At 41.4% G+C, this 72,089-nt stretch overlaps 1 protein-coding gene across 1 annotated transcript; it reads right to left on the minus strand.

The window, feature by feature from the left end:
- Positions 1-1,486: 1,486 nt before the first annotated feature.
- Positions 1,487-39,650, minus strand: tfpia (tissue factor pathway inhibitor a). Its single transcript, XM_061088237.1, has 7 exons — positions 39,509-39,650; positions 19,308-19,511; positions 5,973-6,149; positions 5,069-5,146; positions 3,974-4,033; positions 2,749-2,931; positions 1,487-2,346 (listed from the first exon to the last, which is right to left on the minus strand). The coding sequence occupies exons 1-7, from the start codon at positions 39,591-39,593 to the stop codon at positions 2,282-2,284; spliced, it is 852 nt and encodes a 283-aa protein (XP_060944220.1). The 5' UTR covers positions 39,594-39,650; the 3' UTR covers positions 1,487-2,281.
- Positions 39,651-72,089: the final 32,439 nt, after the last annotated feature.

Raw genomic sequence — 72,089 nt, forward strand, 5'->3', positions numbered from 1 at the left:
AATCCGGTCTTCCTTTGGCAAACACCTCTCCCACCAAGTTACAATAAAACATGCTCAGTCGTTTTGTGTGTAATCCTGCACCAGTAACACCAGTGCCAAGGGACAACAATCCCATTACATTCCATCAGGACCCACTAGATTATACTTATAGAAACCAGTCTAACAGTCAACCAATATGCCTGATTTTTTATTCCCTGGTTTGATGATGAAAATGTGAAATAAAAGCCTTGAATTTTTATGAGAAATGTCTGGATAGGGCCCTTCATCTGATCTGCTCCCAAAGGTGATGGCTAATTTCTCCATGCTCCACCCTTCCTCCAAGTTCAGTCTAATGGGTCTAACTCTAAAATCATTCAGCTTTTCTCTGGGTTCTATAGCAAATGGGCTGAATTCCTCTGCCAAGGCTGATTGGCCACTTTATCACCATATAGCATATTGTTATTATATAAATTGAGATCAGATACGTCAAGATAATTATCCACATCCGCGACACATTTCCCCTGTTCAGAGATATTAGAACAGATTTCTTCTTTCCATGAAGATTGGCATTATTTCTTGAGAAATATATTACAATGTTGAAACACATTCAAAACTTGTAGCCTCCATAGAGACGACCTGCTCCTGATGTAAATATTAAGTATTTATATATTAATGACCCATTCTGAGATAAAGAAAACTACAATTCGTACAATTGAGATAATTACACACTAGTGAAAACATCACTATATAATTATTTTGAGTTCAATTTCTCTCCCTTTTGATTAAATCTTACACACTGAACCTTTTAAAGCTGATTTCTTTCCTTTTCCTGTTGGGTCACTGACTCAGTGTAAAACAATAATAACGTAGCCCTGTATAAAGTTGTTATGTTGGTGTTAGCTTCTAAATTCTATTTCTGCAGACAAACTTTGTCTTCCTCCTGTTTGGTGTCGTGCAGGTGGAGCACGACAAGTTTATGATGAGAGACTCTGTCACTGTGGGCAACTCCTGTCAGATTAAAGTCATATGATCAATCTTTAATCTACAAAAAACATAGTGATAACTGCTGCTTTATGTTAAACTTTTCCAAACAGAAAGATTTAATTACTACTGCACTTTTTCTCTACCGTGTAAATTCTGGTGGGAATGTCCTGCACTTTTTTATTCACTGGTCAACACTTTAAATCCAAATCTATCTGTGAGGACTTAGTGTGTTATTGCAGAATCCAAACCCACCCTGACTTTACTAAATCTCTTAAATCCCCCTCAGACATAACAAGGTATGACTCATACGCTCAGCACAGCAATTAAAGATCAACACTGGTGAATAATTTTTTATTAGTTGGTTCCTCAGAGAATAATTCATGGATCATGAAAATTTGCATTTTTAGGAGAGTGTTTACGATTTGGTTCAGATCCAAAGAAAGTTTCATGATTATTAAAAAAAGTCCAGGTGAATAAATATAGTATTTAAAAAAAAAGTAAAGAAGAAATACAAGAAAGAAAGTTGGAATATAGTGGAATTTTATTTGATGAAATCTGACTCTCCAGTTCTTTACAGCCATAAACTTACCTTACCCAACACTGCCCCCCTCTGTTTCAACTCAACAACAACAACAAAGAGCAGCAACACCAGCAATATAATATAGTGATTTATAAAGCTGCATTATATTGATTTAAAAGGAGAAAAAAAATAAAAATTGCACGTATAATTAAGCCTCATCTGACAAGATTAAAGCAGTCGCTACCTCGTTAACATTGATTTACAGCCGTGAGGACATGATCCTCATGATGAGTGCGTTTGGTTCTGTTGTCATTGATCCTGGAACAAGGATTGTCCGCTGCTTTAATCTGCTAATGCTGCTCCTCACATTGATAAAAAATATTTAAGCTTCACCGAAAAAACACCATAGAAAAGCATCAGTTTATGTTAATGCACTGAACAAAAATCATGGAGTAACTTTGGCGTTTTTTCTCAAAAGTCGCAGTGAGACGGTTTATATCAGTACGTTGGCAACACAGATCTGAAACTGTTTGATTAAAGACATAACATTAACACGCAAAAGAGCTGATATGAATAACATTAATGTAAAGAGCTGAATTATTAAATCAGCCAAACGTACGTTTTTTGTCACTGAGAAATCAAAATGATTAATGATTCAGTCCCAACAAAGTTAAGTCAAAGGCACAAGAGGTTGATCTGACAGTCGAACTGTGAAACACCTGCAGGAGTAAAGCTAGAAACACAAATATGGACATAAATACAGGTGACTTCTCAGTAGTGCAGGATCTGAGGCAGTGTTCAGACAGACTGATGAACGATGCTGCCGAGGTTCTTCTTCTTTATCCTGATCATCTTCCCGTGACCTGCAACAGAGCAGAGCAACGGAAAGACATTGTTTTTAAATATCACTACTGCTGTGTTGAAAACTTTGTGTTCACTCTACCTGGTTTATCTGCAGGGAAGCATTTAAAGTCCCACAATTTTAACTGTTAAGCTAGTTACACAATCTACAGACCCAAAATCCACCACTTTTCAAAATAAAAGCTTTGTAAATCAGCGTGATAAAGGGCAGGACAGTAACAAAACAAAAGTTGTGCTTTTTGTTTTAAAACAAATCGAAGTATGCAATCCACATATACTCGTACAATTTGTGGAATTAGTAGGTAGATGATTCACTTATTGAAAGTTAGAGACCGTACAAAATTAAATTTCTTCTCTAAAATGGAAAGGTGCATTTCCAAATCAATCTCCTGAAGTAGTCTTACCCGATCTAATGCACTTTCTCATACAGTGCTTCCGGGACGTGAAGTTGTTCCCGTTGCCTCCGCATCCACTGTACTGGAACATCTGGCATCTCTTGGTCTTGGAGTTGAAGAAGAATCTCTTCTCGGCACCGTCGCATGTTCCCCTGTCCTCTGCACTGACGCACACACCCTTGTGCTTCCCCTCTGGAAACAGGGAGAACCACAACATGTTTAGAACTAGGAGCTGCTGTAGTGAACTGTTTAAACTCAGGGATCTGCAGTGCAGCTTCTCCCGCTGTCATTAAAAGTGTCGTTCATCATTTAACCACAAGATGTCAGTCTATGTTAACAGTCCATGGTGACACCTGCTCAGTGGACAGACGTTTCAATCACTAAACCCAGCAAAGTCCGAACAAACATAACCTTATATTTATTTGTGATTTATATAAAACAAAAGTTATTCTAAATTTGTATAATAAATGGTCCGAATAACTCATTGTTGGTCTGTGGACCTCAACTTTTCATCCTGGTGTCATTTCTGAAAGAAACTTTAGAATAAAATGAAGACCTCATCAAAGATATGCACCAAACAACAGGATGGTGAGGAAACAGATCTACTGAGGCTTACTCATTCTGAATCTTTACTGATAAAAGTAAAATAAGTCTTTAAAAGACCTGTTCTCTCCCACTGCGGCAAAGAAGATCCAGAGAACACAACCACCATGACATGACAGTACGCTCACTAACGGCTCAGACACACTAATGGGAGAGTGGGGATCTGCAGTGAATGGCCTGTGGGAAGGAGACACTGATGCTCTTTGGTTCTGCCCGTTGCTTTTCACCACCGAAGCTGTTTTGCCAGCTGTCTACCTTCTTGCATCACTAACACCAACGTTACTAGCAGCACACACGGGGATTAATAGATGAGGTGGATTTGCTTATTGTGACTTTTGAGCATTTTAACAAGTCAGCACGGACTGTCTGATGATCTGAGGACAAGATGATTGAGTTGATGAATCCTACGCATCAGGAAAACTGCCCCAAACACACATGTTCTGCTTCTGGTTTTGTGCTTTGTAACTACACAATACGTGTGTTTGGTGCCTATGTGTCTCTGACTGATGTGCATGATGTTCACCTGAGGCTGAACCAACCCAAGTGTCTATTATTATTACTCCTGTCTTTCCATTGACTGTATAACCATCTTCATTCTGAGCATCAAATCATAACAGTCACACTTTCCTACCTGTTGTGTCCTGATAGGAGCCATTCAGTTGCACTTGAGGTTGAATCAGAGCCAGTTCTTCTGAGAAAAGCAGATATAACACATACATCAACAAATCAGCCCTCTCATTAGAATCAGGAGAAGAAAGAGAGTACACATTATTGTTACTCTACTAAATCAAATGTTTGAAGTTTCTGTACTTCACGTGAGTGTTTACTTTTACACCTTTTAGCTTTTACTTTCTACACCACAGATATCTGAACTTTTTTGTTTTTGAGGGGAATTTTATTTATTTTATAGATTTCAACCGGGACAATAACACAGAAAAGATATGTCTTCCATTTTCCTCAACAACCACTCGCCCAATTGATCTCAAACTTCATGTGTGTGTTTCTGAGATTAGAAACCACGGTTGTTGATGGCTAAAGCGACGCATTCGTGTCAATGCATGCAACCGATGGATGCGCCTGATCAAAAACTTTAAGAGCAAGCTGCAGCAAGATGCAGAATCGTCTGAGCTGTGGGAGTATTTTGGACGCAAACTCTGTTGAGTCTGTAAATAGAGTTTAATATGACATAAGTGTATTCTATAAACACTGCCCTGTGGTTATACGCCTCTGCCGAGCAGTGCATGTAAAAATAATAATATCCTATCAGGTCACTGTGACCTTTGACCTTTGGACCACTGAAATCTAAGCAGCTAATATTTGAGTCCAAGTGACAACTGACCAAAATCTGAAGAAAATCCCTCAAAGCAGACCGTTGACCCCTCAGCCCCAAGTTCTCAAACTGGCAAATAAAAAAGGTTTCGTTAAGTCACAGTGACCTTGAGCTGTGACCCTTGAAATATCGATAAGGTCATCTTCAAGTCCAAGTGAATGTTCGTTTATTATGTAATGAAACTTTTAAACCAAATTTGACAGAATTTCCAGTGAGGTCTTCCTGGGATTTTGCGTTCACAAGACAAACATTAGGTTTAGTGAGGTCACAGCAACCTTGACCTTTAAAACATTTTCCCAGTATTGATAAACTGGGGAATCAACTGTATTTTCCAAAAAGATACAGAGCGTTAATATATTATATTCTACGTACAGTGAGGTGTAGATTCAGTCTTACCAGGAACTTCAGTCGGCTGGACAACATCTAGTCTTCTAGCAGAGTGAGAGTGGACCTCTGGTGCCTCGGTGGGTTTTACTACGTGGACACAAAAGGAAATTAGATCAATAAAAACCCACATTAAAGAAAGTGTCTCCACATGAACGAGTTTGTGACCCGATGGTTTTTTTACGTCTTCTATATTTAGAGCAAATCTCATTAGGTGCTGGTGATCAGTCATAATTAAAGTGAGTTTCATTTCATTAGCATCAGGATGGAGAGGGTGTTGCTCTGAAAACTGATATGATCCTCTAATGAAAACGGACATAGTCATCTATCTGGAGGCCGGCAACACAATAACAAGAGAACAAAAAAAGTACACAACCCTTTTTCCGTTGATTTTCACCACAACACGAGCAGTTTGCAGACCCGGTCACAGCCGAGCCACTTGCTCCTTATTCCCTCTGACGATTCTACGATCTAAACGTGCCCTTTTCTGCTATTATCCAGTGTGTTCCGGTCACTTTAACGTGATTTAAATGCTAAATCAAGGAGCAGTGGGATTTCATCGTGAACTCAAATTAGTCAGAAAGCTAATTATCTGAGGTGGAGCAGTTTGAGGTGATGTCACCAGCTCTGAAACGAGTTTTCACTTGTTGTGCAGCAGCTGCGGTTTGGCTGCACGGTCCCACGAGGAGAAAGTCATTATTTCTGTTTGGTCACAACGACCAGGTAAAAAATGGCACTTTAATAATGACTCATAAGGCTGAGGTGTTGATGTGGTTTTCTCTCGTCAAGCGTCGGAATATCACACATCTTCGGAGTGTTGCTGAGCACAAAGAGCCCTGGAGATTTCATATGTGGGTTATAAAGAGAATCTAACAATGACAGCCTCTCTCCTGCAGAAAGGTCACCACGCTCTCACCTGGGTTGGGACATCTTCCCTGGCACTCCGCCAGGCTCCTGAAGTTGTTGGCGTTGCCGAAGCAGCCGCCGTAATAGAAATGCTTGCACTCCTGACTCGCGCTTTCAAAGTAGAAGCGCTTCACCATCCCCCGACACGGCCCGAAGGCCACGTCCAGGTGACAGGGGTTCTTGTCGTCTGGGAAAAGAGATGGGGGGAGAAAAAAGAGGTAAAGAGATATATATAACAACACTTTAATCCTGAGTCTGTTGCTGGGAAAGTTAATAATACAATGTGAGTCGCTTTACAATGCATGATATGCAGGTTTTTTTTTAATTCATATTTGATATTCAGTCTGAATTGTGAGATCAATGATTTCCTACAACTCAGTTATTATTAAACATGAAGATTCTGGATTTTTTTCATGGTGACTTTGTCAAACTGAATTCCACAGTAGTTCTATATTATCACTTTCTGTCTCTCTGTCCTTCCTTCCTTCCTTTCTTCCTTCCTTCCTTCCTTCCTTCCTTCCTTCCTTCCTTCCTTCCTTCCTTCCTTCCTTCCTTCCTTCCTTCCTTCCTTCCTTCCTTCCTTCCTTCCTTCCTTCCTTCCTTCCTTCCTTCCTTCCTTCCTTCCTTCCTTCCTTCCTTCCTTCCTTCCTTCCTTCCTTCCTTCCTTCCTTCCTTCCTTCCTTCCTTCCTTCCTTCCCTCCTCCTGATGTACTTCACTACCTCAACCTAATTTTCAGTTTTCTACACTATCAATTATCTTCCAACCAAAATCAATGGTATTTTTTCCACTCTTATGCACCAGAGTTTGCTTGAGTCCATTCAACCATGATTTAAAAAGAAAAACCCACAGTAACACAGACATGAGGAGGGAAGACAAACCCCTGTGAGGCCTGTGTACAGTATCATGTGCAGTGGAAGACCATCAGGCCACAGAGCCAGACCACCACCTGTCCCCCCCGGCAACACAGTGACACTTCTCCTGTCAGGTTCGTCACTTTGAGCAGGAACTTCCTCTTGTTGTCTCGTCCCCAGTGAACCACGTCTCCTCCTCCTCCTCCACGTCTCTGCTTTTCTTTTCTGTCACATCTTCTCTTTGTCCTCCCTCAGCTCCCACTCCTCCTGCTCCCCCTCTCCGCAGTTATATCACACGTTTCATCACACATCACTCTGCACCTTCCACAGTGTATATAACATATATAACAGGTTGGTTTCCTGGTTCTCTGCCCCTTCCTTGGATAAAGTTCTGATTATTTGTTTGTCCAACTTTTGTGTGTTTTTGAAAGTATTTAAATTTCAAAGTAGAGATTATATTTACTTAAACTTTACTCATTTTACTCTTGCATTCCCTCTGATCAGCGTTGTGTTACTTTGAACGTCACCACCTTCTGTTCTGGTGCATGTGTGTGTGTGTGTGTGTGTGTGTACAACGATGGCATGTCTACTGGGCTTAATGGTTTACAACGGAGATAGATGATTTACGGATAAACGGTTTCAGTTTCGCATGAGTACATTAAAGAGAAATCTTTAAATAACAGTGATACTCTCTAACTCTCCTGATCCTGCTGCTGAGGAAGTGAAATAAAACCTCAGTGAGCCGTCAAAGTGTTCATCAGAACAAGCTCATGCTGTTAATCAAATCAAATCAAAACTCTGATCAAACCCCAAATCCTTAATTTTACATTCTTGTTCAGATCCAACACTTCCAAAATACCAAATATGAAGTTTTGGCGGCTGATTTGTACAACATTGTTAGAGTACACTACTGATTATGATTAATCTTTAAATCTGCTATGATTTTAAATGGGTTGTTCATGTTAACTGGTGCCAACATAGATCATTACATTCATAAATATCAGTCTTACTATTTTCATATAATTCATATAGTATAATAATAATTATGAACGATTATTTATCTTTAACTGTAGTTGGGTTTCTCCAATCTAGTGCAGTAAGTTTCCACATATGATAGATTGTGTGTCTGCCACAGAAACAAAACAAAGACACAATGTTCACTATCATCTTGCTTCAGGAGGTTAAATCGCTGCGTTTGCAAGTTTTCTCGATACGTCACAAATCAATTCAATTCAGCTTCATCATCTAATGGAGAGAGACAGGGGCTGTTTTCAAGTAGAGGTTGATTGTAAATATTGATTTGCTAATTCATCACATCAGAAAGATAAATGTCTAACAGTGCTGGCAAAACGTTTTTGTTCATATCAGCTCATTAAACCTCAGTAAACTATTCCTCAAGAAACAGCTCCAGAGGGTTGAAGAAGAAAACTTCAATATTTTGACGAAACACTTTGATTTTTGACTTGATTATTAACTCTTAACGCATATCTCACCAAGCAAGTCAAGACAATTCACTTTGAAGAAATGTTGCAGCATATATATTTACTACTATTTACTATATTTATTTTCCTGCTGAAAGGTCTGATGAGAGCCGGATTACCGCCCTAATGTCTGTAAACCACGAATGTAGTGTTTGTGCCAGCAGTAAAAAGACAAACTGCAAGTTTTGTGGGGAACACGACACACAAGAGGAAACTAGAATGATTTCCCAATGGCCCAATGGCCCAATGCCCCAATGCACCTATGCCCCTATGGACCTATGCCTCCGCTACCCAGTGCAGTTTCAATCTACCTCCTATTGGTTTTTCAGACTCATATGAGGTCACCGTGACCTTTGACAAAAGAAATCTAACCAATCAATCTTTCTGTCCAAGTGATAACTGGTCAAAACTTGAAAAGATCCTTTAAAGGCTGACTTGGGATATCACGTTCCAGAGGCAGAACATGTATCAGGCTGTGACAACAACTTCTAATCAGTTCATCCGTCAGTCAAAGTGAAAGTTTCTGCCAATTTTGAAACATTTCTCTCAAGACGTCCTTAAAAATAACATGTTCGCAAGGAGAAAAAAGTTTTTTCAACTCCTTGAGATTTCAAAATAATGTTTGTGACAGATGTAATGAAACGCCCTGTGGATGTTGATGATTAATCATTGGAACAGGAACAGAAGGTCACAGCAACGTTGATCTTTGACCCTTGAGTCCAAGTTAATGTTTGTACCAAATCTGAAGACGTTCATAAGAAAAACAACTTACTGCCTCTGTCTGTCTGTCTGTCTGTCTGGCACTGAGGTATAAAAGTGAATATTCAGATTCAACATGGACTTTTCCCATTTTACAGTTTAGCTAACTGGTTGCTCAAACAAACCAGTGAATAAACAGATTTCCCAAACGTTCAAACAATGTCTTTACAAGGATATGATGGAAGTTAAGTGACCGCACAGTGCGATTTGCTGATTCATGAAACACAAACGTAATTACAAATCTATAAATATCAGTCTCATTATTTTCATCATAACAACCAGTCACACAGACCAGTTCCCTTGTGATATCTCTGTGTCCCAGCAGCTGAGGACTCCTGATGTCGGCGGACGTCCAACAGCAGATGATCCCTCTCTGTTTGGTGAAGCTGTTAAGTCTTTGTATAACCACACTCCACTGAAGGTAAGCCATCTAAATGCATCACTCTATCGGGGTGACTTTGACTTAAAAGCACGGGGGATGAGACGTGTCAAAGGGTAGACTCTCTCTCTCTCTGTTGCTCTCCCTCTCCGGTGAGGCACTGATGAATAATTCAGAAACACAGTTCTCTATTAAAGCTGTGAAGGTGGATAAGGTGATTTATCTGGGTTATTTATTTGTTTTGGGGGGGTCCCAGCGCTCCAGAGGGTTTTCGGTCTCTGAAACTCGATATTCCAGCTAAACAGACCTCGGTGTTATAGAGGGATGAGGAGGATTCTGAGAGTTTACCTGGTCTGTGACTGAACAAATCAGACTTTCAGGTTCACTTTCACACCCAGAAAGATAAGAAGGTTTTAGCTCGATTGAAAACAAACCAGGTTTAGACTATAATGTCCTCTTAAATGTGCTGACGCAGACTTGGCAAGTGTCTGTGGGGAAAAACCAGACCATTGAATTGTAATGGAGTAGATAGAAATGAATGAAGACATAGAAACACCAGTGGCCACTGGATGGAGACACACAGTCAGTCCTGCACACAGTCCCAACCATGGAAGCTCCTTCTCATGCTCCAAAACAATAACATCATATATTTCTGATTACATTATTAACACTTTATTGTTTGATAATATTGTAACGTGCGATAAACATCTATTATGTGGAAATAAAATGTTTTTATGTCTGAAGAATGAGAATCATAAGGAATACATGGAATAGCTGTTATTCCTTTGTAGATTATTCTCATCTGTAGTTGAAGGGAACAATCGTTTTGCAGTTCAAAATGATTTTTCTCTGTTAATAAAATAAACGATTAAAATCATTTCCTTGTTTTTGTCAAACAAATCGCCTCAAACCACAAAACGATGTGAAATTACAATCACATTACGCAGGGAAATAAACCAGAGGAGAAAATAGAAAGGCTGGAACTATCAGGAGCGTTTCATGTTGTCGCCTGAACATTTACTTTAATGATGAAATAATTTCAGCTCTACACAACGGGTCTGTTCTTTATTTCCCAGTTTACTGAAGAATAAACTTTATTCTCTCACCTCCAGCAGCATGGTATTGTTCCTGCTCCCGTCTGTGTTTTCACACTGAGCAACAAACAAGTTCATCTGTCATGAAGAACCCCCCCCCGCCTCTGTGTCTCTGACCTCTTCAAGCTGAGCCGTGAAAGTGAAACCAGTCCGAAGAAAGAGATTGTGACACATTGACTGTGAGTCACTGGTGTTTCAGTTAAAACAGCAAAGTGAAGAAATGAAAGTATTTTTCTAGACTGCAGAGAAGAAAACAAACATCGGTCTGTGACCTTAATAAGAAGCGTGTTGTGTTGTTATCACTCCTCAGAAACCTGAGACGATCCTCGGTGGCTAAGTGGAAATAAGTCAAATGTGAGTGAACCAACGAGCAGCTTGAGAAATTAAAATGTTGCTGATTGGATGATAAAGACCTGCTGCACAGGACGGGTCATATTTAAACGCAGCGCACAAAAACTATTAGCCCCTGAGAAAGGTTTCCTGTAAGCTAGAAGAGTGGTGACATTTTCAAATGTCTGCAGCTGCTAAATCAAATCCTGCTTGTTGACGTTACTCCTCTCGAGTTGAAACCGTTTCCTCTGCAGAGAAGTGTTCTCCTTTACTACCGCAGCTAATCGCACCTGGGTTTTAAAGGGAACACGGATGAGTTTATTGCATGTTTCACCCAAAACACACCCATGATGGATGAAGAGACCAAGTTCAATCTTTTTAAACCCAGCACCTGGTGCAGCAACCTTTCTGTCAGGAGAACTAATGAAAGGGGATTTTGGACGTGTCCTAAATTCACATGTACACAAGAGCACGTAGATCATTAAAATAGATCCCAGTTAAGATTAAGATTCCATGTTTATAAAGTGTTTGTTTTTACAAAGTTAAACTGCAAAGGTAAGAAACAATGAAACTGGAACATGCTGTGGTTTGTAAACATAAACGTGCTGATTGGTGAAAGTTGGACTGATGTTAATTTAGTTTCATTCTAAATGAATCCACAAAGGACAGAATAGAGTTAATAAGCCAGGATCATGAATATTGATTTTGCTCGAGGCTGCGTAATGTTCTCATTAATAGCTTCATTTATTTGCAGCTATATCACACTTGTGTTTCTTGTTTGTAAATATCACTTCCTGAGCTGAGCAATATTCTGAGTTGAAGTTCTACGATGTTAACGTTGACATAATTATGTGTTTATGACCATTATGTCAAATGTATAATATTCTAGATTAGTTTCCAGTGGTGTATAAAGTACTTGAAAGCCATACTTGAGTAAAAGTACAGATATCTTACCTGAAAGTGACTTCGGTAAAAGTAGAAGTCACCCGTCAGAAAATGACTTGAGTAAAAGTCTTAAAGTAGCTCATATTAAAAGTACTTAAGTATCAAAAGTATCTGGTGTTGAAACGTACTTAAGTATCAAAAGTAAAAGTACAAGTACCAAAATTAAAAGTACAAAGTGCTTTTTATAGTAGGCCTATACAGACACAAAACAACCCAAAATGTTTCTCCTCAAGATTTATCTCAACTGACTGAAAAATTATAACAACAATATGAATATAATGTATATAATGTAAAAATGTTGAACCGTAGATGAGAGAGAGAGAGAGAGAGAGAGAGAGAGAGAGAGAGAGAGAGAGAGAGAGAGAGAGAGAACCAACCTCCGCTGCTCAAGTAACGAGCCAGTTTGAGAATGTAAGAAGTAGAAAGTACACATATTTTTGTTCAAATGTAACGAGTAAAAGTAAAAAGTCGTCAGGAAAAGAAATACTCAAGTAAAGTACAGATATGTGAAAAATCTACTTAAGTACAGAAACAAAGTATTTCTACCTCGTTACTTCCCACCACTGTTAGTTTCACACTAAATGTATTTACCTGGTTTGTCTGTCCAATGTGTTTCACCTACTCCCAGTTATCCTGCCTCCCTTGTGTACATTTCCCCTGTGCTCCCCAGTCTCCTCTGTCTCACTATGTTTCTCTTCTATTGACCCAGTCTCTAGTTTATCACTTCTGTTTAACTCCCTGGTCGTTAATCTTTGTCTCTACTTTGTTCATTTGGAGATTTGGACTTTCTGGATCTGCCAACCTTCTAAAAACTGTGAGCATGCCTTCTTTATTAAACTCACCTAAAAGGTTCTCTCCCAATGTTTATGAGTCTGAACCAGTTTATCATGACTATGTTCATAAGCCCCACTGTTTATAGGCCTGGAGTATATAATGCTCTGGAGTAGCAGAGTTATTTATAGAGCCCAATGTGTTTCTTACCACAAGGAACAACATAATAACTGACTTATTTCTGTAAAGACACAACCATTCGATAACCAACCAGCAAAACAATAACAGGAGCAATGAGGAAACGACTAAGACAGGTAAACAAAGATGAAGTTAAAGTAAAGATGAATTACAATGCTGATTAGGATATGTTTGAAAGAAATGGATATCAAAACTAAATTTGAATAAAATGATACACAAGTAAAAGCAAATGTAAGATGTATAAACACAGATATGAATAATTCAAATTAGATTAAAAACCAGACTGGAAAAGAGATAGAACCAAATTTGCTCTTGAATGTCTGCTGCTCTCAGGGTCTTCAGAGCAGCTGCTCCAGAACACTATTCTGACTTTAGGTGGAATTAAAACTCTACTGGATGACCTGAGGCTTCCAATAGGTTCAAAGGGTAAAAGAACATGTGATAACTAGGTGGGACAGAAACCATTACGAGCTTTAAAAACCAATACAATGATTTTAAAATCAGTTCTGCAGCCGACAGGAAGCCAGAGTCCTGTGTTCTCTCTCTGTCAACACTCCAGCAGCTGAGTTTTGAAGCAGTTCTATTTGAGAGAATTAATCCTGAAGGAAATAAGTATATGTGCAGCAGCGTCTCCGTATTGACCCGACAGAGAAACGCTCTCTCTCTGGTGAGTGTGTTCCTCTGGTGACGCAATTAGTTCTTATCCCTGTTTCTGATGAGGGGCTCAAAGCTGATATCTCAGTCAAGGTTTAGTGGCGTTTACGAACATTTTTACATTCAAGTCACCAGGACAGGTAACGTTACGCATTTAGAAAAGAGCTGATCGGCTCATGTTCGATTTATACTGAGAGCTGCTAACATAGTTGGTAGCAGACTATATATAACGAGGTGTTATATACATGACAGCTCAGAAAATGTGAGGCCAAAGCATCTTGATGGCCCCCTGGTGGCTGGCTGCAGTATAGGTCATGATCCCCACCTCCTCCTTGTTAGTGGATGGGTCATGGGCCGAAATAAGTAAATACATGCCAAATACATATTTCACAAAGATGTCTTCTATCTTTTTAAGAAGTTCTTTTTACGCTCATGTATTTTCAAGTGCTTATTTTACCAATAAGTCAATTAGTTTTTAATACTGTAAAAATGATTGAAAGACAATTAGTTGCTATTGTACAGACTCAGGCTCCAAATAATCATGATGACAGTGTTCGTATCTGGGATAGTTTGACTTCTTTTAGTCTATATTTAAATACAGTTTAAAGTCAAAATCTCAATTTGGGACCTAGTTTGTTTAAATTGGGAAAAAGTTTATTTATTTCCATCACAGTTTTGACTTTTGCTTTCAAAGCAAAGGTAAAGCACAGCAAACATGGATAACGGGCAAAGGGACGTGATGCACTTTAGATAAAAGCGACGACAATAAGGTGTCAAACTAAACTGTAACATAAATAAAAACATGTTCTGTTTAATGGACTCATTTTCTTTATGATAGAAAAAGCACATTACGTTATTTACACCCGAGTACGACTCTGACGTTCCACCTTCACATTCCCGTCCAGTTTTATTTTTATATCGACTCAGGAGCAGCTGCAGTTGACAAAACGACAAATCTGTGGTGACAGTGCAGACGTGTTGGTGAAGAGACAGACGGAGACACGCTCGCTACATCAACACGGACGCACGCTGCACATACAGTAATTGCCTGCAGGATGCAAATTCATTCACTGTCCTCCTGTCTGACTGCTTAATGGATCCCGTGGCGTGCAGTGAGGAGGTGAAGGTTACCCTTTGCCAGTGGGAGAAAGCATTCTGTCACACCACAGAATAACAGGCCATTTAAACACATTGATAGATGTGTTATTGCCATGCGTGCAAGGGCGTATTTAATGGTGCGCAGGCAGGCTTGAGTATCCGAGGTGTGTTTCATGCTGTAGGTGACAGACAGTGTCACACACAGCACACAGCTGTTATGTCAGAGAAGAAGAGGCGTTCCTCTCAGCTTGTCACAGGTTTCCACGTTTCTCACGCACACAGACACACACACGCACACACATTATCTGAGCGCTGTCCCATTCAGCTGAAGTGATTTTAAACTAATGCAAGACAATGCGTCTCGCCCTGAATTGTGGATACGTTTAACTCGTGGCTTTGATTGCTTTTAAAAGAGCAGCAGCTTGAAGATGCATTACTGACGCCCCACTTAACACAACGACTCATAGTGTGACTCCACTCTCATCCAGGCACGTGCTCCTTTGTGCCGTCAGGCGTTCGACTGCACGACACCACAGCACCTACTGTCAAACACGCAAAACTTCAGAGAAGAACTGCTGCACATTTTCTACACAATCTATTACAAAGAATGAACACAAGTTTTGTCCACACTGCACATTTTTCCAAAAACAGCCTTGTGTATTCAGCATTATTTCTACTGTTTTGTAAATACTTCCTTTGTCCCTTTGTGCTGCTGCTTTCCTGTGCTGCTGTGTCATTTGTGAATTTCCAGAGAGGATCAATTAAAGGTTGTTTTGTACTTTCAACACTCCACTTAACAGCAGCTGGCAAGTTTAGTCTTGACCATGTTCAGATCAAGGAATGGCTTCAGTTTCTTTCCACACACACACACCTTCTCAGTGACCTATATCCATCTGCTTTGAGTCATCCTCCGTTTCTCTGGCATTGTTACAACACATTGAATTCTTTGTGTCACATGCAGTGTTGTAATTTTTTTTTTTTTTTTTCTTCCTTTATTTAACAAGGTCGGTCCCATTGAGATACAATGACCTCTTTTCCAAGGGAAGCCTGGCCAAGACAGCAGCATACAAAACATTTCAACAGTCACAAGACACACAGAAATCACATAACACAGATAAAATACATTTAAAAAAAAAAAAAAGATAAGGCAACAGGACTAAAGCTCTGGATTCACACCAAAACAAGAACAAATGCGGTATGACGCCGCTCCAATTTCTCTCACACGAGTCTTCAAAGTTTCAAAGTTTTTTGCAGTGCATTCCAAGCAGCAGGTGCAGCGAACTTAAAACAGTGCTTACCAAATTCAGAGTGAACTTTGGGCATAATTGATAAATAAAACTCATTTGAACGTAAGCAGTAATTGCTCTGGGATTTAAAGATGTATTTACATTAGTAGTGGGTGAGCAGACCCAAGATAGCTTTATAAATAAAAATATGCCAATGTATAAGGCGGCGTGCTGCCAGAGATGGCATAATTCAGCTCCTGTGTGTTCTAAGCCTGCCTGTTTGCTTGTTGTGATATGTCAATGCTCCAGGATGACCCCTGGTCCGTCAGTGAGTTCTCCTCAAACAGTTCTACGATATACTTTCTCTTTTTTATTGTCTGTGAGCTGGACGTTGTGTTGCAGAGCTTTTTATAAACAGTCCATAGTGCAGAGTGACCTTAGTGCTCATCCTACCTGGTTTATCTGCAGTGAAGATTGTATTCAGTCACTATTTTCATCAAATGAAACTGAATTAGATGTATTACTGTTCACGTGTGGGGTTTATATATAAGTTTGTATCATCTATGACGATTGTGGAACTCTATTTATCACAGTTATGCCACTAATAAAATAAATTTCCTCACCAGCTTTTTACATGATATGCTAAAACCTGTGGCTTTCAGCTCGGTTCCACATGAAGAAGAAAAGATGATGATGATGATGATTGAGAATATAAAAGGAATTTGCTCATATAATCTCTGTGAAATAGCTGCTGAAGCAAAACCAGGTTCTCTTTGACAAATCCAATAACCAAATACATTATCACCAACTTTACTTTAAATTATAGAAGCGTTTTCCAATTGCAAACCAATCTGTGTGTGTGGAAGGTTTTTAAACCCACATGGTATCAGTGTGGAGGAGAGAGAAAATTAACTGGATCCCTGAGAATGTCTGGATGGTTTTATCTGCATGTTAAACTCATCACTGCCCCCCCCCCCCCCCCCATCCACAATCTGTATTTTTAGCCACATTATTCATCCACCCAGAATTATGGATCTTAATTGAACACTGAGCCTTTTTCAAGCAGCAGCGACACAAACATCTAATAAACATGAACACACTTCTCATGTAAAACACAGGCAACCACCCATGTATAATGCTAATTACTGTACACAGACTTAATTCTGTGATACAACCTCCTCCCTCTTTATTGCTGTGTTTGCTCACTCGGTTGATGAATGATTTGCCAGTGATGGCTCCTATCTAATCTAATCAAACTGCATTATAAAACACTATACTGCCTGCTAATGGAGGAGGATGCCACCTGTTTGCTGAGGTTATCCATGACGTGGATGGATTCCTGAGGACTTTTGGTTTCACACATCAAAACAGTATTTTTTAATCTGGTTTAGACAAATGTTGAGAGGAGAGGGAGAAAATACTTGTACAGAAATACAAAAAATAGTGTTTTCAATCCTACATGCATTAATTTATTCATGCTTCTCCTTGGCTAACCACAGCTGTGCAAACGATACACAGCTTTTAATATCTTAAACTAGCTAATCAGAAGCTGAAGTTTTGGTGGTTGGTTTCCTATGGGCAGCAGGGAGCATTTATTATTGGTGCACCTAGTTTTGTGGAATCATATTATTTCAAGTCTTCACAAAGACAGACATTTTTGCAAGAACACAAAAATGACAAATGGTCAAACAAGCATGACGAGCCAGCAGGAGATAAGGTCTATATCAACGATCTGTCATATAACAGAGAAGAACGCTCTGTTCCAGCTAATCTACGGGCGAGGCAGGCAGGCAGAATGTGATGCAATAAGGATAAATTCAGCTGCAAACTTGTAAATAGACCAAGCAGAGCAAACCAATCCTAAAGAAACTGGTGTGTAGCCTCCATTGTAGTAGTAGTTTGTGTTGCCGGCTGAGTACAGTGGGCATGTATTTGTTTTACATTAACTCGTGGATACACAGAAGTTGGAGTTATGGGGTCATTTGGATGAGAGGCCCAAATGCAAAGGAAAAAGTTTTCTTTGTAAAATATTCACACTTGTCTGGTCTGGGGCATAAATACAGAAAATGTCTCCAAAAATGAATAGATGAATATATATACGTAGGCGTATGTGCTTATGCATAAAGGAATCTTTGTATATGCTCATATTTCATCATTGTATTAACATTTAAAGCACTCTGACCTTTTCTGTGAAATGCTGCTAAACAAATAAAAAAATGCGATTAAACGGAGCTGAATATTTTTGCAACACTAGTTTTCCAAGCCTGACTTCCTTAGCAACAGTAACCAGGAGAGGCTGTCAGTGTGCAACCATGTGATCATGGTCACATGTCAGCAGGAGATGGACACACAGCGGTGGCGTCTGTAGAAGATCTTTTCTATCTTTGACCACAAGGTCACATATATCAGACTGTATAACCAGCTGTGACCCCATTAACACACAACACAATATTTGCAATTTAATTTATTTAATTATTTAATTTAATTATCTAATTATTTAATTGTATTGTTCAGTTGTTCTACTACTTACTATTTATTTGCTTATTTGACTGTTTACTTTTTCTTTTTGCTCATTGTTGTTTTTTGTGTCTTACTTTGTTGTTTTGCTCTTTCTTTTGTTCTTGTTGCACTGTGCCTGCGCTGCTGATGTAAAACCCTCAAATTTCCCCACTGTGGGACTAATAAAGGATTCTATTTATCTATCTATCTATCTATCTATCTATCTATCTATCTATCTATCTATCTATCTATCTATCTATCTATCTATCTATCTATCTATCTATCTATCTATCTATCTATCTATCTATCTATCTATCTATCTATCTATCTATCTATCTATCTATCTATCTATCTATCTATCTATCTATCTATCTATCTATCTATCTATCTATCTATCTATCTATCTATCTATCTATCTATCTATCTATCTATCTATCTATCTATCTATCTATCTATCTATCTATCTATCTATCTATCTATCTATCTATCTATCTACCTATCTATCTATCTATCTATCTATATCACAAGCAGGGCCACGTGATCTATAGAGACTCTTATGGTGAAGAAACAGTTTCTTCTCGAGGCCGCACACGTCCAGCGTCTCTGGCACCATTTGCTTTACCATTTAAAATGATGGATTCTATATTTTATCATCGTCAGTTTGACAATATTTAAAAATCACTTTTCAGTCCGAGGATCCACCTCCCGAGAGATGAGGAAATTGGGAAATTTCAATTTCTTAGAGTATGAAGACTTTTTAATCGTAAGGATAAATTCATTCTACTTTATCATCGATTTATATTTATGCGTAAACCATAAATATTACAATACTGACGGCCTCCAATAATCAATGCCTTAAGGAACGCTGATCAGAATTAATGTGCTGGCGATGTTCAACTTTAGCCACATGCTAACAAAATGAATTTTTAAACGGATCGTATGCCCACGTTCGCATAAAGTCTGAAAAGGAACAGTCCTCAAAAAGAAATCTGATTCCCTGTGAGCAATATGCAGCCCAATGCTTTAATACATCATTGTTGAATCTGGGGAAGGACTCACCTGAGACAAGACACATTTCCTCGCACTCTTCCATGGTCTCAAAGTTGTTGGCGTTCCCTCCACAGCCGCCGTACTCAAACAGCTCGCAGTGACCCGTGTCCACGTTGAAGAAGAACCTCTCCTTGATGGCCTTGCAAGGCCCCGGCTCGTCCTTCATGGCGCACAGCTCGTTGAAGATGAAGAGCTCGGGTTGGCCTCCTTCTGCTGCAGCGGAACAGAAAGACAGCGTTTAGTTCTCCACTTCCTGTGCCACTCAATGTTTTGTTTTGGGGAGAAAGAAATTAGGTCATAGCATCAAACTCTAACCTCAGGCTTTGAGATAAGGTAAAGTTTCATGGCAGTATAATTTCCAAAAGACTGTTTGATAGCTTACTGTCTTTCTGCTGTGTGGAGGATTTGATGCTAAGAGAAAGGAGCTGTGACCTGAATGACTCAACATTTAGACGGAATAATTAACCGCATGCAAATGTCAGGAAATAAAGTCTATTGAGCCACCCACATGCTATTTCTGATATTTTAAAAATAACTGAAAATGAAACACCCGCAGGCACAGGTCTCCAGGTGTTTCTATTCAACCTTATGACGCAAAGAGAACGAGGCACTTCTATCCCCTCCAGAGCATGGAAGCACATCCAGGTTTGTGGCGGTTGGCAGAAGAAGAGTGACTGAAGGCTGTGGAAATCTCCCAGCATGCACCAGACAGTATAAGCTTTCCCTGGGGCAGATCCAGTGGTGGGACCAAGAGGTAATGTCCCCAGTAGGAATCTGATTGGATCCTTAAGTACCTCCGTCCTGTGAGGAGTCTTTATATATTTTAGTTTTTTAAATAAACTAGACACATACTAACAATATCATCAGTAAATTCAAAATGCATCAAATGACCTGCGGCTTTGTTTAATACTTTAAAGCTAACAGTAAGCAAGGAATAACTTAAAGGTGTGATTTAATCAATCAGTTATTGTAAATGGTAAATGGTCTGTATTTTATATAGCGCCTCTCGGATCCGATGACCACTCAAAGCTCTTTACTTTTACAATTGTGCAATGATGTTTAGACACATTTAAGCCGGTCTGTGTAAATTGTTGCCCCTCTTCGGCCCCGGATTTAGAGAAATCATTGATACGGCCCTGGTAAGTTCTCCCTGTGTCTGCATGGGTGTTCTCCAGGTTCAGCTTCCTACCACAGTCCAGAGAAGTTGGGTTAATTGGAGAGGCTGAATATCTGGCGACCTGTCACCCGGGATTGACTCCAGCCGTTGTGTGATCGTCAAAGGTTACCGCTCAACCTTTCCACATATTTCAAACATCACACAGGCACCTGCTGAGGACTCAGACCCAAAGCGTCTCTTTCCCTTTCAGCCATGAAGGCTCCGGTCGTCAGATCTGAACCATCTGAGCTCCACCAACCTCTGGTGCCAATGTTAATGTCAACGTCTGCCTCTGTCCTTTAGGTCGGGTTGTTTCAGCCCGGTTGTAGTGATGCAATAACTTCAATAGCCACTGAGAAGTCAGGGAATATTCATAATGTATGGAATGCAAGTCCACTCACACAAGTTATCTGTAGCAGAGTTTAGTTTTGTGTGGTTAAGCTTCATAAGAGCTTAATCATCATTGTATTCTTCATCATCCAAGTGACTGCACCTCATGGAAAACCAACATTAAATTCTCTTTCCTATAAGGTGCAAAGTTTCACACAGCCTCTCAAAGGAGACTTGCTGCCCTTTCCCCGGCACAGCAGTCCACTAACAGTCCCTCTGCCAGACCAGGTAATAAGGGCAACAGCTCACCACTGTAACACTCCTGCTCCACCCGTCCAATTCCATCTTATAACCGGGAGCCGAGGGAACACAAATCAAACACTACCAATCTCCTCCCTTCCACATGACCTATGGATTTGCTGCTGCATGTCAGAGGTGGAGTGAGCGTGGCTACAGGCGGATCCCTGCAGTCTGGTGGTGGTTATTTTTTTCCGTTCTTCTTGCTGTGGCTGATAAGCAGCAGCAGACTGGGTCAACAGGGGAGAAATTACACATCGGCACAAGAGAAGTGGGTCTGTGTCTGTCAGGCAGCCGCATGGTGGTTGGACGTCAGGAGAGTTACTGCTCTGCAGTTGCACGCCTCCCCGACCACTGCAGGTTCAGTCCCTGTAATTGCTCTTGACATGTTGCATTCATGATAATATGAGGCCACTGTGACTTTTACCTTTCAGCACTGAAATCTAATCAATTGTTCTTTGGGTCAACTTGTATAAATTTGAGGCAGACTTCAGAATCTGTTCATTTTTGAGTCAAAACTTGAAAAGTTGAATTTCCCTCGAGGCGTCCTTGAGATTTTCCATTCACCAAAAATGTTTCCTGAGGTCACGGTGACTTGAACTTTTCTAAACTTCTAAAATCCAAGTCAGTCCAGCTGTCAATCCAACTGAATGGTTAGACCAAATTTTAAGAAATCCCCTGGAGGCGCTCTTGAGTGTGTAGGGTTTATTATAAGGGGACTGACGGTCAGAAGGACTGACAACCTTAAAACACAGTGACTCTGGCCACTGGCTGTTGCCATGCAGAGGCAGAACAACAACTTTTCTCAGGTGGTATCACAGAAAAACCTGCCTCCTGTCTGCATTGAGCTCTATAAATAACTCGGCCTATCTCTGGACCGTATGGAAGCAATAGATCTTCTGCTCTTGGTTATTTATTCAGCCAACAGCAGCAGTTTTCTCATGATGCAAGTCATTTCACCAGCGGTCCCCATGTGGAGGCCTCAGTTCCACCGTCACCCTGACCACCACACACATGCTCACTGCTGATCCCCCCCCCCCCCCCCCCCGAACAAACTTTACAGAGAAATATTCTCTCTCGTCTCCTTCGCTGGATTCCTCGAGCTACCATGGCTGCAGCAGAATCCCTCCTTTAGGAGAAAGAGGACAAAGCCAGTGCAGCCTGTTTCTTTGTGAAGTACAATCTCCTCCAAACACGAATATTCAATAAGTTAGAACTCGGCTGCCCGAGAAAAAAAAGGTTCTTCCCATTGATTTCCACTCGTCTTGTCTGACACAGAGCGGAGAACAACGAGCAGGATGTTCCTCAATCACTCACGTCCAATATCCAGATGGAGCCTCTGTGAAGCAGCTTGAGAGACAATAGAGGACGGAAAAGGAAATGTTTCATCTCGGCAAGGAAAACCAGAAATGGTGCCGAAGAAACAAGTGTGCACATGTGAAGCCACACAGTTCATGCCCAGTTTTAAAAAAATACAAAACTAGGACAGATGTTTGAAATACAGTTGGGACGAATCCAATTTAGTACACATTCGAATAAAGCGAAGAAAAGAAAAAAGGAGAAGAGAGGGAAACGTCAGTTTTAAACGTGCAATGTATAACTACGGCCTCTAGGGGTCGCTCAAAACAATAACAAAAGACCTAGTTTGATGATGTTGTAAAGCAGCAAGGGATCATGGGAGTTGTTGTCTTTCTCACCATCGTCAATCAACATTTTAATAAAGAATTGTTACATATCAGATCTTCAACCATCAGGATTTCGACCACAAGGTTGTTTCCACACAGCGATACAGCACGAGTCATTTTGTATCTTCTTGGGAACTGAGGGAGTTTACTTGGAACACACCCAGTATAGAACAAAGCCGACCTGCTTGGGGATGGTTGGGTTTATTGTTTAACGTTACATAATAGATTAACGGGCAGAATTTCCGTTACCGGCACCACCGGTCAGTCGACATGTGAGTCACGACAGTGGAGTCAAGTTTGTGTTTTGTTTTCATCAAACACTTAATTGGCCCTGGGTGTTGGTTTGGTTGTTGAACTGTTTTTCCAGAGACGATCCTTTATTTGGGTCAAGCTCATAACAGACTCAGGCCTTTACTTCTTAACTCTCCTGTTCCTGCACTGCTAAGTCTGTCAGTACAGCCCGAGTCATGTCAGGCTTTCCACTGAGTCCCCCCCCGATGACGCTAAGCTACCATGAATAACACTCAACACTTCCTCCAGAATGTCCATATTAAGTCCCCGTCTTTATTGGCAGCCCCTCGGAGCTTTTCAAGTTAACTAGAGTGTGAAAATATAATTTCTGCTAATGAGAAACCGAGAGCAGCAGAGTGACGAGTGTGAACACGGCTCCGTTGTTGTGCTGACGGAATTGTTTCTGAAGGAAATGTAAAGAAACCTTTTTTATACCCGGGGCCTTTATTAGCCACCAGTCTGCATTTGTGTCTGGAAACGTGTGCATCATGAAGTTTAAAGATGAGAAATGAATTATGGATATCGGGATTTGCACACTGTCTGCGAGCGACTCTCAAATCCAAACAAAGCTCCAGATGTGTGGACGGGAATCCTCCACTTTGTTAAACAGAGAGTGTGAGGAGATAAACACAGACACACACACACACACACACAAGACATTCGCACAATCCTTGGAGGTCGACCAACAAATCAGCCTTGATATATGGATCATGCTAAGTAGGCAAAGCGATTTTTAGAATGCGTCGAATTTCCATTGGCAGCTGTAGTCTGCTGACAGGCTCCACTTGGCCAAGATTTCCACACACACACACACACACACACACACACATGCAGACACACACATTTGGATAAAGATCTGAATTGCTCAATACGCGCACTATGCCAAACGTGTCTGTAATTCCCCATGTGGGCAAGTTGATTTGTATGAGGCCTGGTCTCAGCTTGTTCACTACCAGACGATTATCCTCTCTCCTCATTTCTAGGTCCTCAAGCAAAGAGATTGACTGTGTAGCAGCCACGGAGCGGAGCAGCAAGTCAACAACAACAACAACAACAACAACGTAAAGGTTAGAGTAGAGAACAAATCCCAGATGAGCAAACACCATCATCAGGAGGACAGTAAAGTCAGAAACAGCCGGAGAGAGAGAGAGAGAGAGAGAGACGGAGGAGGACAGAGAGAGAAGCACAGCAGGGCGATGTTTCAGTGTTCAGTGATGTTTCTATAGAAACGCCCTCATAGAAATGTGTGTATGCTCTTTTAATGGCATTTCTATAGAAACCTTTGGAGCATAGATGTTCTGTGAGGCGTGTCCCTCTCAACAGTTTCCCTTGTTGTGTTATTGAGTCAGAAAGTACAAAAGGTTAATGACATATTTAAAGTCTTACTGAGTTAGTACCAAAGCAAACATAACCACATTCAGAGTTTTTGTCCAATGAAAACACTAAGAAACTTTTCAAGTCACAGATTATATATATTTATTAAGGTCTGATGATCTGCTAATATAAAGCAGCTACAGGGATTATAAAAGTCTACTGGAACAAGATGTGTTATGACTGTGTGTAATGTCTAAATATATATCAATGGTCAAGTTAGTCACTGCTGTTGGACGACTCTTTTCCTTGTTGACCCACTTTGCTAAATGGTTAATGAAGCACAGACATTCCAGTTAGTAGGACTGATGTTGGATCGCAGCCCCTGGTCAGTGGTCTCTGGTGAAGGAACCATGGGATGGGGGGGGGGGGGGGGCAGTTCACTGGGAGGACTCATGTGTGTTTTCATAGCCGTGCCCTGAGACCAAGGGACAAAAAGGCTGAGGATGAGTCACAGCCTGTCCCAAGGTCTTACAGCTAAAGTGTCTGTCCTCATCTGTGTGTGTGTGTGTGTGTGTGTGTGTGTGTGTGTGTGTGTGTGTGCGCATTTTAAAAGATGTGTTTTATTTGTCTTTTCATGGATTTCAAAGCTTGTCATAAAAATGTCCAAGGGAAAGACAGAAGCAGTTAATAGATGTGTTTATTGGTTCAATTATTTTTTTATTTGATTAAAGAACTATATTGTCTCTGGCTCAAACAGTATGAGAGAAAAGTACAAGGTTCTTGTGGTCGAGAATGAGTATGTTACTTTAAAAAGAGTGATGCATTGTGGGCTATTTCTGTCCCTAATGTTGCTGGGATGGTTTCAATCTTATCATTATCTGCTTCATTAGCCACAAAGAGGATCTCGTGCATGAGCAGCAGCGATTAAGGGACGGAGCCGTGGTAATGAGGTCTCCATGAGCTGTCAATCATGTTTCACCCATATTGTTATAGCATCTAACAAGTAATTAAAAACAAAATTAGTGCTAAAATAAGACCAGGAACAAACAGTGTGATAGAGAGAGCTACCTGAAATGACAGAATCCATTTTTTTAGATTTATTTGACATGAACGTTGACTTTTTAGTTCGGTCTCATCCACAAACATGGAGGAGGCAGCTTCACTTTTGCACTTATGTATTTCTTTTTTATTTAATTGTTCTTTTAAATGTAATTTTAATTTTAAATGTTACTTAAAATCATCTCTCTTATCTTATTTACATTTGAACATGTTTTATTCTTACCTTTATTGTATGTAAAGCAATTGTGCGACACAAATACATATACAAATGAAGTTTATTGTTATTATTATTACTTTTGGGAGCTCTCATGTTGTTTTTATATATATAATCTCTGAGTCAGTGATGTGACTCATCGTGGCTTGAGGTTCAAACTGAGTCACATTTGTTTCCTTTTAGATTTGACACCAAGAGGCTTCGTCCTATTTGATAAAACAAATAATGAGCCGAGCACATTTGACGACATGAATACAGAGGCACAGGGGATCAGCTCAATATTCCACAGAAAAGGGTTTGTGGAGAATGAAAGAGGATAGAAACAGTGACAGTGACCCCCCCGACAGATCATTTTTACATGCAGCTCATTACAGGAAGAAGACTTTGGCCTCAGCTCATCCGCAGAGTGCACTTCCTCCCAGATCAAAGGTGACTTCAAGCACCTCCCAACAGGCTTTCTCCATCACATCAAAGGACTCCCATTGCAACGTGGACACGCTCGCAGCTCCGGTTGGAATCTGTTTCCATTTCTACAAACAAGCTGAACGCTCTCAATGTGCGGGTTGGGAAACGACCCCGGGGGCGACCCTGCAGCCGGAGAGAGAGAGAGGAGGGAACCTGCTCGTGTCGGGGGGGGCGGCGACAGGCCCGGTCCTGCTCGGCTCGTCACACGGAGCGTGACACAAACTCAGCCAGGATTAGCTGGTGTGATCGCAGGTGGAAAAACACCCTCACATAAAAGATCGTGCAATATCCAGTAGGAAAAAAGGTCGGCACGCGAATGGAGGTTTGCTTTTCTCCTTTGCTCTGAATAGAAACCCTGCAGGGAAACCATCTTAATTATCTAAAAGGCTTGTGGGAGCCATGCATTTTTAATCAGAGCCTGTTGGTGTGGCAGGTGGTGAGGGAGGAGGGATGCAATGGGAAAGTTAATTGTCGTTCCACAAACTCAATGGCTTTCGTGCCCGTCTGTCCACGGCCAAACCGGATTTAACATTAATCTCAGTTTGCCTTTTCCCTGCCACAACTTTATATTTTTTGTCTGGGTTTTTTCAAACATAAAACCCCCGGACGGATAAAACAAGAAAAACAACTTTCTGCCGTCTCGTGGATTCAAACCCTCTTCCCTGTATCTAGCAGCTGCACGCTGGAGTAGCTGCTTTTATCAATTCCACCGACTTTCTTTCCGATGTCAGCTCAGCCGTGGAAATCCCTGCAACCCCCCCCCCCCCCCCCCCACCTCCCCTCTCCCCTCTCCAACGGCATTATCTGTTCCTGGCACCGTCTAATTTGAGCCCCTACCTGTTTCCCACTTGGTCTCGATAACAAAAACAACAGCGAGATCCAGAAATCCCCCCTGCTCCAGGGATTCTGCCAAATCCGAGCTCCGACATTAGCAAAGTCCGGACCGAACAATCCCACTCAATGCCAATTAGAAGCTGTCTCGGCTGGTGCTCGGCCAATCAATTGGGCAAAGTGCATTTCCTGGACTGCAGTGTGTGTGTGTGTGTGTGTGTGTGTGTGTGTGTGTGTGTGTGTGTGTGTGTGCGTGTGCGTGTCTGTGTGTGCGTGTGACAGATATCCTCAAACCACTCGTGACTTTGCAACAGCAAACTGGTTGTGATGCCCCTTTAATGTAACAGGCGATGGCAGCTCCTCCGTCCAGAAGGCGCGTATGGCAAACGATGATGTGGACATATGATGACATGATGCAAGTTTGCCATGAGTTGCACAGGCCTGTGGGGCGGGGGGGGAGTAAAATAGACCCATGGCACCATCTGCCAAACTGTGAATTATTCATAGCGTGCCTTTGCAACAACAAGCGACTGGTTCACGAGGACGGAGGTTGCAAACATAAAACGAATCTAATCAAAAGGCTTTCACCACAAAGAGCACGACCATGTTGTTGTGTGATAAAATGTTAAAACTGAATTGTTATTGTAACCCTCATGAAATTGAGGCTACTAATATAAGGAGTAGAAAACCCCCCCCCACCAAAAGGGGGCGCATTATGCGTTTCATTCAAGGGAACTCCCCACGAAGAAGAAGCCCTTTTTCTCCTGAGATTTCCTAATGATACCTGTAGAGCAGGGGTGTCCAAACTACGGCCCGCGGGCCATCTGCGGCCCGCCATCCATTTTAAATTGGCCCGCCTCAAAAATTAAAAAAAAAAAAATTAATATTTTTTGGAAACTAACAATTTAGTAGCACTTAAATGGCACTTACTTATAGCACACTTATTGTAGTTTTGCTCTATTTTTGAAGAAATGGTACTTTCTTGATTCTTGTTGTTCTGGTTTTGTAGGGTACCCTTGAATACACTTATTATAAGTAGCTTTGGATAAAAGCGTCAGCTAAATGTAATGTAATGGACTATGGCCCACTGTATTGTACTTCTCAGTTAACACCGTTATGCCCCCCCCACCCTGAGCGACGCGATTGTCAACAGTTTGCTCCAGGGCAGGGGGGCGTGGCGGCGTGAGTGGCCCAGACCTTCGTATTTTTTTCTGTATGTGGCCCTCGGGATAAAAAGTTTGGACACCCCTGCTGTAGAGAGAGAAGCTCCCGGATTTCGACGTCCAACTCCGAGCGTGTCAACTGAAGTGATTCCATAGTTATCTGCTACTGAAAACTCCGATTGTTTTTTTTATTTACACTTGAAGAACCTGAACCCGAAGGATGAGATGGCGAGCTTGTCCCAGATCGTGGATGCGGTGTGGCCAACCGTGTGATTCAGATCGAACCTGATTCGTGTATCGAGAAAACATCATACCACAGTCCTGCCCGTCAGGTAGAACTGAGTACAGAGACACAAAGACCCGGACCAGCACGGAACCGTTGAATCTTCACGCACACACACTATTCAAGGACTGTACAGACGATATCCGGGGAACTGTACATAAACACACTGAAAGGACTGAATTATTTACAAGATTTATATAATATTTACTGTTGTTTCTATTTTATACTGTTTTATACTATTATATATTGTGATCGTTACATGACTGTTTGTGCAACAATAAATTTGTCATTTGTTCAACTTGTTCTGTGAAATAAGCCTGCCTCTCCTTCGAACCTGGGAAGATATTTAGTACTTTTTCTAACACTAGCCCCAGACTACAAGTGCTACATTATATTGGGATATTTAATCCAAAACTGGTCCCTGCTCATGAAAACATGTTACTCGGTCCAACGAAATCGTATTACCGGGCATGCACAGGCCTGCGTCTTCTAGGTAGGAGTTTTGATTAAGTCAAAAACAAAATCTCTCTCTCTGATATCCTACTGGTAATCGCAGCATTAAAAAAGAAGGGAACACGTGATCTGGCATCTGGCCGATCGCACCATCCTCCGCGAAACCGAGGCCTCAGCCGAGCGTGGAGCGTTGCAGGTGGTTCCCCCCCCACGAGTCCTGGGAGCATTGGGCCATCAGGACACAGCAGATTGCTCAAGACCCCTCGAGTCTCTTCAACAGATCAGGGATCAGATGCAGACATGGAAGCACGGAGGGCTGCTTGGCCGAGACCTGCGTGTAAACCAGGTTCAGACGTATTCACTCGCTGTGTTGCAACCAGCTCGTCTCACATCCGCTGTGGAGTCAGTGTCAATTGAATCGCTGCTTATTTAAGGTGGAATCTTTGCCAGCGTGTTGGTGGAGAGTCTGATTCCGACATTATTTATCGTCGCTTGGGGGAAAATGTGAAATGGGCCAAACTGTGGGCGAGCTCTCATCGGAATAAGCCGTCATTAAAAAAGTAGCAGCACAACAAATAAGGGGTCTATATGAATCAAAGACTTGTAAACAGACACTAATAAGCATCAACAAGGAACCTCTGATAAACACTTTAAATCCCCTCAGGCCGACAGCACAGTATGTTTCAATGGAACAGTGTATATATGAATGTTTACAGCTTAAAGGCCTGTTAATGTTCTACTAGGAGGTAAAAACTAAAGTACAGGCTGCCTGTAAAGCACTTGCAGGATGGCTGGATAATCTCTGACCGGACAAACTGCGATAGAATGCCGGCATAAGTTTAATAAAAGTGCGTTAAAAATCTAACCCTAACCCTTCTGTCTCTCATTGTTATCGGCTTTAGAGGGTTTGAGGCACAACAGAGATAATGTGAAAAGGCAATTTTGTCTGTGGGGTTGCCCCCTGTCTTCTTCAGTGTTTTATTTCATCCTCAAAATTCATTCAATACGTGAATTCTAAACCGTCCACGCTGCAGACTTTGCAATACTGTTATCTCGCTGCAATATCGCCTGCATGTGAATCCAATATGAGGCTGTTGCTCATCTCCAGCATCGCACCGCTGCTACGCTGTGTGTGTGTGTGTGTGTGAGGCGTGTTTTAATGAGAGCGCCGTTCGCCTCGAGGCAACATCGTCTTCTGTCAGAATATCAGGAGAGAAGCAACACTTTAGTGAGTCAATAACACCCAGAGGATGGAATCACACCGCCGGAGTCTGAGCAGCCGCCACCGAGAGCATCAACCTCACGGAAACAAAAAAATATTGTTCTGCTCGTTTTGTCTCGTCTGAGTAGCCGAGCTTAAACTCTACTTTCCCTAATGCATTACCTATACCCCCCCCCCAGTGAGGGATGGAAGTATGGGGAGAGGTGCAGGTGGAGGAGTAGGAGGAGTAGGAGGAGGAAGAGGAGGAGGAGGAGGAGGAGGAGGAGGAGGAGGAGGAGGAGGAGGAGGAGGAGGAGGAGGAGGAGGAGGAGGAGGAGGAGGAGGAGGAGGAGGAGATGTTGTTTCAAATGTCTCATGGAATTTGAGGATGGAACTTTATTTTGAAAAGACTATCACAACAAACAAGAGAATACAGGGAAGAAAAGTGAAGAGCTCCACTCGTCTAACCCCTCCTTTATTGTTTGAATTATGCGTGTATATGTTTATTAAGTTTATTAGGTTTATAATATATACTTTATTTATTATGTTTTTTGTTAAGTGTGTTTTGCCGGCTTTGAATTTAAAGTACCTGGTCTCTGGCTTATTATTTATGCTTTCACCCCACTCCTTAAAACCCAGAACCTAGAACTAGTCCAGTATTTGGCCCATTAGAGGTAAATGCTACATTAAATTGCTACAAAATATTAAATATATATCAAATATTATTTGTCCTATAGGGGAGGAGGAAGCCTTATAAGTGGGGAGGAAGTATTTAAACATGAATAGGCAAATATACACTCAAGTAAAAGTAAGTAAGTTCTTGCATTTAAATTGAAGGTACTTGCCGAGCGTAACCTATTCCCTATATCGAATATTCTGTTCAAAACAAGAATAGGTCATACTCTGTGTGAGTCGGGGTCTAATTATAACCACCAGCTCTAATTGGATCAGTACACTTCCTCTCGTTATTGATTACTTTCAAAAGTATAAAATATATTGTAAATATGTAGTGGAGTCAACAAAGTTTGGGGTATCTTAAAAACGCTATAAATATCCCAAATTACAATAAATGATAAAAGAAATAGATTCAGACTTATTCGAGTGTCTTGTCGTTCTAAATCTATCCGTGCAGCTCGGCTCTGCCTGTTAACGAGACTCATCAGGACCTGTCCAGGTTTTCACGGCTCACGATTTGCTTTCATGTGATGTTTTTGTGCCACTGTGCAATTATTATTATTATTTTTATTACCAGCGAGTCTCAACAACCTGCTGCTGGAGAGGCAGCTCCTGAGGGCGAGTTCGGCTCAGCAGCCTCTCTCTCGTCTCATTAACGCCCCAACATAACAGTCTTTTCACCCAGTGACAGAGAGAACAGTCCCATCAGCCACCGAGTAAAGAGAGAGAGAGAGAGCCGGCAGTGTAACTCGATCATTGGAAGCAAACCATGAATGGACCTTCAAGGACTCCACGGACCTCAGCCATCCCTGTTTGTGTCTCGGGCTCCTGTTGTATGATGTGGATCTGATTACAGAGCTGAATCAATGGGTCGGACAGACAGTGAGAGCACAAGGCTCATTCCCCCCCCCGCTCTGTGCAAATGTCATCCTCCAGCGATTGCATTGCAGATGCTCTCCAGATTGGACGAGAGAATCGATGCAGCGCCGCTTTTTTCTGCCGAGCAGGTTCAGACCATACAAATGGGGAATAAGGGGAGAATGCTTCTTTTATTGGCGGCTGGTGAGTGTCACTGATAGTGAGAGTTAAGCTCGGGAGCAGGCGAGCGGTTAATCCTGCTGCTGCTGCTGCTGCTGGATCCCACCTGAGCAGCAAACGATGACAAACACAAGTTCAGCTGAGTTTACACTGGGGTTGTGTTGCATCTCCAAGACGCCCAAGTCGGCACCATCTCAATTTCTGTCGTCTCTGACATATACGTAATCACTGTGATCGTGTCACAGATCTACAGAAACATCAAGTATCTCAAGCAACTTCACATATCAAGGTCGCCATCTCGTAAATTATAGAGAAACATCCCACAGAAAAATGGAAGAGGTGGAAAAGAGAGGAGAGAAGAGAGAGCGATCCCAGGGACAGGTGTGTAACCCTCATATTATGATATTATAATGAAAATGATAGTAGAGGGATATTTATCAATGGGATAACATCGCTCTTACTTTAGGACCGGAGCTGATTTATTTATTTACTGTTTAGACAAATCAAAGCTAATGATGGAGACAACGCACACAATGTCAAAGACGTGAGTAGAATAACACAAGGAAGAGGACAAACCCTTGATTAAACCCAACAGTCACCTCCAATTCAACAAGCTGCCTCGATATCAGTTCCCTGAATATGACAGAATATGAAATTTTGTTTCAATGCATCCTGTGCACGACGTGAAATTAAAGACGTTAAGTTATTTTATTTCCCCTGCAAGCCGCGCCTTTTAAAATCAAGGGTTGAGCAAATTTGCTATTCATCCTTTTCGATATGAAAATAAATTGCTGGAGTATTACCAACCTGTTCAGTTTCAGGTGAAAGGAGAACAAAGACACGTCGCTTTAAATAGATCAAAGGTGCCACAAGTACTGAGGAGCAATCAGGCCGTTGTGTCGACAATATGACTTTCATGCAAATCATGAAAAAAGAAGAAGACACAACTACACAGTGGGGATCCAAGAAACGCTGAGTTCAGATACAAATACTCTGCTGTTTGGAATAAGGAAATATTCCTCTTGCTTACAAACCCAGACCTGCCAATATCCTGCTGTTACTGTTGTTCTTCTTTATCTTATTGTATCGCCATATTCCAATATTAAAACATGTCTTTTGTACGCGTCCATTGCCACAGTCACAACACATGTAATGTGTGAGTCAGAGCTTTACACAAGCCTGAAGGATCCAGCTGCACACTATGTTGTATTTTAAAATGCTCGTTGGCATAGTTTGTGTTATTTGGATCTTTGTTGACTCATGGTCAGCTGCAACCACCTCGATGAAGGAGAGACATCTGAAATCATCTAGTAAATAAATCATGGTGCACTGAAGAGGAGATATTCATTGTGTGATCCTGACACTGCATTGAACCTGGCTGTGTTCTCAGACTTAGAGGTTGAGGTAAAGAAAGTAAAGACGGACAGAACTGAACACATCATCCACACACTGTGAATTTTTTAACCGCACTACACTGGGCCACATGTAGCTGCTGGTGGAAGCAGCTTTCGGAGAAAAGCTCGGTTGTGATTTCACTTTCTACGATCATCAACATCAAGCGGTTAAAAACAAAAGACAACCAACGTCCACTCCCACCGAGTCTGAACTGGCACCGAGCGGAGACGAGTCCTCACTTGTCCTGTGTCTTTCACTGCTGCTTCGGCAAGTTCAGACTCAGTTCACGTCTCGGCTTTATCCCTTTAAACCTTTCTTACACGCTAATGACACCAGTTGCTCTGGTTTTGGAGCAAAGCTGAAAAGGATCCTGCACACGCTATCACGTGAGCTTGTGTTTTTTTCCGGGCTAAACTGTATCAACAAATACTGGGCTGAACAAATACTCTTTGCAAAAGTAAGTTTAAAACAGAATCCATTGATACGAGTTAATTCACAAACCCTATGTGGTAGATTAAGGGAGTATTCAGGCCACTGTGTTGCTCTTTCAATCCACATGCAACCGCTGCATGCAACTTAAACATGATGACAAAGTGCGGACATGATTTTAGATATTTTCATGCTCAAATATGTTATTTACAAAAGTATTCAAACTCTTTGTCCTTTGCACTGTGGTCAGGTATCCAAACTTAGATGGAAAATACTGGAAAACTGAACTGGATTGAGATCATTTCCTGTGAGGAGTTTGCATTCTCTCCTATGTGTGAGTAGTTTTCTACAGGTTCTCTGGCTTCCTCACACAGGATGCACCCCCGCCTCCTTGATTCACTAGAGTCCGCCGCCCGCCACCCTCAAAGGAGTAAACGGTAAACAGGATGGATGGAATACAGCATTAGCATTGACTTTGACTTTGTAAAGGTGAGGAACAATATCCTCTGTTCTGATGAAACAATATGTGAACTCCCCCAGGGCGAGAGTCTAACAGTTCTTCAGCAGCTCAGGCAAAGTCAAGCCTTCATCTCTGAGGACCTGAACATGTCCGTTTAGAGATCATTCCCATTCTCTCTGATGGAGCTTGAGAGAACCTGTCAGGAAGAAACGGATAAACTGTCCAAATCCAAGTGTGCAGAGTCTGTAGGAACTGACCCAAGAAGACAACAAAGCTCTCACTACTTCTGGGAATAAGAGATTTCAGTTTTTGATTTTCAACTTCTCACTTTACCATACACTGTTATTCAGTGTAGATGCGTGAGAAGGAATCAATGGAAACTTCACAATAAAGGGAGCTGAGGTCACTGCATATTTCCATTCCCATGCTTTCATTTAAGCATCTGTGCATTCCTCAGTTCTGTGGTGACTTACAACAACTCTTTATCTCCTAAAGTTCAGTGTCCTATAGGACACATCACTTCCTGAAACTCGCCCTCCTAAATAAAACCCTATCGTGACTGTGACTCAGACAGGAAGTAGTTTATAGCCTTATCCATTTGCAGATGTCGGGTTGAACTTTCCTGCAGAAATGTTCCCAGCTCGGAAACGATACCAGTATCTTCTGAAAATAACCAAAGAGAGTGACTCACGACTACAGCACAACGTCCCTAATTAGCATCCCTGTGTGTGTCAATCACCCTCTGTGCAGAGTGTGAACCAACTTTCCAATTAGGAGTCAACGTTTAAGAGATTAAAGCTACAGAGAGAAAGTAATAATGTGTCCCCGGCTGCAGACTGTGCTGCTCAAACACAGATCTCTCAGTGTTGACAGAGCTCGACCACAGTCGGGGTTTTCTTTTTTGTTTTCTCAGTCCAATTTGTGCGACTGGAAAAATAAACCAAAAGGAAAAGTGTCAACAAGAGAAATACAATAACTGTAATAAACTGAAGTTATACTGTAGGTGCTAAACACAGGTAGAGTCACCAGGGACGAGCCAGTACTTTAGATCTGATCTTATAAAATGTTTATGTTAACAGAGGCAAACCTATAGCTGGAATCAGAGAGGATTTTTACAACTCAAGTTTATCAACTGATTGTTCATGATTACCTTTAGTTAATGATTTAGCAATTAATTGTTTTATCCCTAACGATAAGAGATGTATAATCACGTTACATTTAAATCCTATTATTTGATCTGATACTGAATATAGATGCAGTAAGTTGATGATTCACAGGAGGCCAACATGTCAGGTGGGGAAATTCCAGGAAATCTATAGAGACAATATATAAATATCAAAAAGCTTCTCAGAAACAAAAGAAAGTATCACACGTGTGTTGTGTTACTATTTATTTCTTACGTTATATTACTCAGAGAACTAATTCAGCTGACATCTGTGTCTCTATACTTAGTTTCACTCCCACACATTCGCCTTGTGGAGAAAAGCTTTCTCACTTGTTTTACACGGAACACTGTGATTCTGCAGCAGAGGAGTTGGCAGAACTTCTGAGAAACGTTGGAAACGATCATAAATCACATTGTTGTCCCGAAACAACTAGATTACGAAATGCAAGTGTCTTAATGAGTTCATAACTCCCATTTAGCTGTAGGGTATAATCATAAATTCCTGTATGCAGTATCGCTACACATTATTTACTGCATTATTTAAGCAGGAAGATGCACCATATACTCGCTCTGCATAACTGAGACAGAATTGAAAACGGCAGGGACGGAAACCAGTGAGGTAGCTGGAGGCTTTTACCTTGAGTGGAATCCAAGCCTTTGTCTACACAGATGCTGTGTTGGGAACGAGCTGGAAGCGTCTGAACTAGGCCACTTGCACAAATGGGATTCAATCAAGCCACGTTTTCCACCTCAGAACTATGGAACCTTCTGAGAGTCTTGGTGCTGCACAAAGCAGCAGAGAACAGGAAGCTGAAACCGGCTTTGTGGAAGCAAAGGTGGCTTATTTCTTTGCCGTTTAAATGACTCAGAGTTCATTTCCACTGTTATCTAGTGTTATTAAATCACTGAGGCCTACTTTAAGCAATAACACTTACTAAAAAACCGCAGCCTGTTCCTCTAGTTGGCTTCAGCACATCATCGTCACAGGGAAAAGTTCAATTCTACGAAGAAGCTGCTGACTCACATATCTCAGAATCAAGAGCCCGTTCAGGTTTTTACAGCCTCCTGTGAGGACAATATTAAATGATTGAACACATGAATCACACTAACTTCTCAGAAGGGGATTCGGTTGGAACTGCTTCTTTTTGGCGTCTAACGTTACACGTAGAAAATAATGAAGTCACTCCCAACTGGCTCCACAGGTTCGGGTCAGTCAGTCCGGAGCAGAACTGAACTATTTTTGAAGTAGTCAGGTTTCTTTTTGTCTCAAAAAAAAGGATTCAAACTTAAGTTGTGAGTCTCCTCAGAATGAAAAATCTTCAGGACGTACACACAGTTGTTTAGTGTGTGTTGTAGGCCAAACACACATAAGCAGGTTCCATATAAAACAACTTCCTTGTGTTTACTTGTTATGTCCTGACACCTCTCGGCAAACCCTTGCCCAATTATATTCAGATTTCACAGCAGGCTTTTGTTCTTGCAGAGAAGGAAAATGCAGTGTTTGCACACAATATACATTTCACTTCTTCTACGACTCTGCAGTGGAAACCAGGCTGCTTCACCGAATATCTCTCCAAATGTGGTTGAGCTTCTGAATACGTTTCCATGTACAGCGATATTACAACTATTGACCTCATTCTAAAGTAGAATGACTACAGTCGCCTTATGAAACCACATTTAAATTCACTAGATCCAGATCAAATCTGCAAATTGCACACGCTCATAAATATCAGTGCACTGAAAATGTCTCTTTTACATCCAGATCTGTGAATTATTCATTGGAAGAACAATGGAAACAGTAAAACGCCTTGCAATGCTAAAGAAAGTGGAAAATACAAACTTCCCAATTGATGAGAAAACTCCAATAAGTTGTTATGATGTGATTAAGAAGTTAAAACGTCAACATAACATGTGTTGCTTTTGTTTAATTGGTGAGTTTCCCCACAGGCCACATCAAATCTCTCAGTATTAATAGTTTAACACTTTAAAATAGAGAACTGTGCACTTTCTAATCTGAGTTCTTTCTCTGTTTCAATGTGGTGCCACACAAGGTTATAAAGATAATCTTAGAATCCCTTTAAGGTCGGCAACACAGCAAAAGTCAAGATCCAGCCACTGTGCAGCAATTTCAAATCTACGAGTCAAGCCTCCTCATCTCTTCACGCCTGGAGTCGAGTGTGAGAGTGAAGTGGTAACACATCCTCGCTGTGACTCGACTCTGACTCACGTCTGCAGTTTTCTGTTAAAGTCTCGATGGAGCCGTCGACCACAAGGACTGAAGCAGCCGTTCACCAGGCAACAGATAATTCCATGTGTTGTCACGGCAAACAAAAAACCTCAGAATACATAATAAGTATTAATTAAAAGTGGAGAAAAGCAAACAAGACTTGACAAATATCAGGCACCCGAGGCAGCAGCTGAACTCAAACAGAATGTGAGAGCGAGCGCGTGTGCAAACACAGAACCAGACTTTTCATCAGGCGTCGCTAGAATCACCAGAAGACGTTGACCTACAGCGAATAATTACTATCTGAACTTTTCAGCTGCAGTCATCGAAAGGCACAATGGGTTTTAAGTGACAGTGTTGGTCAGTGCTGTTCTGCAGCCGTTAATTAAGATGGCACCGGGCTCCACAGGCCCCTCCCCCTCGCTGTGGCCGGAGGAACACTTCAAACGGCGAGTGAGCTTCTAATTAAATGTCTCCGCAAATTAATGAGACTCAGTGTTTACGCCTGCGTGAGATGATTAGCGAAGCTATGGGCAGCGAGCAGCAGTGATACTGATGTCACGTCTCTGAGAAGCTCAGCAAGAGACTCGGTGTTTTACCTCTCAAAACAAATCTGACCAACTTTTTTATGTAGTGTTTTGATTTAATCGATAATACCCATGAATTATGTTTTTTTGGGATCTTTGGACAGAATATCACAAAGCTGCCATCTGTAGCTATTGTGCATTGAACCTGTTGAGCTGGGCCTTAAGATTAAAATCTTCATATCAGTTGTTTATTCTTTTGAGTTTAAAGACAGTTGAAAGTGAAGGTTTGTGGTTTTAAACTGATGAACAGGGATTGACAAACTCTTGATAAACAGGAACACTCTTTACAAATCTGAAGTTGGTTAATGAGGATATGTCTTAAATCTCCTCAAGCAGAAGCATGAAAGTCCATCTGACTTATGTTAGTTCTTAAAGAAGCTTTTGGGGAATTATTTGCAAAATGGTTTTATATTTGGTCTACATATGTTTTTTCAGGCTTATCACACATTCTGCTCATAGACTGGAAACGTCCCTTCCATCCTGGGAAATGATGCACAGAAACCGTCTGTATGTCACTGAGAGATAAGACAGGAAAGACACTACAGACACCCCCCCCCCCTGCCTTTAGCCAGCATCTCACCCCACACTCTCCAAATGAACTTTCTATACTTTCCTCTTAATTAACTTCCATTAAAAAGGGAGTCAGACCAGCTCAGTTCTCGCTCTCAGGGATGGAGGAACGGGAAGAGAGAAGCTGTTTTGAAAAGTTTCTCCTCCACTTTGGTCCAGAGCTGCCTCGGGTTCACTCAGCTCCTCGCAGCTCGTTGATGTGTGTGTGTGTGTGTGTGTGTGTGTGTGTGTGTGTGTGTGACACCAGATCCCTGCAGCCTCATTACCGCCTGCAGGCTGCGCCACCTCGGGCCAGGAGGAGGAGGAGGAGGACGAGGGACCAGGCGGTTCAGGTTCAGGTGTGGGTCTCGATCTGGACTTTGGCCCCCGAATGACGCCACCATCCCTCCCCACAATAATGAGGAGTTAAAAGGGCCTCGCAACAACATAACACAACACAACAAACCAAGCCCTGCAGTGACGGTGCTCAGACACACACACAGAGCAGGGTTACACTAACAGTGGAGTATACAGTATAATATAATTATCCCCTAATGAGCCAGACTTCAAGATACATAAACCAAGTTGTTATAGATATAATATATAACGTATACAGTTTTTGGTCAGTGTAGCCAGTCTTCCCGACGCGTAATAGTTCCGTTTGTTTTAGTGTATTAACACACACATACAAACGAAAACTATTCTTTATTATAGCAACAATAACACAAACAAAAAGTTGACAGACTGACAACAGCGTTCAAACAAGAATAAACCTGTTAAAGTTCGAACGTGCCCAAAGTTTGGGACTCTTTACGCATTTTACGCACGAGTTTCATGGAGCAAAAACTTTCCCCCACTGCCTCGTAAGTGAGAGAAAGTGTGAACACGTTTAAAATAGTAAATCCGCAAACACGTCTCCCTCCTTCCAATCCAGTCTTCTTACCTTGTCCTTGTCCTTGTCCGTGTCTCCTGCAGGAGCCGAGGCAGGCGAGCGCGCACAGAATCCACCACTGTCCCGATTGAGCCATGCTGCTGCTGAGGAGGAGGACTGGTCCGCGATGAATGTAAAGTTCAGTGGGAAACTTCATCAAGTTGAAGGGCTGACGTTGTGTTACTGCGCCTGCGTGCGTGTGTGTGTGAGTAAGAGAGCGAGCGTGTGTTTGTGGGTGCGTACTTCCGTCTGATAACAGCAGCAGCAGCAGCAGCAGTGCGTGTGCGGGCTCGATGGATTTGAAATTCTCAACAGTTTCCTTCACACTCCAACGCAAAGTTTTTTTCAAGAATTTCCCTGGAGTCAAAACGTTAACTAGGGAATTAAATGAAAAACCAATGAGATATTTGTGGTTTTTAATGCCTTTCACAGTTTATTATTCCTGCCTTAGAATTAGATAATATAGAGACAAGGTACAAAAGCATCTCAGCCACACAGGCTCCATTTCTCTGCCAGGCCCCAGGTTGCTTCTTCTCAGCCTCTCAGCCTCTCAGCAACACTTCAGTCGGCAGCGATTCATCTCACAGTGATGAGAAATTTTCATCTGAAGCCCATTACCCAAACTCTGCTGTCTGCTCCGTTCAGAGGAGTCGTGGCTGAGTAATGGGCTCAGGTCTGAAAGCTCCTCCAGCTCCTCCAGCTCCTCCAGGCCTCTGCTTGTGACACATGGTTTAATTTAACTACGAGCTGGCACAGTTATAGTCTGCCGGGGACCTTTATACTCCATATCGTCATCCATTACACGGTTAACTACGGTATTTAACAGGGACACAGGTGTTTAAACATTTAGTGTTTTGATTTAATCGATAATATCCCTTTAATGATCAGAATATCACAAAGCTGGCATCTGCAGCTATTGTGCGTTGAACCTGTTGAGCTGCGCCACAAGATTAAAATCTTATCATCAGTTGTTTATTCTTTTGAGTTTAAAAACAGTTGAAAGTGAAGGTTTGTGGTTTTAAACTCGTCCTGATGAACAGAGATTGACAAACAATTGATAAAAAGGAAAAGTCTTTACAAATCTGAGGGTTTATTAATTATAATATGTGTTATCTCCTTAAGTATGAAGCATGAAGGTCCATCTAACTGATGTTAGTTCTTGAAGAAGCTTTTTGGGAATTTTTTGGTTTATATTTGGTCTGCATATGTATTTTTTTAGGCTTATCACACATTCTGCTCATAGACTGGAAACGTCCCCTCCATCCTGGGAAATGATGCACGGAAACCCTCTGTATGTCACTGAGAGATGCCGGGGACCTTTATACTCCATATCGTCTTCCATTACACAGTTAACTACGGCATTTAACAGGGACACAGCTGTTAATTAAACATGGGTGATGCATTTCTTCCAAGAGTGAAAATCACAGAATAAAAGAGAAACTGATTTTTACTGTGAAGCTGTTCTCCTCAATCACACAGAGAATAAAAGATGGCTGTCATGAGTTGAGTAAAATGTGTGATTTCAACATCACATTTTGAAATTCACTCATGTGTCAGTATTTAGGCACGAGGGGAAATGCACGTGTTAACAGACGACCTGACAAAGACAAGAGGAAACACAGATAAAAAGGGAGGCAGAGATAACTGAACGTAGGTGAAACACACACGGACAGGTTCAGACAATCCCAAGGGCGGGAAAGATGACAAAGATGGAAGTAACGCAAGAGAGACACACACGGAAAGAAGTTGCAAAGTGAAACAGAGACATCAAGAAGAGATTTTCTTTCTTTTGGACGGAGCCGGGCTGTTTCTTCCTGTGTCCCTACTGTATATCTTCATATTTAGCATATAGGCGTAATGTGATATCAATCTTCTCACATTGTGGAAAGAAAGAAAAGCTTTTCCAAAAAACAGAAAACTACCAGACCTACACTAATTATTTGGATATTTGAGGAAGCCCCCCCCCCCCCTCTTGTTTCTCAATGCACAAATATCTCAGCATCTGGCTCTTTCATTTTTAACATCTGACTTTTAATGAATTCCCTTCGGGTGAGGTAGAAAAATCACATGATCGCTATTCATAACTCCACAACATTTTGCTGTTGTTTATAAAAAATCTCAAAATAAGTTCAGATCATTTCCTGTTTGAACACTTTCGATCTGTTCACTTCAAACTTAAAGATCTTTTGAGACTTTCATAGTATGCAGAAGGTTTATAGCTTTAAAGTTATCTTTGTTTACCAAACACTTTATTATTGTTCACTTTAGCTATAGGTAAAGTTAGGGCTGGTGAGTTAATCTTTATGTTCTCTTATAGCCATCAATATAAACTATTATTCAAAAAGCTGTCGACATATCGTTTAATTTGGTCTGAAGTTGAGTTATGGAAAAGTCAGCTGTTACCAGAGAGCTGATGGGAGGAGTTGGGATGTACTGGTTGTTTTCTTTGTCTGCTCTTGCTCACTCTTCCAGGATTAACAACCCAAAGCTTAATTTAAATTCTTCACTAAAGATATAAGAGTTCCATTGATCCATGTTATCATACTTGTATAGTGTGTATAAATCCCAAGTGCTGTTAAAGAAAGCAAAGGAAACTGATCTCCACACTCTGAGTTTCTGTGCTGTTCTCGGATGCTGCTGCTGCCGATGCCAAGAACAACTCTCCTTCCACACAGGCCTGAGACCGGGGGGGGTCCGGGGGTCCGGGCTCAACCCCCTGGAACCGCTGGGAAAATCTGTGCAGGGGAAAGTTAATATTTGCTTCCTCTCCCCTGAAGACGAGCCGGTCTCTGAACCCACTGCAGCTGATAAACAGCCAGCAGCAGCAGCAGCAGCAGCAGCAGACAGCGGTGACCCGGTCAGATCCCGGGGGGGGGGGGAACAGAACGAGTGTGATGCAGAGCAGGAAAAGGGCAAAGATGCTCAGTCGGCCTTCCCTCGGCAAATAAGGGCTTGGAATTAGACAATAAAGATCGTGGAATCTCTCCAAGCGTGCTCTGGATAATTGAGTCTGATACGATCATGGAGATGTTATTAACTTTATGACTCAGTTAAATGACATCAGCCTCCCTGAGTAAACCGTGACTACTGCAGTTTGCATTGGCCAATATCGAAGTGAGCAGCACCTTGAGAAAGTGTGTCACGGTTGATAAAGATAATAAACATCCTGAGGTGCAGTCGGCTGGTTTCAGATTTACAGAGCGGCCTCAATGTATTCAGCTTTAAAGCACATTGCACTTCATTTAAATACAATTCAAGTTTATTGTTGCAGTTTGGCCCAAAAACAAAACAAACTCAAACGGAACTATTGTAAAGTATTTAAAAGACATTGGAAAAGATGAAGCAGCAAGAAGGAAAGATATTTCCCTTTTTGGAGTCGGAGGAGACCAAAACAGAGCTAAAAGAAGAGTAACTATATAGATTTAATAGAAACATGTTGAATGCTAATGTTAGCTAACACGTTAGCCAATAACATCTTGTGGTGTTGGGCTGAACTTTGCTGACACCTGCCCCCTAGAGGCCAAACAGTGTCACAGTTCAATTTGGTTACATTGTTTTTCTTTTGCTGTCTCAAATTAGCTGTGTTTTTGATATAATTCGTAAGAGTTAACATTAAATGTATAGAATATATAAAAACATCTACAGCAATATGACGTTCTCTCCTGTTGTATAAATGTATTACACTCCTTAGTTTCTGAGAGAAAAACGAAACCACACTTGGAACCGGGGGAATTCTGTCCATGAGCAGATTTGTTTGGAGAAAACTTGGATCACACCAGTTCACAGTCTTGGCACTTTGTTCGTGTGTGTATCGCTCAGTGTGTGTTAGCTCAGCTGTGCATACACGTATGTGTGTGGGTTGTCAGTGGGACAGGAATGTGTCTGTGAGACTAATCGTGCGCTCACTGTCTTCAGGGAAACTGTGGCCCCGTGGTCCCGCCACCTTCTCAGTGGAAAGAGTGAGAGAAAGTGAAACATCACATGGTCAGATCTGCAGGAAACTCTCATGGAATTTCCTGAGCGCTAATTTTCCCACACTATCATGACCTCAATATTTCTCCCCCCTTTAAAACCATGTGTTAGAGGAATAAACTGCTCACACTTTGTGGCTGAGGAGCAGATGAAAATATCATCGTCTCTCGTCTGCTCTCATTTGGAACAGACAAATAATAATAATATAATAATATAGTGTTTCTTCATCCAATCACTCATAAATGGCTGGATGAAGAATTATTATACACAAATAAATGTGACTATTCATTTGTAGACATGATCAATTATTTACAGTTTGTATAGGAAGGGAAATAAATGCAAATTCTATCTAACATAAGGAAATGTTTGTCTTTTATGACTGTCATTTTTGTATACATTTAAAATGTACTGATTAATGTGACATGGTATATTCATATATATATATAGATCTTTTTTAAGCAAGAACAAAAAACATTTGTCAACTTGTTAGGATGACCACGCTCACGGCTGGACCACAGCGCAAAAGAAGAACCAAGGCAGGATCGTTGGGTGTCAAGACGAGTTTATTGGGTCTCTCAGGCACCTGGCACAGGTCCTCCACCTCATGCAGCAACCCCCTTCTGACAACAAAATGGCCCCTTATATAGGGGCCTAATTACAGAGGGAGAAACCATTCTCCATGCTGCGAGGCTCACCTTTTTACAACACCTTTTTGTTCATCATTATCCCCATCACTCTACTATATACCCACAAACACACACATGTATGTACAAACACCCCCACATCCCCAATTCCAACACCTTACAATAATCAAATACCCTAATCTGCCCACACCCACACTAATCACCACTTGGATGGCCCCGGAACTATAAATATGTGGCTTGTTTGCTGGGGAGGCCTTTTACCCGAACACCCTGGAGACAAAAAACTGGTGAGTAACATTACACACACAAACACACACTATTGCACCTTAACTCATGTCCCTCTCTTTGCAGGTGCATGTGGCCACCACAGAACCCCAGCACAGACCCATAAAGGACAACACATGTAACACCAATCAACTGTTTTTAAGTGTGCAAAGATACCAATAAAGTGCACTGTTTACCACCGCCTGTGCAATTATTAAAGTGTATGGTGCAATATTCCCCCACCCCATCTCCAGCTCCAGGGAACGAAGTTCTCTTCGTTACACAACTACACAAGATTATAAAGTGTGAATTTGTGCATGTTTCTGTCCGTCTTCTGCAAACAGAAGTTCTTCAGCTGTTTTGTGGGTTTTCCTTGAGCAAAGTCCTTCAAGCCGTCAGACTCTGTCCCGCTGCAGCTCTACTCAGCCACTTCACCCTGCTCTGCTCAGATAACACTTACTGTCCTTCAGCTCCAGTAGAAAACCTCCACTGCAGCCGAGTGTGATTCAAGTTGTCAGGGAAATAGAAACAGAAATAGTGAGGATATGTTGGTGGTGCAGCGTGGTGATTTATCAAGGGGACTAATGAAGCCTTCAAGGAAGTTCTTGTACGTGCTCAGATGGTTGTTCAGGTCAAACGCAGCAGCTGACAATTTACATAACAGTCGCGAGCGAAGCTTCAGATCAATAATTAAACTAATGAGTCAGTGCATGTCTTTGTTTGACAAAGGATGGGCCTCGAAGTATGACCCTGCAAGGAGGGTTGAAATATGTTGTTCACTTATAAATCAAGGTGCAGAGCGTGAGTCAGTAGCTACAACTCCAGCTGGGCTTTAATGGGACCTGCTCCCCCCCCACCTTGTAACCACCTGGTGCACGTCAGGATCCGTCTCGTTGGAATCTCGGTAACTTCTCGAGGCACGGAGAACACGTTAAACTGGTCGCCATGACAACAGCCCAAACAAATCCTCCACCTCGGCGTTACAAACTGTTCCTTTCTCTCTCTCTTGGAGTCAGTCGTCAATACAAACAGAGCCAAGGCTTTGATGTGCAGAGGAAATATTATGTCAAACTGTACATTACTGTTCATATTCCCGTACATCTGTTCCTTCAGCGGCGTCTGAAAGCAGCTTACATTAATCTCAAGTGTCACTTAAGTACATGAGATGGTTTAATTTCATCTCCGGGAGGCGATGAGTCTTTTTTTACATCTGCAGGGAGACAAGCTGATATCATATCCACACCCCTCAAAATGTACAGAAACATAAAGTGTTGATGCTTGTTGTGCTAGAAGTCCCTTAAGGGAGGAAATATAAAGTGCATTAAGTCGTGCAAATGGTAAATGGAAAAATTAAACATCATGATAATGTCCCTAAGTATGATAGTCATATTAAAGCCGACACCATCTGAGAAGGGGCCATATCCACAAAATAGTTTGAAAAGGCTTATTTGGCTCCAAGGTAAATCCAACACACAGAGAGAAGATGAGATGTCCAATAAAGTTTCCTATAAATCCGTCATTGGCAATAAAAAAAACAATCTGTCGGCCCAATGTAAAGAATGTGAAGAATTTACCAGAGTTCTACGGCAAAAACACAAATATAGCCTGAACCTCTTCTCTAATTGATTTCCATAAGGTTTTCACAGAGGCATCTCCATTTCACTTTGTCTGAGACCGTATCTCTCCCTCTCAGCATGAATAGGTCATATTGTGCATTCACCAAAAAATAAGTCCACTGGAACTTGATTAAATTGGAATTAGGAACAAGGCTTATGTGAAACAAAGGAGCCTACAGGGTTTTCAAGCTCATATATGATTAGAAAATAGGTGAATAAAGGCTTTGCTCTGAAATTAAAGGCTCACGTTCTGTGCCAACGTTTGAGAATGAGAGAGTGGTTGTTTTTAACAAAGTGCTGGAACTGTGAACTCTGAGGTGTCGATAGGAACCGGTGAGAATGCAGAGAAACTCAGAGACTAAACACTAGAAGAGGAGGAGAGACGTCCAGATACAGGGGCGAGGGGTGAGGTCATCAGGAGAGAGGGGGACACAGGAGGATCAGGAAGTCAAGTGACAAGAGGTGAGTTTAAAAAATAAAACAGGAAACAAGCCAACACACAGAATACCAACTTAACTAATTCTGACATGTGGCCGTTGTCCTCTCTGGCTGTTTTCCTCCAAGGTCACGGTCAAGGTGAAGGAAACACACAGGTAGCTGCCTGGAAACTGAAAACCATCATGGTGACTCTAAAGACCGAAAGACAGGGTAGAATGGTCACTCTGGAAAATGATCAAGGTTTGTTCGAAGACAAACCAGTAAAAGCAGTTGCAGAAAAGGAAACGGTCAAGATGAACCAATTAGATGTTGCTTTTCAGAGGTGAAAGGTCATAGGTCAAGATCACGGTCACAGAAACCACACACATCCTAGGGCAAATTGTTTTGCATGGTCAAATCGAATCATTTCAAATTTGGCACAATCGCTCATTTAGACTCATAGATTAACTGATTCTATTTGAGTGGTCAAAGGTCAAGGTCAAAGTGGTCTCACCAAACAGGAACGTCACCACTACCATCTGACATCAGATGCCTCACCTAAGGAACCAAGTTAGAGGGACTGGTGTGATGTGTGTGTTCCGATCTCAAAATTATTGAACACGTATACAGAATGGAAGATTGAGAAATAGCATATTGAGCTGTTCTTGCAGTTCATGAGGAACAATACTCTAGGTTGGCTGTTTTACATCTACTTTCTTTTCTTTACCTCACAAGCCTGTAAGGTTTAATTATATGAAAATTACACGTGTTTTTATTAAGCTCACAGTTTTCTGTTCTGTTTTCCGGTTGCAGACGACTCCGGTAACATGGTTTCCCTGAACCTCTCAGAGTTTACTGACAATTAAATACTCATATTTCATAAGATGACGCACATCGCGAATGTGTCTTTGAATTTCTTTTACATTTTTTTCTCTGAATGAATGTGCGATGAAAAGAAAACCTTGAACATTTGTGAAGGCTGAGCTTTTCTTTGCCTTGTTTCCTTATCGTGAAGCACAAAGTCTTTTTTTTGGGACTGTTACCCTGACAACAGATTCTTAAACGACAAACTCGATGTTTGGTTAATCTGGGGATGCCCATTACCCAGCATGCCTTGCAGTCAGGGAGCTACATGCTGAGAAGCCCTTTGCTGGAATAATTACTTCACCGTCTGAAATTAGAGACCATCCCCTCGATCCGTTTTGCTCAATGACGGGGGCTTCACCTCTGCAGGCGATTCCCCTCCGCTGCACAAATAATGGTCTTCCTCCAGCGCTGCACAGCCGGATCTCTAAACCCATTTTAATCGTCTCCTCCTTGACCGCTGACGCCTTCTCTACACGGACCCAAAGTGAGACGATGAATTTGGCTGCGACCCATCTACTGGATTAAATTTGCACCACCAACGTTCAATATACGTCTAATTTCCTGCGGTGGCAGCTTGTCATGGTGAAGCACTTATCAGCGTCGATGGGTTTGACTCCTGCTGAATCCTGTCAGCTGCACCACACCTTGCCAATTAGGCCTCGTCACAGAGTTCTCCAGATCCAGAGGTGTCTTGAAATGTCAGTAACAGCACAAAGTAATTAAGGAAGTTAGGAATCTCCGAGACTGCCGATGAAACCAATGAGCCGAACAAACAACTCTGCACAATAAAAACAGATGCTCTCACTGAGAGAAGGTTGTGTGCAGTGTGCTCGGTGTTTGGTAGGAAGACATCAGGGCGGTGCGCTGCATTTGAAAATCTTCTTTTTGCGATTAGATGAATTAATTTCCAGTATTATCTCACCACGGAGATCATGTCTCTCCTCTCGCTGGAGGTTAAAACCCGAGCTGGGATGTGACTGTAATTCAAATGCACCGGGCCTGAGAGCTGCTGTCGATAACAAGGGAAGTGCTGTGCTGCTCCTGCTCTAAACACAGCTATTTATAAGTGTGTGTAAAGATATTAATCTTGCGTCGGCATGAATAACTTGTCCTTGTCTTGAAATCACACTGAGGCAGAGCTGCTGTCACAACACAGGGGTTGGACGGCTGTGCAGCGGGCTGATGTTTCTTTATCCATTAAATTGTTTACTTATGTTTCTTACAATTCAATCAGTGGTGCCTTAACAAGCTGTTAAACAACACACACACACAGCGGACTCACAGCAACACCAGCGCTGATGAGGAGTTGTGGTCTTGTTCTTGTCGCCCGATGCATCAACTCCTGAGACGAATAACACGCTGTTAATCTGCTGAACGCTCCACTTTGTTCACAGGCTAACTGCTAACTTTGTCTTTCTGACATTTGGTGCTAGAAAGGTTTGGTGCTGTGAGTTTGTCAGAGCTGGGTTTCTGCTGGAAACATGATTTACTGTTGGTTTAACACATGCACTCAATCGTGAGCAGGTCCCATCTGTTAATCATGAGGTTTGAACACATTTTTATAGCATCAAATAATTCATTAAAAGCAAACTTGCCGGGGAAATAAGCAGTTGCAACAAACCTCAATGGGATCAGAGCTGTACCTCCAGAAAATAACATTTGGAGAGTAGTCATGTCGACCATCTTTATGTACAGTTATGGATGAAACCCTTTACATAATATGTCAATCCACAATTTAGTATTTAAAATATAAAGTAAAACACGCTGAGTCATTATTTCATGAACAGAATGTTGTATTTTGCACATATGGGCTTGGAAAAACAAACGTATTTGTTTGTTCAGGTTTTAGGCTATAAATGCTGTGATATGTAGTAAATAAAGATGAAATAAAAATATAAATGTGGAAATACAGGCCTGTACGATATTAATGGAACTGTCAATCAATTTAAAAACTAGTATAGTCTTCAAACAAAGTCTTCAGTTGTCAAAATGACTGAACATTGACATTAATATTTTCCACAGATGTCCTGACAGTGACTGATGACGTCTCTAAATAGACAGAGAGTGTTTTCTGCACAGACACTCGACGTCTGAGTGTTTCTGGAACGAGTCGGATCAATAACTCTCTCCTCAAAGCAAATGGATCAGACATCTCAGTTTCAAACCTCTCAGGTGCCCAGTCATTTAAAGAAGAACCTCTCACACTGTTATTTGAACTCGTTGTGACGCATTTTCCTCGAGAGGCAGAGAGAGAGACCTGGAAGATACATTACTTGGCTCGGAGTTGTGGACTTTGCCTTTGAGGGCAATCTTTTATTAAATCAAACAAGACGTCCGATAGTTGGATGAGATGCAGCGACACAGAGTAATAACCGCTGCTCCCTCCTGTCTGTCCTGACAGTTTAGTGGGAGGAAGAAAAATAAAGAAACACGTAAGAAGTGTGAGGAGGAAACAAGACGAGAGACATACACCAGACACGATGTAAACAGAGACAAGATGAGCGAAGACGGGGGACATGTTAATAATTCATCAGGGGTGCGATATTTAATTTGGTGATTCTAAGACAGTTGCTTGTAGCACTTCAAGTGAGCGAATGTAAATCTGTCGGGAGCTTCATCCTTTCTGCCTTTCTGACAGGTTCCTTGTATTTGCTCTGGAAGTATTCAGCCGGGACCTGGTGCATGTGAGCCGTCACTGCTCGGCCGGATCCTTCATTTGCTACCTGTCACGGGCTTCAACAACATGACTAATGAAGTAAATAAATAAATCTCTCCCCCTCCGAGTCCTTTCAACTAAATGAAAAGCCGCCCCGGCTGCTCCGAGCTCTATTTTGAGGTTACACTTCCATGATGCGTCTGCCAGGCTTCATCGAGCAGCATTAGGAAGGAAACGCTCGGCTGGAGAGGAAGAGGAGAAGAGATTCTGTCATAATCAGAGCAGCGGATGAAGGGCAGCTCAGTTTTTTAGGATGAATGTCAGTGGTGGGAAGGAACGAGGTAGAAATACTTTGTTTCTGTACTTAAGTAGATTTTTTAAATATCTGTACTTTACTTGAGTATTTCTTTTCCTGACGACTTTTTACTTTTACTCGTTACATTTGAACAAAAATATGTGTACTTACTACTTTCTACTTACATTCTCAAACTGGCTCGTTACTTGAGCAGCGGAGGTTGTCTCTCTCTCTCTCCTCTCTCTCTCTCTCTCTCTCTCTCTCTCTCTCTCTCTCTCTCTCTCTCTCTCTCACTCTCTCTCTCTCTCTCTCTCTCACTCTCTCTCTCTCTCTCTCTCTCTCATCTAGGGTAAAATGTTTTTACATTATATACATTATATTCATATTGAAACATTTTGGTTTGTTTTGTGTCTGTATAGGCCTACTATAAAAAGCACTTTTTTAATTTTGGTACTTGTACTTGTACTTTTGATACTTAAGTACATTTCAACACCAGATACTTTTGATACTTAAGTACTTTTAATATGAGCTACTTTAAGACTTTTACTCAAGTCATTTTCTGACGGGTGACTTCTACTTTTACCGAAGTCGCTTTCAGTTAAGATATCTGTACTTTTACTCAAGTATGGCTTTCAAGTACTTTATACACCACTGATGAATGTGTTCGAACATTAAAAACAGCTGCTTGAACCAACATCGACATCCATCCACGCATTCTATATGTATACAATCAAAATCCTTGATTATTATCATGCAGCAATACTCTGCTTGTCAACTGTGATTATGCACGTTGTACACACATATTATAAATATAATATCATAACAATTCTCCTCAGTTCACTTCAGGTTCTTTGCTTTATTTCTACACAAAACTTAAAACTTTAAATTTGGCGAGATCACTTCCAGCTTCACATCTGACAACTTCTCTTCCCACAGTCGCAGCAACTCTGCTCGCTATCCTATTGTGAATGTTATATAAGATAATATAACCTTTGTGGTGCAGGAAGATGGTTGCTGGTTTAAATCCTGGTTCGGGTGTGGTAAAGTACTACAGCTCCCCCCTGATATCTAAAGAAGTGCATGTTGGGATATGGTTGATTGGAGACTCTTGACTGTAAGTGTGAGTGTGACTGATTGACCTTGTGATTCGCTGGTGAGTTCCTCAACCCTTGCTTGACAATAATGAAAATGTGATAGAAAAGCCCAACCATCTAATTTTCTATTTCCTCCCAGATTCAGCAGATCACAGTCTGGAGAGAATAGCTACATGCAGCTGGAAATACAGTACAGTAAAAGTTAAAAAGTTCAGTATGTGGGGTTTAATGACATCTAGTGTTTAAGCTGCATAATTCAACATACTTCAAGTATCATAAAATTACAATGAACAGTCTCTAGAGCCGGTTGGTTTGTCCATTCTGGGCTCCTGTAGAAACCAGGCAACCTGGTGGAAGAGGACCTGCTCCCAATGTGAATATGAAGGGCTCATTGGAAGGTAATGAAAACAGGTGATTCTATTCTAATAAAAAGCTAATTATGAATATATCTCATATCCTCCACACTCTTTATATTCCATTTTGCATGGAGATCCCGTTAAATCCTACACACTGGGTCTTTGAAGTCTTTTTTATTTTTAGCCATTTTTAAAAACCTCAACCCCGAAGGAATTGAAACTGAAGAAAGTTAAGTCATCATATCTCTGGCCTTTGACTCGATATTTCAACAGAACAGTAAAGAAGTCCCTCCTCCTCCTGTGAACTTCAGATGTGACTGATCCTTTTGTTTGTGTTCGTCTTCATATTTAGACCTAATGGCAAATCGCAGTCAGAAGGAAAGTGGCACGTTGTCTTTTCACGTCGTGTGAAGAATAAGATGTGAGAAGCACATCAGGCTCCTCACGTATCCACATCAAAGAGCCAGTGGAAATGTGAAGTTGATGGAATTGTGGCGTTTGGAAAGCGTCCTTTGTTCCTGGTAATTAGCTGCCGCAGCTTCCTTACATTATCTCATTTATTCACATTTCTTAACAACGTGAGAATGGGATGCAAGTCACCACTCGATGTTTTTCTCCTTTGCTCGTCTTTTGCAAACAGGTTTGACTGAAAAGCAAATTTCCTGTTTGAAAAGAAACTCTTTTCATCCTTTTTTTAATACAGCGATTTCCCCCAAGGACGGCAAAACAAATGTTTCATTATGATTTTCATTATTTCAGCGTGAGTCGCCGTCTATTATCGCAGGAGCCGGGGCAGCGGGTGGAAATGTTGCTCAAGGGGCCGGTGGCAGGCGTCCAGGATGAAGTGCTGCAGGCGGTTTGGTGGCTCACGCCCACTTCACACCGAGGATCAACCTCAGCTCCTCTGCTCGGCCCTTTGTTCTCTGACCAGGAGAGACGCTCTCTGGCAAGCAAACAATAACTGTTAGATTTCCTGGACATTTATAAATATCTTTAAATTCCGGTGAAGCACTGTGTGTTCTGAAGCAACCAGCATGTAGTCCAGGATGTTTTCTAATAGTGACCTTACAATAACCCTGATTCTTCACATTCATCCTCACATGTTTCTGTACATTCAGCCCCCCAGTGCTGTGAGTCAGGAGCTGGAAACTCATGTCTTCACAGCTCGGCTCGGCACAGCGTGGCTAAAGTGGGCTAATGGAAAACCCCCTAATGTAACTGACCCTTTTCTAAACCTTTTCCCCTGAACAGCTAGTGTCCAATCGCTGCTTAGCAACTGTTACTAAGCACAGGGAGCGTGTAAAGCTGTGGAGTCCTCCTCCTGCTGAAGTGTTGTGCACAGGGCTGCATGAAGAGGTGCTTGAAGGTTTGTGTTTTTTTTTTTTTTGTGCCTTAGTTTCCATTGATTTCCAAATCCTCTACATGGCTCGAAAAGAGATGACCAGCACGGTGGCACAAAGACAAATGGGAAAACACAAACGATAAATCACAAAAATCAGCAAAAAATCCAAACAACAAAAGGAGAGACGAGAAAATACAAGAGCAAATAAAAACCACCACAACAAATCTTTTTTTGTCTGTTGTTTTTTTTTGGTTTGTCTTTTTTATTTGTATCATATTTCTTTTGTTTGTGATTTTCCTTTTGTTGTTGTGATTTGCACTTCAGACCTCAAATTGGATCTGTTTTTATTAGTTCCTTTCACTATTATTAAATCAATCTTATTTTCCACAATCCGACATATTTCAGCTGCCATAGACAAGAGCAAGGCAGGAATAATTCCAGATTTACTCAACATTTTGCTTCAATTTCTGTCAGATATGGATTTCGAATGGCAAACCTGGATCCGTCATTACGAACTGTATGAATCATGAAAAGCTAGAAAATGATTTGCACCGTAACTAAGAGGGTCAAGACTCAGGAAAAGCACTCAATCATAAGGGATGTCAGATAGTCAATAGTTAACGATTAAATAAAGATGATAAATGATGAGAACTAACAATGATAAACTCATATATTACTTGGGGCTGGACTCGTCCACCCCCTCCCCCCCCACACACGTCTCTGTGGCTGTCAGACGTGTCGTGGGAGGAACGTTTCAAGTCGAGCGAGCTGATGAGTTTGGGTATCAGCGGCGCCGCCAGGCAGGAAGCCGACGCCTTGTCCTGTAACTCAATTAAGGCGAGAGCGGCTGCGAACCTGAGCCGAGGAACCAATTTCCAAATCTGCCCGGGTTTTAATGGGCAGCGACGGATTGTGCTGTGTCAGATTGTGTGGCGTTGTGACTCACTCCACCTGAGGGAAGTGACAGTGGAGGTAATAAGATTCTCAGGGGGCCATGTCTCTCACACACATCAGCAGCACTGAGCAGCGGGAAGAGAGCCGGGGATTACGGCTTTAAACCTTCTCCAGGCTGGGGATGAGAGGCTTGTTCTCCTCTTTCTCCCTCTTTACTTTTCATTGCATCACAAGAAACACGTCCACAATTGATGTTAAGGGAGAGTTGTGCAAATGAATCAAGTGCAAAATGTTTTTTAGGGGGGTGAGCTTTGTCATCCTGCTGAAATTAAATGAAGCAACCACCGGTGACCAGCTCTGTGCAGGCGTGGAGCAGCCTGGACACAATTTAGCTGCTGCCAAGGTTAAATCCACTCCCACTACGACCAGTCAGTGAAACACAGAGATACCAGTCCAGTGCAGGGGGGGGAATAACCTCCATGCAACCCTGTTGTGAAAGTACAGACCACAGACATCACCAGTTTGTGAAAGAGCACAGAACAATGGGACTGGATGCAAACAGAGAATACACACCTCCTCCCTCTGGATCCTGGGCTGTTCAAAGGGGACCTGGTGATTTGTGTTGCTCCGTAGTAAACAAAACACTTCACACACCAACACAGAACCACAACACTACAACAACACAAATCCCCCTCTTATGAGCCATTGTCAACTGAACAAACACTAATTAGTTCCTGCTTGACTTTTGTCTCAAACCAAGTTTTATACTGAATCCTGCCGGCCTGCCACCCGAGAGAGAGAGAGGGAGAGAGAGAGAGAGAGAGAGAGAGAGAGAGAGAGAGAGAGAGAGAGAGAGAGAGAGAGAGAGAGAGAGAGAGAGAGAGAGAGAGAGAGAGAGAGAGAGAGAGAGAGAGAGAGAGAGAGAGAGAGAGAGAGAGAGAGAGAGAGAGAGAGAGAGAGAGAGAGAGAGAGAGAGCTGCCCTACATTTACTAATAAATAAGTTAGCAGGATTAACTATAGGATGTGCACACGCAGCTCTCTCATAAGGTATGGGGGGTGGGGGGGGGCTGAATAGGGGATGAATCAGTTATGGTTGTGTTTGATCTGTGAAGTGTCCATGTTGTTACTATGTAATGAGTTCAAAACTAATGAACACACCACACACACATCAGAAGAACGACTTCCCAAATTGGAAAATGGAACCATCCAAGCAGCTTCATTAGTGCCAAGAGGTAAAATATGAAGAAAACATGTTAGTATCAGCACTAGAACCCGTAGAGATTGAAACAAGAAAACTGTAAGATGAAAGTCTATCAGATCGATAACGCCCAAAAGGGTTGATACACCAAGAAACCATCCAAACTATGGAGTTCAGTGGGTTCAGGGTTCAGATCTCAGGCCGGCTAGACGTTATCTGTGTCCCGTCTACTCTGAACTTTAACTATTTTTCAAGATTTACAATATCTTCAACCTTCTCCTGTCTCTGCTGCAATAAATAAAACTGGTTTTGAAATATTAAATACACAAATGGAGTGCAGAATCAGCTTCTGGCAAATACACTTACAGGTTCTCTTCGAAGGACGTTGGGGATTTGATTCTGTAAAACTAACAGGACCTTAAGTTGAAATAGAACTGAGAGTAATGTTCTGATTCAGTTCCTGGTGAACTCACACTTTGTTCCAACGTTCGTCCTTGAGCTGATCAAAGATCCTGATGTGAACTCAAAGGAGATTAAAAAAAGAACTCTACCTTTACGTAGTGGGAATCCATTTATCTCCCTGAATGGGATGTCTCACCTGACACCTGGGCCTCCTGTGTGATGTCTCCTTCAGTGGTAGTGACCGATTTATCTCCAGCTCTGTTACTTTCTCTTTTTTTTAAACAGAAGAACAAGCCTGAGACATCGAAGTTAACACGAGACGGAGTGAAACAGAGTCACAGCAGTCGTCTCCAGACACAAACACAGACAGAGACACACAGAGACGACCGGGGGGGTTAGAGAGATGGTTCTGTCCGTCCACAGTGATTAGAGAAGCCTCTTACTTGTTTGTTTGTTTGAAAGCAACTGGGAGGAAATTGACTTTTATTCAATTTATTTATCCGTGAAACACTGAGCACTTCGTCTTCTCGGGCATTTTGAATCCGATCTGGATGCAAGGCTCACTCACTCACTCCCTGGATGGATTACGGGTGTTATACTTACAAAGAGGTCTAACATACCGGAGAACAAATTGAAAGTGATATGAATTAGAATATACTAGTGCAGTGATTTCATTAGTGAGTCCTCCTCATAGAGTTTTTAAAACAGTCTATAATGCAGAGTGAAACTTTACGCTCATCCTACCTGGTTTATCTGCAGTGAGGATTTTAATGTGAATGTTTTGTCTGTGGTTTATATAAATGTTTGAATGATTTACTGCTGTTATTTTTGCAATATGTTGTCTGTTCTGTCTGTCTGTTGATCATTCGACTCAATCGTCCGACCCAACTTCAAAAACGAAAAGCTCTGCAGCGACAGAACAGACGTTGTTGTGCTTTTACTTTGAAGAGAAGTTGCCAAACAGGAAGTGAATGTGTCAAAGTCACTTTAACAGAGATTTGAACCAGTCAGATATGGTAAAATAGAAAATCTCAAATAATAATGGTGATTTTTGACCCACAGTTTGACCAAGTTGCCGACCACAGCCGTAGTTTAGCCGAGGACACATGAGAAGACATGTTCAACAGACAGAAGACAAACTGCCCAGTCCCCACTGACTCCTGCAGAACGCTGGACATCTGTTTATTACATTTCTATTAATATTGAACATGTCCAAATTGCTCTAAAATTGACACTGCACTTCCCTAGGGCCTTAAGAATATATATCTGCCAAGGCTGAGAAAAAGACAAGATTAACGATTCACAACATATGTGTTTAACAGATGTTTGTCTGTGAATCTAGATATATATCTCTATATTTATATAGAGATATATGAGCTTGAAATATAGACGTCTCCATTTCACCTCCCGCGCCGACAGACACAGATTTGTCATCCTTATGGCAACATCCTCAGGTATCCTTGATCACATTCTCTCACACAGTGACATTTTAAAAACAATAGGAAAGAGACGACTGACGAATACAAATCTCCCTGTCAGCACTTCACAACACGTCAGAGAGATCTGGAAGCTGCACGCCACTCCACCCGGCTTTGCTGCTCGATAAAGCCGCACTTGTGAGATATGAAGTAATTTTTTTTCCCAGGGAGAAGTTGTTTCGGATTTCTTATTCAATCTGCTCCGTTTCCCAGAGGAACCATTTCCCTTGTCAATAAGATCTTGTTTTTTCCTCTTTGACAGAAAGTGTTTTTCTTTGTACTCGCTCTTTTAGATTCAACTTTCCAAACTGGTCGATGTTTTGTATTAGATTTAAACCGATGTTGGATATTAAACAGCCATTTCTGATATGGCTCTTTCATTGTTGTGAACATTTCCTCTCAACACACCATCGAGCTGCTGACAGACTTGTGGACAGACTTTGACCTTGTGCACCACTGACCGGTCTCTCAATCTATTAAAGAATTTCTGAAAGCCTCCGATGGATTAACACAAATCGCTGAAGCCCGTAACGGTCTGGAACAACAAGGCCGGAAACTTTAATAACAAAACAGGTCGTTTGGCTGCAGCGTGTAAAACCAGCCATTAATTAGATTGCCTGGTCAAGGTTAGAGAAGGATCTCGGTCACGGTGAAACAACAACTTTACTCAAGTCTCCCGTGGTGAAGATTTCTGTGCCTGACAATTAAGTTAACTTCACAAATCACTTCAATGTCGCCAGCAGTTTTCTTTCTTTTTAACTTTGAAAAGAACAATGAGAAAAGGTGGATTGTTTTTTGATGAAGAGCTGCATTGCTCGAGGGCTCAGGGAAATTTTACCCCAGGAAGTTAAAAAACATGTCCAGCTGATATTTGGCACCGTTGTCGACAGAATTACACAGTTAACAGTTATCTTGTATGTTTATGATTTTACATCTTATTGCAAACATTGACTTAGGGAAACCTCAGCTTTACTGAGGGTCCACCTTCCACCGAACACATGCAGGAGCTTGAGTGTGAACAACTTTGGTTCGGTTCAGCTGACCTGAAATCTGTTTGGCCGAACGCTACTGTTCATAAATCAAACCATGAAGATTAAGTGTGCGGCTACAGTTCATCCCCCCCCGCCCCCCCCAGGGAACAGGTGAGGACCCACGTGCAGATGAAACCCAAACAGGAAAGTCTTCCATTTGATTTATGGATTCTGGTTGTAAAGGAAGTCAGTGGAACCCAACAACTCAAAAACACAGTCAACAAACAGAAAGTGGAGAAATACACAAAGTCTGCACATTCTTTAAATTTAAAGAATAAAAACTAAATACAGACTCATGTTCGACTTTAGCTCATGTTTTTGAGCAGCAGCACTTAATGGACAACGCACGCACCAGTGGAAAACTCCCACTGGGAAAGTGATTTTTCCAGTCCAGAAACTACTCTGTGAAGGGAAGATGTTCAAGGTGCATGACGGGCGTTAATAATTCAAGACCAGGGTTAATTATAGAAAAACTGAACGTCCTCTCTGACTTCTTAAATATCCCATCGAGAACCGAGTGGACCAAACACCTCGAAGTGAAGAGATAAACACGGTCGTTTTGTAACTTTGGAATAAACAACAGAGTCGTGAGGAGATTTACACAAACATAAATAATCTGCGACTTAATTAAACACACTCGCAGATCATCGCTGTAAATCAGGATAATGAATCTGCAGCGTCACATGGTTCATCACAGCGATTGCATTCTGCCACTGATGAAGCTCCTGGGGTTCGTGGGTATTCAGATCACATGAAGTCCGGCCAGTGGTAATTTGCCGTGCGTGGCCTTTTCCCTTCCTGACCTTTCAGTGATGAACGCCGGGCCAGCGTCTCTGTGTTAACCTCCCAGCCCCCCCGACACCAGCTTCTGCCTCTGACATCACTCCAGACAGATGCTGAGCCAACACTGATGGAGCATTCTGTGGGCAGAGTGTAATAAATGTGTGTGACAGCACGTGGAAACTATAAACAAGGGACCAGCCCAATAGTTCCGTGAGGAATTTGTTCATGGACAAGTGCATCGTGTTGTGAGGAAAAACATCGTCTTACGTGTAAAACTTTTTTTTTTTTTTTTTTTATTTTTTTTTTTATATTCTTTTTATTGGTTTTTAACCATTTTATAGAACAAACATTAGAAAAACAGAACAGACAACAAAACAAGCAGAACAACAACAAAAATCCCACCCCAAACTAACAATGAGCACTGCAGTATATATCCTTACACACATATATACATATATTTATATACACACATACACATACCCATACACATATACATATATACATATATACATATATACATATATATATATATATATATATATATATATATATATATATATATATACACACATACATATATACACACATACATCCGTGTATACACAAACATACATACACAATCAGCAGGATGACAGGAGATAGACAAGGGAATAGAAAACTTTTTCTTTTAACCAAAGTTTACTCTCCGTTGCTGTGTCACTGATTCCTGGACACTTTTCAAAATGATGGTTGTGGTTTACAGCTCCCGTCTCACGCCCATAACTCTAACCATCCATTCTGCTGGTGATGACAACATAATGTGTGACTCTGAGATGACTAGATGGAATCAGATCCATCCAAAAAGGCTGAAATTGAATTGGATTTTATGAAACTTTTCATTGGTCTACCACATTCTGGTGTAAACACTGTGTTTGGATCTTTTGTTTAACTTTTGCATTTGCAACAATTGGCTGAGAGCTAGAAAAGAATGTGATTTTTATCGCATAAAAAGATTCTTAAAATTGGACTTGGACGTAATCATCTGAACACACAAAGCAACAGAATGAAACCCAGTCAGAATGATCCTTGAATAGTGGGAAACAGTTATTTAATCAAGGGAAATTAATTAGTTGACAGCAGGACACAAAGCTGTGGAGCTTCAGAGCTTTGATGGTTCTACAGCTCAGGCCTCAGTCGCAGGAAATGTTAGACAAACCTTAACAAGATGTTTTCAGGTTGTCTTTGCAGAGACTGTATGCAAATGTTTTCAAGTCAGCAGTTCATCTCGCTTTAGATGTAATATAATCATAAATATACATTTATATTCATGTTACATGAAGAAAGTGTGTCTGTCACTATTGAATAATAAACACGTGTGAGTTGTTCAAGTGTTACTCACGTTTTTAAGACCTGAATCTGTTTCCACAGTCACATTATGAGGACTTGTCTTCATTGTTGGGATAAAAATCAGACCAACATAATGCATATGATTCAATTTAAAGGTGAAGACGTGTTCTGAGGTTAAGTTTAAGGTTAGAGTTAGGGTTGGGTTTGGGGAATGGTCAAGGTTGATGTTGTGGCTCATTTGTTGGGGACTGGCTTCATTTTCTTTCTTTAAAGCTCATATATAAAGTTGTAACGTCTCGGTTTTTCCAGTGCTGAGAGAAAAAGATACAGTTTGACGTTTGGACTCTTTCCACTCAAGATTCATATCCGAGTGGACGCGTGCTGTAGAACCATCCCACTGCCTGCAGCTATAACCACCCATCATCTCCCCGTTATTCAGTGACTTTTATATCATAGCTTTAAGCTTAATTAGTATCCTATTAGTTTATGTTATTTTACAGATGTTCATGTTTAAATAAGTGTATTTCCAGTCCCAAATCCATTTTGACATCCATTTTCTCCACCTTTTACTGTCACCTGCTTCAATGCAGAGGATCTGTGGCTGTTTTAAATGGTTTGAGTATTCATGGATATAATTCAACCTGAAGTTTAACCAGACCAGCGTGAAGCCCGACCACTTTCACAATGACAGTGATTCCAATGAATAGTCTCTGAGAGGTTTCTCCAGATGATCTTCCTCTGCCTCCCTCCCTGACCTGTGGTGAGTCGTCCAGCTTCCGCCTGCAGCTGTGGCCGCCCCAACACACTGGTTATTTCAAAACCTGTGATGCCGACGTGAGTCAGACTTCCTGTGAGATTTCAGCGAGAGGCACGTGACTGAATGCAGATGACACACGAGTAACCGATGACCACAGACCCACTTGTGCAATGGCTTTTTTTTTATCAGAGTCCGAGATAATGCACCAGATTAACACATGAGCAGGAAGAGCTGATTTATCCCTGGTTTATGATTAGTCACAGACAACGGGACAAAAGACACTAATCGCACGTATTTTATTAAACTGATTCATCTTTCTTGGGATCCATGATAATCTGGAATTTTAACAAAGAATTCATTATAAAAGAACTAGTAGTTAAACATCAAATCCAAAAATGTGACGCATAAAACAAACTAAAGTAGAGGAAGGGAATTAAATAGAAAAATAACTTGTCTCTGTCATCATTCTAAAACAAAGTCTTGTCCATCACCTGCCAGATTCTATATGTTCACACGCAAAATATTTTTATAGAGATGATGAAATAACTAATTAAAACCTAACATAGCAGAAATATCTAGAGAAAAATATAGTTAACGTGTACTTTGTTCATGTACCATCCACTAACGCGGAGGAGGCGGAGTTCATGGACTATACTGCAGCCAGCCACCAGGTGGTGATCAAGTTCTTTCGGCTTTTGGGGATCTGTCAGGTCGATTATTTCCAGTCTGTGGTTGAAACAGTCCACTCACCTGCATGTCCTGCAGCTTTCTACCAGAACACATGGTCCTCATCAGCAAACAAGTGACAATATTAACACAAAACAGAAGTATTGCTGCTCTCCAGTGAACCTAATGTACTTTTCTGTTTTCCTATGTTGAGGAAAGTTGAGGATTTTATTCAAAGAAAAGTTGCAGTGTAGAAAACTCTGCCTCCTGCTTCTCTGAACAAGCTTTTCACTGTGTAACCGGATTTCATTTTCAGTGCTGATAAAAAAAAACATAAGCTGTATTTATTCTGGGGAGAAAAGGGAATAACTTTAATATTTCATATCCTCTATCATTTCTATTTAGCCACACACACAGATCCCCTCTTATTACCATGTTTTACCTGGCCAGTCGTCCTTATGCATATATCCCATGATCCGCTGGATAATTTAATTGTAAATCCCTTCAGTCATTATTTCACAATCATGGACAATGACCTCAGATCGTCCTCGCCTCCAGACATTCCATCGTCCACCCGCCTGTTTTCCATCCACCCGTATCTGCCAGGTCATGGGTAATGGAATTTCTCAATTTACATTCATTTATTAGCGGGTTTAAAATATTTTCTCGTTTGATGTCTCAGTGAAAATCATGTGAATATGTTTTTCTTTACTTCCCTCAAAGCTGCCGGTCTTCATTCCAGAAACACCAGCTTCCATCCGTTAAAGCTTCTGGTTCCCGAACGTCAAAGCAGAATAATCCGATCCGAGCCCACACACAAAATATGCTGAGGAAACTCATGAGATCAAAGTTGCACATTAATCGGAAAAATAATTTGCATTCTGGGATTTGCCTCTATGTCGTGTATTCACCAGAGTGAATGATTTTAGCAAGTGTTTAAATATAGTGACAGGCTGATATTTATGATGCTTATTTTCGTGACTCTCAGACATTCTCAGAGAGTCCTTCAGCTGTTTATTCAAGCAGGTCTTTCCTTCTTTGGAAGCACCTTTGACCTAGGGAATGACCTCTGACCAGCAAATGGATGGGGGTGAAGGGAAGATCCTTGACCATTGTATTTTCATCTTCATGTACAAAACACGTCCTTATTAGGAGGCCTTAGGTGGGATGACATGTTACCCGAAGCCATGGGCGGAACCAACCCTTCTATATAATGTGTGTTTGACCACTGCCTGTCAGACTTCACCATTTGGCCTGGGTGATTTCTCCGAGTTCTAGAGCTCGTCCTGACCTGTGAAACTTCTGTGTATAAACATTATTATACTTGTAAGTATTGGGTTCGCGTTCCTTACCTTCACCATCAACTTCTACAACAACACAGCGACCTCTCCGCTGACCAGAAATACACTTTATCTATGTTTGTGTTTGTTATTCGGGGAGGTCTTGAATTACCGATGCAGAGTTTGTCCTGAACATTTTGTTCTTGGCAAACAAACCCGTTTTCTATCTGTTCAATCAATGGCAGGTTTCTCTTTGGAGTTTATTGACCTTGAGCTGCCGCGATGGGGAAATCTGGACTCGCATGTGTCTTAATATCACAAACATGCTGCGACGCCACATGACAGCGTCTACATAAAATAAAGCGTCTTTGTTGCCTTGAGTTTTGGATTTTGGCAGCCAGATGCCGGGACTGTTTTACATCTGTGTCCAGTCGTGTGCTTTCCTTTGAATAACAAGCACACGCCCGCTCGCTGCCACACTTATGGTTGTTGATGGCAACTGTTGAAAGGATTCTCTTCTCATTATGTAAATCTCTCGGGTCACGCCATATTTGCAATGGCCTTTTTTTAAAGAGAGGCCAAACTGCACTCACATCTGAAGTTTCTTAAATCATCTCTGAGGAGAAGCAGCAGATAAACAGAAACACACGTTTTTGGGTTTGTTTTTTACACAAATGACAATATTGGTGGTATTATTTATTGTTGGTAAAATGTTATTTACCTCTATTTCGTGCTTTGTGCCTCACAAACAGTTCCTGCTCGGTCATCGAAAACTAAAACAATGAGAAATTCACATAGAAATCCATATATTTTTATTTCGTATGTAAATGAAAACCTTTAATTCCAACGCATCAGCACAAGGCGACGTCTCACTCGTATCGATTTCCTTTATCTACAGCAGCACCCTGAGCTCCACTGGAGGGAAGAACCCCATCTGTATGCATGGCTGTGCTGTTCCATATGTATGACTCCATTCTGTGTGTGTGTGTGTGTGTGTGTTTGTGATTTCTGGAAAATTAGGTTATCATCTTTGTTTATAAAACTGTTGCTTCAACCCTTGGGACGTATCTCTATTGTTCGTGGTTATTGTTGTGTCAGCAGTGTTGTATTCACGTGTCACCTGTTCAGACAGTTGTGAGTCTTTGGCCACTTTGGGGATTCGGCCGGGCGGTTGTGTTACCTCGACGGTGACGGGATCGTTCCGGTGAACGGATGCAGTGATGAGTCGGGTCTTTATAGAGCCGTGTTGATTGCTGGATGAGCTCCAGGTGGCCTTTCCCGGGATGATTGGGAACAGGATGAAGGGGAGATTGCCTCTCCCCACACACACACACACACACATACACACACTAACACACACACACACACACACACACATTGCCAATGCCATGACCTTAACCCCTTAATTCAATCAAGCTGTGACAAATTGCACACACTCATAGAGTTCAGTTCCCTAAATGCGTTAGATATTTTTAAATCGAGATCGATACGCCCGGTCTCGAGATATTAAATTGTCCGTGTCAAGTCCTTCCACCTAAATTTTTGTGGAAATCCAATCAGAGGTTTGTGCAAAACAAAATCCGCAGGTAGCAGCAGATTCACGTAATGAAGGATCTGTGGTTTAATCACCGTTATTCTCCCCTCTCTCAGTTTTGTTATTCATTGGAATCACTGTCATTGTGAAAGTGGTCGGGCTTCACGCTGGTCTGGTTAAAGTTTAGGTTGAATTATATCCAGAAATACTCAAACCACTTAAAACAACCACAGATCTTCTGCAATGAAGCAGGTGACAGTAACAGGTGGAGAAAATGTATTTCAAAATGTATTTAGGACTCTGGAAAAACACTAATTTAAACATGAACAAATGGAACGGTGCAGATCCAAAGCCATGAGATGTGGTTGAAAGCCGAGTGGACCTTGTGTGAAGATTTCCTTTATTAGTCATTTATTTCCTTTTGTGAAGCTGCTGTTTACAAGGTCGGGAGTGAATGTTCAAGCTCAGCCCACGCAGACGCATTGAAAAGATGCATGTTTTCCATCTGTGTTACGTTGCAGAGGATGTTTCCATACACCACACACTCCACAGTTTGCTGTATTTTGAGCAGCAAACTTGAAATATCATAGCCTTGCAGATTGTTATTTCTGTCTCATGACTGAACATGTGAAGCTGCACAACATTCACGATGATCAAATGTCACACTATAGAGAATATAGTGGACGATACAGAATCAATAGATCAGGGAGGTATTGCAGACTCAGCCTCTGACTCTCAAAACTCATGTATACAGATATAACAGTATTTCAATAAACATAAAATATAAAAATCTTCTTTGGAAGATTAAATGTCCAATTCAGATATACGTTACATATCTGCATTAATTTGTGAAATTGCACAACATGCATGGTACAGGAAGAAGCATTCATTGTCCTCAGAATGTATTTCATAAACTATCATGTCCATGTTTTTAGTTGTGTATCCTCGTCTCATAAAACACTGCTACCCTCACTACTGCCTCTGACTATTGTGGGATTTTTTTACTTTTAAATTTGCTTTCGTATACGGTCAGCATCAAACACCTCCTGCCCCCCCGAGGACGTCCCTGTGAGACCTTTTCCTTATTTCTCTCTGTATGTTTATTGTCATGGCAGCAGCTCCGTGAAGGGAAAGGGGAAGGGAGGGTGGGGGGGCGGGGGCTCTTTTGATTAGTGTTTCCTTTGTTTCTTCTGCTTTTTGTCTACGCTCAAAGTTCTGTGATGTTAAAAAAAGAAACAGCATCTTACAGCGTGAACTTTGATGTGATTTGGTTAATGGGAGCAGGAAAAACAGCAGCTCACTGTCTCCGGCCTCCTTCTTCCTATTGTTGGGAAGTTATACAACCAGACGTTGTGTGTTTTTATTCTCCAGTCCCGCATCAGGTTGACTGCAAACACATGAAATAGGTGTTAATGGAAAAATAAATAACTGAGAGTCAGCTTTGACCTGATATGTGGCTTCCAGGGGTTTTCACAGCCAATAGCGAACTGGAGGATTGTCTCCGGCCTCCCTGAGAGCCAGAGGATGTTGATGAGCACCTGGAAGCCAGTTCCCCCCCCTCAGCGCTCCAGCAGTGACATCAATGTTATTGCTGCTGACATAGCCCGAGCACCGACTCTTTGATTTTTTGTTTTCTCTTTCCTCTTCCCTCGCAATTCATTGAAAACCGAGTGAAGCCACATTCAAATGTCAGCGTGCTGCTGAGATAATAACAACAGGATTCTGATCTGCCCGGCTGCCTCCACATATTGTTTTGGTCTATAAGCCACATTTACATTTTAACTAATGCTTCACTAAAAACATATTGAAAACTAGCCTGTTGTTGTTGTTTTCAATATAATCTGTCTACGTTATGAAATACATGTTGAACTGTCGACATATTAAAACTGGAAAAGCTTAATTTGAATGATATGAGGCTTATTACAGGGTTGGTTACAGGTGAAATCCTCCTCCTACTGCTGTAGGTACTTTATTATAAGTATACATTATTAGTCATATCAGAAATGAGCCCTCATGCTGTTTTATCCTTATGTAAATATAGTGTTGTGTGCCACTGTAAACAATCAGATATTAGTTTCCATCTGAGTTTTATTTTTCTCATGAATTTCTCGTACTGCTGTGAATACTTTATAGTATTCGTATACATCATGATATCAGAAATGAGCCCCCATGCTGTTTCAGACATTAGTTTCCATCTGACTTTTATTTTTCTCATGAATTTCTCGTACTGCTGTGAATACTTTATAATAATCCTATACCTCATGATATCAGAAATGAGCCCCCATGCTATTTATGCTTATGTAAATATAGAGATAATGAAGTGTTGTGTGCCGCTGTAAACAATCAAAAAACACAGATTTGCCTTTTAGTTTCCATCTGAGTTTTATTTCACTCATGAATTTCTCATAGATGTTTTTTGTCGAAAAGCTGCAAATGTCAGTGTCGGTTTTATTTCAATAGACGAGCAGAGAAACACCGCAGGACCAGAGGTTGGTAAAAAGAAAAAGAACCTGACATTTACCATTTCAGTGAATGTGTTAACATGGACATCAATATTCTGATATTAACCCAATTTATCTAAACAGAATAAGCAACAATCAAGCTAAGACATGTAGAGTATTCTGACTTTATGTAAACACAAACTTAGCATATATTGACTTTTTACAGCATTTTGAAACATACAGTATTTACCAACTGCTGATGATGCATTCTGTTGGTGTAAACCAATGTGGGAAAATAAAAAGCTAAATTAGAAAGACAACAACTTCAATGGTATATGTTAGTATCGTAAATCAAACAAATGTTTCAGGATGGGGTTTTAAAACTGGCAAAAATAACAAGACTATGCTCTGTATCATGTGAACAGGAATATAAATGAAATGTTATATTACCAGTGTGAAAATAATGACTAATTCTGAACAAGGTCAATATTCAAATACAGAAATATAGGTGAATAAAGTCAGTTAGACCTTCAACAACCACTTTCATATCAAAATCACAATATCTTATCCAATCAGACTCAATTGTCATTTTATCAGACAAACAGCAGTCGTGCAGTAGAATGAATGAGATTAAAAAAAAGGAGATAACTCAAACAAAAAACAAAAAGAAAGCACAGCCTCACTGAACCTTACAGAGGTCAAAAATATTCATGCTTTTTAATTCCCAAAAAGAATATCAGCATGTTTGTTGCATGTAGCCTACTTTTAATTATATTGTGATTATTATTCTAGTTATTTTAAAAAGAAAGTTTTCATTAACTGTATCTAGGTAAGTTGTCTCTTTCTACACATGATGACCAAGGAGTTCTAAAACTCGTGGGTACATGAAGTCACATGTTAAGTTCAGGCTTCTCTCTACATGCAGGAGCACATGTGGACACCAGTCTGATCTGTGTGTGCTCAAACTGAGTTTCCCTTTAACAGTGCGCTCAATAACAACATGATTAAAGCAAGAGTGAAAATATGCGGCTGGGCTGGAGACTCCTGGGAACAAATCTTGATCTATAGTAACCACATCAGCAAAATGTACGAGTCAAATCAGTTTCTGTGGCCGTCAACCATCCCTGATCCATGAGATCTGTGGTTTCTTCTGCATGTCCCGGCATCATGTGGCGACCTCATGATTCAACGATGAGAACCAGTCAGGTTTGATGTTAATATATCCCTCTGCTCTCCATAAGACTAATTCTTCTGTATTGAGAAAGCCGGTAATAGATGTGGACATAAATTAACAACAGCCAGTGTCCCTGGTGAACGTTCTTTGATTTCCAGCCTCGGCGCTCGAGGCCTTGCTGCTACATTTCTTTCCAATTATAGACTTTATGCACTTCACATGCTATCATGCCACAGTGAGCTTTACGGGGTCGGCTGATTGTTGAACCCCAGGTCAGGTCTCACTGTACTCCAGTGTTAGAAACCCTCTCATGCACCTGCTCTCGTCTCCTCAAGGACGCGTCTCACTTCCCGTCTCGCTTCCTTCTCAAAGGTAATTTAGAGAACGGCCGAGAAGTGATAGGTGTCAGTTCGAGTCCAAATTGCTTGTCTCCGGCTCCTCCACACTCGTGATTGTATCCTGTCAAGTGCTTTGACCTTGGGAAACTTTTACTCTGCACCCAGAAGCGATTTGTCGACTCAGCCTGTGACTCTGCATCGCAGCTGGTTGAGCGGTGGAGGAAGTGAACACGTCACACGTCAGATGGTTTTAACCAAGCGTGATTTAAAAGTTCACAAGTTCTTCCTCCGCTCCAGGAGATAATCACCCGTCTCTCCTGCAAGCTGAGCCTCAGGCGCTGCTGCAATGTGTTTTATTTTAAGAGAAGGGTTTAAATTTAATTGGATTACTTTGAATTACTAATCTAGTCTGAAATACATTTTACTTTCTAGTACTACCTACTACAAGTATAATTGCCCAAATGAGTCTGTCTGTCTGTCTGTGGAACAATCGCCTCCAGATCATTCTGAATCTATTTTTATTTCACAGTATCAGACACTGACGAAGACCGGACTGACCCACAATGGTCGTCATGGTAATTACCTTCATAGAATCACTTCCTGTTTGTTTCCCATTTGTCTTCAAAGTAAAAGCACGACATTATTTTTGTCACTGCAATGCCTCATACGGAGCAAAATACAGATCTTTTGTTTTGAAAAGTTGTGAGCTTGTGTCTGAAGATTGTGTGGATTGTTTAACAGAGTCTGAAATAGCCAACATGCAATGTACCAAAACACAACTGCAGTAAATGACATACAGAAGTAATAAAGCAAATTCAATTTCATTTAATCAAAAACAATAACTACTAAATATTCATTGCAGATAAACCAGGTAGGATCATCACATCCTGGAGAACATATTTCATTCCAGCAACATTCATAAACATTAAAAATAAAACACAAAGTAGAATAAATCCATTTTCAGTGAAACACAGACGTCCTCTGGCTCCGTCTCACCTGGAAGCTCCGGATCTGAACCATGAACCTTTGTGCACGAGGCACCAGACTGAAGCTGAGGAGCCTCGGTGTAAAAGTTCACTGCTCCCGTTTGATTGATCATCATACTCATTCATTTCCTCGGGTCTCGCTCCTTTAAATTCATGAGGCGTGATGAACGATTCGAGGCTTAATTGGTGAAACAAGCATCCCTCCTTTACTTACTCTCTCTCTCTCTCTCTCTCTCTCTCTCTCTCTCTCTCTCTCTCTCTCTCACTCTCTCTCTCGCTCGCTCTCCCCTCCCTCCTTTCCCAACAGTTTGACCTTCACAAGCGACAGATGTGAAAGCAGATTAAGGTCAAGATGAAGGACTTGAGGTGTCTATTTGCTAAATTACAGTACACACAAAAAGGTCAAATTTGCATGAGCTGCAGCAGGTGTGTTTGGGCCCAATCCCATTTCACCCATTAGCCCCTCCCCTCCGTATGGCGTGTTCACGTGTAGGGGAAGGCTGACCCGACACTTTGTGGGATGGAGAGGGAGGAGCCAATTGTTCGGGCTGTACAACCCTCGAAAAAAGAGATTTTTCACACCTACACTTTATGAGAAGGTTATGAGAATCCCCAGAATACCTTGCGAATCACCGGCAAGCTGGGAGAGAGACCCACAAATGTAGCTAGCGTTAGCATGCTAGTGTGACGGTCTGTGTTTGCACTGCTGCTCTTTTCATTCATCTCTCTTGACTTAGGCTTGGGAAAATAGTTTAACTTTACTTTCTGTGTCATCTGAAACAACAAACGGGACACAGTAATCTATAAAAGAAAAGTTGCAAAAGTTGCATATTACTAAACACGTTTTAAACACTAAATTAACCATTATCAACTAAAACACTGACAGACGGAGCGACACAACTTACTCAGAGCTGCACAATCTGCTTCTGAGGTAAAAAAAAAGGGTGCACCCCACTAATCCCCAGAAGTTCCAACCGTGGGCCTTCAAAATAAAATAAACATGGCAAAATAAAAGAAATACATAAAAAAACTATGACTGCAGTTCCACGTTGGACAGGATTTTAACTATCAACATATATACACCGTTACACTAGCAATTATCTTTTGCATGACAATCCCATATTTTAGTTTTAGTTTGAAAAGTCCTTGGCTGAGTTTTGGTCCGGACCAACAGAAACAGAGACGCGTTGAAACGATGAATCTCACGAGTTTAAATCTGCTTTTCTTTGCAACCACTTTGTCTGTTCCCGACACTTTCACCTCCTGCCAGGTTTTCAATTCACCCCTCACTGTTGGTTATCCAGTCCAACTCCTGCTGGATTTTGTTAGGCATTTGCAATCTGCAGTGTGTGTGTGTGTGTGTGTGTGTTGAAATGATCAGAGGAATTGTGTAGCATCCACTAGAGTCTCATAGTTCAATTATTAAATCCTGATGTGTTTCGGAGGACCACACACTCAGTTTCATTTAGCTTCTCTTTATATTAACACAACATCCTCACACGTACTCCTAAGATCTGTCGATTAAAACACACAAAACACACTTATTTGTGTTGTGATAGTGAATGGCAGCACGGTGCCTTGTGTATCAACACCACAGTGTGACGGCCCACGCATTAGAACCGAAGCTCCCCCAGGAATATATTTATTGGCTGTGTGACTTGTTCCATTGATTCATCATTAATCCACATCTTTGCTGTCTCAAGCTTGTCTGCAACAACAAAGTCGACTTGATTCCCTCTAAAAGAAAGTGTCTGGAACCAGGTTCTCTGCCCCCCCCCCCCCCCGGAGGATTCACGGGCACGGCTTTCCATGGCCACACTTCAGCTCAGGACATAATGCATCCTTGTCAAAGAGATAAACAACAGAAGATGTCGCAGCACAACCTCTCTGTGTGAAGCCAGCAAACCTTCTGCCCAGGGCCAGATAGAGATGCAGTGGGGGGGGGGGGGAGAGGAGGAGGAGGAGGAAAGCTCTTGGCATGGAGATCTCAACAGATGCTCTGGCACAGTGGGAAGTGTCAGTCGGCTCTGCATGTGGGCTGCTGGGAGCCAGTGTTTCTGGCACCATATATATATATTTAGTAAGAATGATGTCAGGTGCATTGAACTGCAGTGTAGTTTATACTGTACTGTTCCCCCTGGCTTTAGAAGGAGCTGTTCTGACCGGTATTAGCTAATTAGTTGTAGGAAACAGGTAGAACCTTGTTTTTCTTTATAACCTGCACAAAGTATTTATCAAAAAGAATAATTTTAACCATCAATGTGCATATTTTACATTTACCATCAACTAAAATATCATAAAACTGAATGTATAACACTCTCTGTTGCTGCATTCACACCAAACACAAAGCTGATTTCTGCGTTGTGTAACAGTTGTGAGGAAGTGTAAGAAATGCGAGTAAAGACAATCTGCAAATATTCAACCGTTCTCTTCTGGAATTGAGGAGAGGATGACTGGCTGAAGTGACCTGTGTGTGTCCACAAGACACAGCTCACTGTTTTCTTCAGGAGCCAAGTCTGGATGACTGTTGGTTCCAGCCTTACCTGAGACTGACCAGTGGCCAGTTTGATGACCCATTAGCTCGGGTGGTGCCAGGATTTCTCTCCAGTGAGATTCATTCTAAATGTTGATTTGCTTTTGTGTTATTACAGATATTTAAGTTCAAATATTTGCATATTTCCAGCGAGTTTAGCTTTTGTAGTAGTTGTTTGGCAAAGTTTCTTAAACTGGAGAAAATATAGTATTTTGCAGTGGACACCATGTGACACTGTAACATTAAAG

This window comes from Limanda limanda, chromosome 16, assembly GCF_963576545.1.
Source record: "Limanda limanda chromosome 16, fLimLim1.1, whole genome shotgun sequence".
Classification (NCBI taxonomy): Eukaryota; Metazoa; Chordata; class Actinopteri; order Pleuronectiformes; family Pleuronectidae; genus Limanda; species Limanda limanda.

Bases quoted from the DNA above. Each gene is read 5' to 3' on its own strand.
- tfpia (XM_061088237.1), bottom strand. From the start codon at position 39,593: ATGGCTCAATCGGGACAGTGGTGGATTCTGTGCGCGCTCGCCTGCCTC. The intron at 4,034-5,068 runs GTAAGACTGAAT...TGCTTTTCTCAG, and splicing joins CCAGCCGACTGAAGTTCCTG to AAGAACTGGCTCTGATTCAA. The intron at 2,932-3,973 runs GTAGGAAAGTGT...CCCTGTTTCCAG, and splicing joins CTCCTATCAGGACACAACAG to AGGGGAAGCACAAGGGTGTG.